The sequence below is a fragment of the Rhipicephalus microplus genome, chromosome X (genome assembly GCF_043290135.1).
Source record: "Rhipicephalus microplus isolate Deutch F79 chromosome X, USDA_Rmic, whole genome shotgun sequence".
In the NCBI taxonomy this organism is placed as follows: Eukaryota; Metazoa; Arthropoda; class Arachnida; order Ixodida; family Ixodidae; genus Rhipicephalus; species Rhipicephalus microplus.
The window spans coordinates 425,764,645-425,836,733 of record NC_134710.1 but is presented as its reverse complement, the minus strand read 5'-3'; the positions used below and the strand labels follow the sequence as shown (position 1 = coordinate 425,836,733).

General features: G+C 44.1%; 2 protein-coding genes across 2 annotated transcripts; both read right to left on the bottom strand.

The window, feature by feature from the left end:
- Nucleotides 1-24,239: 24,239 nt before the first annotated feature.
- Nucleotides 24,240-26,879, bottom strand: LOC119187530 (uncharacterized). The gene is made up of 2 exons (XM_037435668.2): nucleotides 26,661-26,879; nucleotides 24,240-24,529 (listed from the first exon to the last, which is right to left on the bottom strand). The coding sequence occupies exons 1-2, from the start codon at nucleotides 26,818-26,820 to the stop codon at nucleotides 24,240-24,242; spliced, it is 450 nt and encodes a 149-aa protein (XP_037291565.2). The 5' UTR covers nucleotides 26,821-26,879.
- A 21,344-nt stretch (nucleotides 26,880-48,223) lies between these two features.
- LOC119182269 (uncharacterized) lies at nucleotides 48,224-70,816 on the bottom strand. Its single transcript, XM_075876903.1, is given in 3 exon segments — nucleotides 48,224-48,402; nucleotides 48,405-48,962; nucleotides 70,657-70,816. Coding segments are annotated over 3 exon segments (897 nt in total).
- Nucleotides 70,817-72,089: the final 1,273 nt, after the last annotated feature.

Sequence of the window (72,089 nt, the reverse complement as noted above, 5' to 3'; positions counted from 1 at the left end):
TTCAGAAGTAATTGGCATGGCATCACTCATTGCAGAAAATATTTTAATTACTGTTGATTTGTTACTCCAAAGTCAAGCGTTGTTTTTTAAAGGAAAAGTATACGTGAAATTCTCAATGCATTGATGCCTATATGATGCTGTGTGCTGTACTGTGTCGAAAATTTTGTTGCGAAACATCTGTTCCAGAGTGAATTTTTTAAATCATTGTATGCTTCAACTTCTTTGTTCGGTAGCCAGCTATTGCAGCACGAGAAGTGTACAGTAAATGTCATTTGTATTCACTATGCAAGCATAATGCACACCAGCACATGATAATTTGCTATCGTGTTGTTTCTTTTCCCTATATATAAACATTTATAATTTTGTGTGAATTCGATAAGCACTTGCTAGGAAACTTTACACCAATTATATTATACCAATAAGCTCGGATTTTCAAGAGGCATCTTCAGCATTCCAAGGGCATTTTCAAAGTTGACAATGATCAGTCCCAAGGAGCGCACCCACGTTAGCGGGAGCAACTTCGTAAAGTATGCTTGTGCTTACTACAACCACATATGAGGTTGTGGTATATTTAAACACAAGTTTTATGTGTTTCAGTATTTGTGCTAGTATGTGTTAGAGGTGTCACCTACAAACCTTCGAGACATCTAAAATGTACTGTGTTACAGGTTTTCGTGCTAATACGGATACCATTTGATCTAACATTTTGTAGTATTTAAAACACCATCAGCAATTGGTCCCTATTTTTGTGTCAAGAAGATGAAGGAAGCTTGCAGAAAAAGCTGAGAAGGGGCTTTACGAGCTACTGCTCCGCCCAAAAGTACACTAGTATGAGTTTACAGCAACACTCATCAACAGCCATATGAACAGTGTGAATGAGTAGCAAGTGAGAAGAATTGAAAGGATGGAAAAACAGGAATGTCAGCAACAATCAACGCATTTTTACTTGAAATGAAATTAACAAGACAATGGACCGTTTCATAATGCTGAACTAAACGCCGAATTGTGTAGAATGGGAGATTCACAAGAAATAAGCTCCGGTAAGTGCAACGCCTCCTCCTAAGAAAGTATTATAATTATTATCTCGACAGGCGCTGTACGTCCACCCGGAACCACCCAAACTTGAAAAGAAAAAAAAAACTTCGAAAACACCGAGTCTTCAGTATATGGCACAGCACAATTCAATTTCATACCACGTATCGGCTATGAACTACCAGAACGATTAGGAATCTATATATTCGGGGTTTGACGTCCCAAAACCACCATAAGATTATGAGAGACTCCGTAGTGGAGGGATCCAGAAATTTAGACAACTTGGGGTTCTTTAACGTGACGATTAGATATCTTGATGATTGGGGTTTGCAGATTAACCAATGCACTGCATACAATCACCACTTTGTCAATGGTTGCGAAGCTCTTGACGTTCTTTTCACAAAATTCAGAGGCAGCATAGTTTAGCAAATCCTAAAAACTTTCAATCTTTGGATAGCTCTTTCGAAGTTTATGCGAACGCGTGAAAGTTTTGAGACGTCATCTCAGCGCCTGCTAGCTGGGCACGACTTTTGGTTATTGATGGCCTCATCAGTGTCGCCCCTCGTGTAGCAAACATTTCTTGGCAGCGGAATCCTGGGTCAACCAGGTAAACGTCCCCTTCCTTTAATTTTTTTAGAAGGCCGCTACGCAAAGTGATTTCATTGTCTGATACCCTTCGTCCCCAAGCTTTTGACATGGCTCCTGAAGGTGTTGTAACAGCAAGTAGCTTCACTGTATGGTGGGGCTTATAGTTCGAGTAGGTTCGTCTCCTCGAAGTCATACCATAGGCCTCTGTATAAATATTTCTGTGCTGTCTATCATTTCTGTCATACCATCAAAGAGAACGTCCCGAAATGCTGCTGACTGATTTGCTTGACGTATGAAAGATGTCACTGACAATGCTGTTTGAAATACTGAATCTGCATGCCAGGTCTTGCGTTAGGAGGCCTAAGCCTAACCTTATGATGACCAGGAATAATTGCGTTTATGGATTCAGGCATGTAGCACACGGTTGCCATGTGGACAGCACTAACATAGAAAATGCTGAGAACATGCCTGCCGACGCAAAGCCTGTATTAAACTTTACAGTTTTCGATGTCTGCATAACCATATCTTTTGTTATTACAGAAAAGTTTACCTGTTGGTTCTTAAGCTAAACATTTTTTTTTCTTTGCTGCAGTGAGATCCTGCTTTAGGCAAGTCAAGCGGTATCTCTGTGCCTCATTTTCTTTGATGAAGTGTGACACATCGTCCATTCCGAAATCAGTTTGTGTATCCATATTAAAATTCTCTACAATGCAGACATTTGAGTTTACAGGAGAGACAGGGTGGGGAGCATCCGGTGCTTTACCACTTGCATCTATCCTAGAAGTGTATGCCACTGGTCTATAATACATTTGCTTTGCCCAAGAGCATATGCAGCATGTGTGTATGCTGGCTTTAGTGCTTCTTTTCGTTCAGCACGTTTAAACTTGGCCATTTTCTCGGTAACATTTCCTGCAACACGATAAGGGAAGACAGATGGTATGAAGTATGGACGAGTCGGTTCACATGAGGTTCGACCTATAAAAAAAAGAGCACAGCGTCATTTCAACTGAAACCAGTATTTAAAGGTAAACGCATTTCATAGATACCTGTCTAGCTGCGAGAAATTCTACAATGACTCGCTATCCACATTTAGTTTAGTTTCTCGTCTAAAGTTCAAGACAACGGCAAAGAGAGAAATAATTTATTCTGTAGGGAAGACGTTGGCCTGCATTATTATGCTCTAGCCTGCTACTTTGCCCAGGGACGAAAGGGAGAAAAAACGTGATGAAGTACAATGATGGGGACAGTATTAAGGGATGTGTATAGCTAGTAGCCTTGCAAAACAATGGTTTTTTCAGTATAGTGTGCAGTGCAGTGGTCCTAATAAAGTGTATAACTGCTATTGTAACATATGTTGACATTGTCTCATTGCACATTGTGAACAAAATACAACTTTCACTTTGTGTTTTCATTTAGATTCCTGCTAGCAATGAAGCCAGTGTCTTCCATTGTAACACGTACGGTGGGCACTCACAAAACAGATGCTCTTATTTATTGCACACTTGGCAGTGTTCAACACTAAGGGTGCTTTGATAGAAGTAGGTTATCTTTTAAGGCATGTGTCGGCAATTAAGTAGGAAATTTTCCAGGCATTGGTCGCATTACACGTGAATGAGAAATTAATCTGGACAAGGCCGTTTCGTCTGTGGCATTTTTATTACGCTTTATTGTGAGTAGCAAACACAGCCTGGTAAGTTAAGCCATGCACTCAAGCCTAGGTTCAGTTCCTTTTTTTAACATTCTGAAGCAGGTCAATACTAATGAAGTAATAGCGATTTGCGTGACCGGTTGCCTGTCGTCGGTTGGCTGCTGTCGACCTTGAATTAGGACAGCACAAAGCGATAAGTAAACATCCAGCAAGGCACTGTTCCTGGTCAAGCGTTCCGTTCAATGCAATAAGTGTTTGCAGGGCTTAGCCTGAGCTACAAGTCGTGCCACATCGCCGGCTCACTTGAACCACCGTGGGTTGTAAACGTCCACCGGAATTAAATGACACTCTGACGGTATCCGATTCCGCGCCCCCTGAAAGGAGGTAGACGCGTATGGGATTGGCCACGTGATCCCAAAAGCACCATGGAACGCCTGAACTAGGGCCAGTTAGTCACACAAAAGTGAAATAATTACGAAAACGGCTTAACATTGGGGAACAAATTTTTAAGTCTCTATCGTGGCAAAGCTGGTCTCGAAAATGACGAGAAAGGACGCTTCTGCTTAGCACTAATTGAGCATAACAACAGGTGCCACTATACTACGCCACACAACTATAAAATAAAAGTGATTTTTTTTAAGCTCTGCTGCCGAGAGCGACAAAGAGCTGGGCAAATGTGGACGTTACGGTTACCGACAACGTTCAGGCGCGCCAACGGTAAAAAACTACAGCGATCATCATAAAAATGGTTCTCACCTTATACAAAGTGAGCAGAACAAACAAGCGAACTGTTCGTGCACTGCCGCTTGTCCCGACGCACAGCTGCGATCCATGCATTCCTTCGCTGCGTGTCCGTAGGGAACCTGAAAGTGCGCACTTCCGAAAGGAGGTTTGTTCCCGGCCGTAAACTGCAGCCTGGCACACAACAGCATGCACCACGTCGTGATGGTACAGTGTACTAGAAGGGGCAGTGAAGCGGGCGGCAGCTTCCGCGTGACTACGGCGGCGTCGCCAGCAGCGGCGGCGCTGCGATCGACCAATCTTGAAGAGGAGCACGCGAAACGTAGCATCCACTGCGACGCTCGCGTGTGCTTGACGCGCGCTGTAGCTGTGTTTCAGATGTTTGCGCGTAAGCACTTCGTCTATTAAGTCTGTATTATCTGATAAGGACCAGAAACTACAAGACAGATTGGTTTTCCCACAGATGCAAACACATTTTGGGAAAGTACTGGCGGCTTGAATAGAGTCACGCTCTCGAAAACACGGACACTTTCCATCGCAGTTGAGCCCAATTAGAACATTTTTGAACCGTTTTAACAATCAGGATCGAGTTTGTTTAGCCCACAGAATTTGAAAGCGCATACGAATCTCCGATAGAGAGCGAGTAGATTCGGATCTTGGGTAATCGTAATAGGGATGCCGTGTGAGAGGAGCATAAACGTAGCTAATCGCCACAACTATGAAACGCGCTCATTCTCTTGCAACCCCTGTCAGCAGCATAGTATGCAAGGCCTGAAATTTTTTTTTAAATGATCGCGAAAATGAACGTCACGCAGAATCAGCTGTACTCGTTGCTGAAACAGCAATAATAAAATATTCGTGCACGAATTTGAACAGCCATATACGCCCACAGCAACAATTTATTTTGAAAAGGACACTGAAGTTTACCGATAGAAATCGTGCACAAACGCAAGTCAAGCAAGCTAAGAAAGAAGACTAGCACACCACTGATGCAGAAAGCCAAGTGGGAACATCCTTAAACTGGCAGAGCAGCCGATTGTATTTATAGTGACCGTGCACGCTGTGGCGAGGAGTTAAACGAGCTACAGCATTTCACAAAATGGACACAAGGTCATGGTCTCTGTAATCTGTGATTTAATAGTGACAATACATCACAGAATTTGAGAACACACACATGAGGCAGTAGGGCGCTGGACATTGATATATGAAATTGTTTTTCACACTAATGCAATGAGAACATTACCCTGTAATGGGTAGAAAAACAACTGAACTACTATACTAAAGGGAAGCCGCTTGCTTTGATTCAGGAAATCCTCACAGCTGGCAAGGTAAATCTCAGAAAATAAATAACAGCTGGCGGGGCAGGCAAAAGCATAATGCATGTTAAGAGAGTTGCCATGCACCTAGTTTAGCCTGCTTAGTTTGAGGTGCTTGGCTGAATTACGTTTCCTCAGCAGATTTGACTTATTCTCGCCTTTCACAAAAAAGTGCAGTCGCATAGTAACGTAAAACCCAACAATGCGTGCTGTTAGGTTCTTGGCGTGAATTTCGCAGCCAACCTGCGATGGGGAAGCATGATGAATCATGTGCAAATCATCCATAACACTCTCGCTATGAAATTTGCGTCCACTGAAGCAGTTTGTAAACACATCTTCAAGACGTGAGATGAACTTCAGCAGTTCAAGTGAGGGGTAATGCAGGCCACGCAGGTCGATGTGCTTGATGAATTCTGCTGCAGGCATGCGACGCCCATCTTGTGCTGAAAGCAGAAGGCAGTCAGTACAATCAGGGCAACTGCTTGGTAAGACGCACCTCTTGGCAACGTAGCCGGCAATGTGACATATCAGCCTCGAGTCGCTTTTTCTGACATTGTATGGATATTCTGCAGAATTTCCTGACGTTGACTCGTTGGCAGGAGCTTGCTTGTTCAAGTACAAATTCACTGTGTCCATCAGTTCCTTCTTGCCTGTCAATTCATTGTCTTCAATGCTGAACAGGGAGCTGATTGTATCTGCAGTTGAATTTCCTCCTGTTACGCTACGGGCAAGGTTATAAAACGATTGGCAGTTCACTGTGAGGAGAAACTGCTGCGGGGTCGGGTGTGTATTGCAGCCTGAAGACATCCTTACAAATCCAAAAAGTTCTCAATTTTGTCTTGGCTGAGTCGAGATGTCATCAGGTACGTGTATCCCACTTTCTTGTGTAGGTAGTCGAGGAGCTCAAGAGTGCTGGTAAGGGTTACTCTTAGCCCTTCTGCTGTGGATTGGCTGAGGAACTGCTTTTTGTCTGTGTGGTCCTCCCACTTGTTTAGGAACTCAAGCATTTCCTTTATGACTCCTACACTAGCAGAGTTTGGCTGGACGGCTTCTGCAGTATATCTGCTAATAATAACAGCGATCAGAGCTTTCGTCCTTTTAAAAAAACTTTCCGTGGCATCGATGTTCCCAAAGCGTCTCTGCAGCTGTGTACGATAAATGAAAAAGGCCCGAAGTGGACCGTCTCCAAATATCTGAAAAGCATAACTTGCCCTCATTTTCTCGAAATCATTGCGCATTAAGTGAACAGCAGTAATACTTGGCATCGCTTTCAGGGAGACAGAATCACTGTCAAGTTTGGACGCTTCTTTACCAAACTGCTGTGAAACTTGTCCCTCAGGTGTGTTAAATGTGGTGTTCAAAAGTCGGTTGCGCACATTCCTTACAAGGTGCGGGAAATCAGAGAAAAAGTGAATAAAGCGGTTGCTGTCAACAGGATGCACAGCCTTGCAGACAACTTCCTTTGAAGAAGCATGTATATTGAATTTTCTCCACATCGCCCCGTTCCATGATGCCGCATCACAGGCCAGGAAGTCTACAAACAAACCTGCTTTCTCCGCCAGCACTGTCGCCTCGAGCACAATCTTAGCTAAAAGGTAGCCTTTGACATTTTCGTGACTTGCAAATGTTCCAAGCACCTGTGTCCAGCAACCCACAAGTGGCACGAACATTACGACAAGCCCGTGATTGCATAGGAGTGAGTGCTGTTTCTTAGGAGTGTACTGCGCCAAATACACAAAGCCTTCAACTTTGCCATCTGCACTTACTGACAGGTTTTCTGACAACTTCATCTCATCTACGACAATACCTCCATGTCGATGGAAGCTGTCAAATTCAGCCACTTTTTTTTTCAGCGCGCTCAGCATCTTTTCATTAAAACCATAGCCAGTTCTGTATTGAGCCGTGTATTTTCGGATGGTTGTCTCACTTGGCAGAGCAAGAATGTTTTGCTTTCTCATATATTGGTACAACTTCGGGCTTCTTATCTTGAGCAGAATACACTCCAGCATCCATTCTTTATCATACTGCGTCCCGCAAGGGCTCTTCCTTTTTGCTGATTCGAAGCACTGTCTGACGGCAAGTTGTTGTTTTCTTTGATGCTAATACTTCTTCTGCAGTCGCAGCAGATTCATCCTTCAACCTACGAACATCTTTTGCTAGGTTCCCCAGCCTCACCATGAGCCTCTTGTTCCTGCGGGCGCACACCTTCAGCTTTTTCACAGTACTACTGCAGGCCCCTGATGTCTTGTGTCGTTTTCTGATCCGCGACTGCCTTGTGATGAGTGCCTTTCTCAAGTACTTACAGCTGAAGCAGGGCGTTCCGTATTTCTTGGTGTTTCAAAGGCACTTGACACTAAAAACTGCTCCCGATTCAACTCAAGCTGGCGTGGCAAATTCACAGTAATCTTGGCTGTCAAAGAATCACCTTGTGTCCCCGCACCCTTGCACAAATGCAGTAGAGATGCTTGGTTCAATACCGCTTCTGCGTCCAGCATCGTAAAAACAGCAGCCTCTGCTACGGATTTCCCTTGAACAAAAGTTCTCGAGTGGATACCACCGTCGGCGTTCACAGTAAAATACACGGCCTTTTCTACTTTCACTTCACCCGTGGAAGCATTCAGTGAACAAGACGTAAAGCACGCACCGTCAACCTCCTAAAGTTCGTGAAATGTGCAGCACCTGTTAGGAAGTTTTACATCCCTCAAAGCTGCAATCGTTGCAAGGGCGTCGTCGTTCGCCGTGGGCTCGTTGAGGACATCAGATAGGTTTGAAGAAGATCTGTTCCGCACAGCTGGCTCGTCCGTAGTTGACAGCCGTCACCTTTTTCGTGGCACAGCATCCTCTTCGGATCTCTTCCTTACGTTTCTTTCTGGAGGCAAGCGCTTGCTCAAGTGCGGGGCCACGTTAGGCAGAATGGTGGGAACAGCGTCGGGTGTTAGCATTGGCGTCCCGCGAGGAATCCGTACCACCGTGCCGTTGATGATGTGCACATAGTTCCTAACGATGAAACGCTGCTCAAAATGTAGCTCACACACTGTAGAGTCCGGTGTTAGTCTCTTGTCGCCTCTGGGCAAATAACGTTCCCAAACGCTTCTTCGCTCTGGGTCTGCGGGCGCTTTAAACAACGAAAGCTTCGCCATTTGTTTCATTCGAGAGTACCCTGTGCTGCATCCAGGAGCGAAGCAATGGTTCAAGCGTTGTTTTTAGAAGCCATTCGAACGTTATAGCATGAGAGAAAAGCGGGAGAATCAATTCTAAACAAGCGCGTTCCAGCCAAGGAACCGGCAACGCCGGCAACACGAAGCAGCTGCCTTCAAGATTGGACGACTACAGCGCCGCCGCTTCGTTCGCCAGCGGCGGCGTCAACCGGTCCTATGGGTCGCTCTCTCCGCCCGCTTCACTGCCCTTTCTAGTACACTGTTGTGATGGTGTCACAGGCGATATTGTAGCCACCGAGAACGTGTTGCGATGACAAAAACAAAGACACCCGCACGACTAAAGCAACATGCGGGCGAGAATAATCATCTACGAGTGCACGCCGATGCTTGCCTATGTGGAGGCCGGAAGTTTCTTGGGAGCACATCCGGTTAAAGCGCGGTGGTTCACCCTGGCAACCACGGTAGTTACAAGCTAGCGAAAAGGTCTATAAACAGGAATTCCGTGTTCATTCTCATTGTACTCACATTAGTGCGTCTTTACAAGGTGATAAAAAGCATGCTGCTTAACTGACGCACGGTACATGCCCCCTTGGTTATATATACCTACTGTTACTGCGTTATTACTTCTATGCTCCATGCGTGGACACACCCAGGTGCCTTTGGATATTTGCAGTGCATTTATCATGCAAGAACAGTGAAGAAGCGGCGACCCGTGTTTCTCTTGCAACGAAGGCCCCAACGAGCAGTCGGCGACAGAAGGGCCGGTTCACGTGATGTGCACACTTCACCCGGAGTGCACCGCGCACCACTGGGGCGCTCTGGTATTCGTTGAAGAAGCTCAATTAGGTGCATTTAGGGGTTCGACTGTTCAATAAGAAAACATGAGATTGAATCTCAAACACTAAAACTGAAGAATGTGTGCGCATGTGTGAGGATGAAATGAAAGCTGTGCCAATAAAGACAGCTGTCAACCATATCATCCATCCTTTATCACCCATATCTTGCCTCGTTTTGATCTCAGGCGTGTTTCCTGATAAACTACGAATCGCTAAAGTAGCGGGTATACATAAAGGAGATGATAGGAATGATATCAACAACTACACAACAATGTCGGTATTACCACTGTTTTAAGAAGTTTTTGAAGAAATGTTTATTGTAAAAATTACGAAATTCTGCACTAAAAATGATATATTTTCAGATAACCAACACGGCTTTCAGAAAACAAAGTGTAATGAATAGGCGCTTACAACTATCAGACAAAAATCATTCAGAAGTTTGAAGACAAACAGCACATTCTAAGAATATTTCTTGACTTTAAAATGCATTTGACTCTGTTAAGCATGACATCTTATTAAAAAAAAGTTGAGCGAATATGGTATTAAGGGACTAGATATCGACCTGATACATAGTTATTTAACAAACCACTACCAGTAAAAGGACGCCCATAAATCGAAATGATTTATTGGGAGAATAATTATAGTGTTCCTCAGGGTTCCATTCCTGAACCAATTCTTTTGTTATCATAATAAATGATATAGAAATATTCTGTTGACGCCTGATATAGTTATTTATGCCAACGGCATGAATGTATCTTTTAGGGGGAAGTTAGATCTTAAGTCCTAGCCTAATAAATGGTTCAATAGTTGATTTGAATGGCTTATTTTGAATCAGCTGAAAATAAAGACAAAGAAAACCTAAATATATAATTTTTCGCTCACGAAATACACGTATCAGGAATAACGTATACGTGAAATTTCAAGGTGAACTTATTGAGCGTATCAAGAACAAATACATTTCTTGGTGTTGTTTTTGAAAAACATCTCACCTGGTCCCCCACGTTCATAATGTTACAAGACGCATCTCACATTCAATATGTATTAAAAGTAGAGCAAAACAACTTTTGCCGCGGTGGTTAAAAAACCAGCTATATTACGCACTAACTCAATCCCATTTACGATACAGCCTCCGTGTATGGGGAAGAACAACAAAGGCAAATATTAATAAGGTGCATATGCTACAATAGCGTATTTTGAGTTATTGAAAATGCAGTTTGTTACACTGCCTCTGCGCCACTTTTCAAATCAAAGAATATATTAAATTTACCATACAGTAAAAGAGAAGATATGCATCGCAATGTCTCAAAAATTAAAGGAATACCAGGATAACTTTCACCTACAATTTCTGTCGAAGCGACACAATTACGAAACTAGAACAACCATGCATGACTGTATGACAAAGTTGTACACGGACAAACTATGACATCAAAAACAATCTTACGTTATAGCACTCTTCTTAAGTCATCATCTTAGCGTTATAAATATAGTACGAGAAACGAGGCTTATGTAATGCTTCAAAAGAAAGTTACCTTCATACCTTTTTTTTATACAAAAATATTTACTTGTTTTTTTGTTGTTTTTGTTTTATTGTGATGGCAATTTATGGACACTCTCAGCTGGATTTTGATGTCGTGCGCCGTACATGTATACGTATCTCTAGATATGAAAACGCAAGCAAGAAAAAAAATTCCGGAAAAAGACTTCGGCGCGCTGCATCGAATGTGGGACTTACGCGTCGTGAATGCGAGGCGTTAAACACCGAGTCACTGAGAGCACACATCCTTCAACGCTGAAACGGCAAGCTATTCATTCCTACCACTTACCGCTGTTGGCGGGCCTCTCGGTAGGGGGGGGGAGGGGGCTATTGTGCTTTCAGCATTATCTGCAAGATGGCGCAGTGAGCGTGCGGCGGCTCTCATCTCTCACGCGTACTTTGACCGGCGTAGAAAATAAGGGGGTGTACGATCGATCGCGCAACACTTCTTGAGTTGGAGAAAATCGTACGTCTTGGCTAACATTTGAGTTTCGTTAGAACGATTCTGTTGTAGTTACCGGGTACACAAAGGTCCCCGCAATCGTTGCACAGCCTCTGTTTGCTAAAAGGGCGTGCTTTTCAGAAATAGCGAAGTAACAACTGAGACGCTTATTCGCGTTTATTTTGTACCTGTGAGTGCGTTTCGTGCGTCATTTGTGCGTGAGAAACACGGGGCACGTTTTGATCTGCTTGCCATTCTGCGCGTGGGCTTCCAATTTGTTGCTATCGCGTTCATTGCTTCGCCTATGCGATCTCTGACTATTTTTGTTGCAATCTGTATTTACACTTCTCTTGTGCTGTGATAGGACTCTGCTGAGCTTGTATAATTGTGTAATTGTATTCATCTTGTATATGTACTGACAAATATGAAGCGCATATGTAAACTTGCGTATGTATTAACCTATGCTCGTGTAACGACCCCTCTTTTCTGAGTTATGTGTCTAAATAGGGCTGTGACACTCAGCCAAGTATTCGTGCCTTTTTCTCACCTTCCTAGACAAGACAAATGTACATTTGTTGTTGTTCGTTGTCTGAACTAAACATGTGCTTATCTTATCCTGTGATTGTCCCGAAATATGTGTGCTGTAATGAAAGAGAAGGCGCCACACAAATAGCAAGCATGCATGACCACAGCGTTGTTGCGAAGTTGCCACTCCTCAATTGTAAGAATTCCGGATTCATTCTTCATTTTCGCAACCCTGGAATGGAATGGGGACAATGCTTGGAGAAGTGGAATGGGAATGGATTAAGGCATTTTTTGTGTGAAATTAAATGGGAATTGAATTATGTATTTTAACGAAAATAGTGCCCGTTTTCGTCCACGTGCTCTTTTTTCAAACTTAAGACATTAGTAAATCATATACTCGAACTTAAGAAAAAACCGGCATTTCTAAAACGACTCGGCTGATTACAAACACACTTCATCTATAAGCAACGTGCCTACTACAGCTCACGGTCCTTATATCGACTGGGTTCCTCAGAAGCTTTTCTCTATGGCATAACAGTGGTCGATCGGAACTACGGCTGCAGCATCCCCGTCCACCCTCCTTACGCATTGTGATTTTCTTTCCCTCGGCAGCCACCCCAGCCACCTGCTGTCTCGCCACTTTTCACTTTGCGCTTAGTCGCCGTCGGTGACTTGGACGCATATTCTAAACGACGTTTCTCCAATTGGTGCTGGGTATTAACGCAGGCACGATGTTTTCATTTATTGCAAGCTTTCGTATAACCTCTTGCGCGGCCTCTAACCTCATACTCATTTCGTCCCCCTTTGCAATACGGTCGCCCCTGTCTAGACAGATGAGCGCGTTCGCCCGAAACTCTGTCGCCGAAGATCTGTGGGTCAGCGCAATATACACAGTTGTAGACGATGAATTAGATGCGCTCCTCCTCTGTACAGACAGAGAAAGAGAATAAACTTTTGAAAGCATTGTTTCGGAAACCGCTCGAAGCAGGCAAGCCCACGCAACTACGTCCATCGAGGCATGGACCATGGCCACGGCGGTGCGTGCCCGAGTCCCAAAACGATAATTCGCGCTGAAGAAAACCAATGGTTGCTCTGTTCTAAGATGGAGAAAGGCCCGGGTAGAAATACGCCACCACCGCGCCTGTTGGCGGCTGCAGAAGCACTACCGTATTGCACAATCATAATGCTCGACCACACAGGCTCTTTCTTCTAGTGATCCACGATTGGGCAGCTCATGTTTGTAAAGCGCAACACAGAGATAGGTGGCTAAGGTATTATTTCAATTCTTTATAACCAATTGTTCAAAACGCCGTCATTCACAATTATGGTTTTAAAAACTAATTTGCAAAGCGCCCATTTAGCTAATAACAGTTTGTGGTAAAATTTTGAATGAAAAAAAAAAACGAAATAACGCCTCTTTTTGCACCTTGTCTGGCTTGCGACATTTATTGCAACGAGTGCTTTTTGTTTTTTTTCTGTACCCCATCCCTCATTGAACACACCCTTGTGCATGCCTCTAAATACGTAAACAAAAAAAAGAAAACGTAACTAACTCCGTGACGCCAATATGTCACATGCAATGAAAGTAAAAACATAAGTGTATTTCGTGAAAGTTGCCCTGAATCTTGTCGTCAATTAGCAAGAAGGATCAGTTTATAGCACATATTTTTTACTCTTAGCTTGCATAAGTTAACCAAGCATAGGCCTTTTCATAAGAACTCACTTGTTTATTATTACATTATTTGTGCAATAGTTTTAAAAACACAAGGTCAGACAGCCCAAAAACTCTGCTTAGATAGGATTAAACTAACAAAGCAAATTACAAAAAAGTGCGTTTTACAATTCAGCACATGCCAGAGAGAAATTGCAGTGAGTGCCAATACTTTGGCTAAAAGTGGTAACTCGGCTAAATTATAATGGTTAATATGAATAAAATGTATTTTCTGAGAAGTTTTGGAAGAATCCATTTTCTGGCTCAAGTTGAATCGAATGCCTACATACTCTGTGTGTACAAATATTGCAATAATAAACAATTAGATGCTTATGAACAGGCTCATGCTTTGTTTACTGATGTAAACTAAAATTAAAAAAGATGTGCTATAAATTGATCCTTCTTGCTTACGGACGGCAAGATTAAGAGGTATTTTTTACTAAATACACTTTTGTTTTTACTCCGATTTTATTTAAACAATTGGAATGACTTGTAGCAAGGTACGTTTTCTTTTTTTTGTTTACGTATTTAGAGGCATTTTCAAGGGTGTGTTCAATCAGGGATGGGATACAGCCGAGAAAAAAGCACTCGTGATGTTTAGAGGTGCACAATTACATTCACACACGAAAAAAGGATTGTTCTTGTGTGGCGACATTACTAGGGACGTGCAAATATTTGAATAACGAATAAAGTAGCATTTGCTAATCGAATGGAACAGTACATATACGAAATACCGAATATTTGAAAAATGATCAGCCCCTAAGGGACAAACCGGAAGCAGCAAAACATGGGTTCATCTGAAGGTTTATTTTATTCTTGTAATCCTTGAATTACCACAATAAATGCAGCCGAAATATTGGCAGCGCTTTTATTGCAATAACCACGGCCGCTGGATGAAAGGGCGCACGGTATGGCCTGCCGCGTGGAGCGACTTCTACGGAAGAGCTCGTGTCAGCCGTAGTTGCAGTAGCGGCCGCTGAAGCGCGACGGGGCGGGGACGGGAGGGACGGGGAAACGAGTGGCGGCGGCTTCTTCGGGGCCGTAGCCGCAGCAACTTAGCTGGTGTTTGTCGCAGCAGTGACCCACTCAGTAGTTCTAATCAGTGTTTTTTGAATCTCAATTACCACAGCGATGACATATCGCATATTTGGTAGACTACGAGGCCCTATTTAGTTAAAAAACCAATAGACTTTCCCTATGCGTGCAGAGCACCTGATGTTTTTTTTTTCAGAACCAGCTTCTTGCTGTGAGGCTGACAGAAAAATCCAAAATTCATGTAGCTGAATGATATGGCACTGAAAGTGTGAAAAAGTCATTGTTCTATTTAGGAAGATGTGTTAAACTAACATATTTTGATTATTATGACGTTTATTCAGCCCTTTCGCGTTTTCTCAGCCGGAACACTTGACAATTAATTTCTGGACACTTTACAATAGACGTTCATAGTTTTTGTATGCTGAAAGCTTATCATAGAAACATAATTTTAATACTTTTTATGTTATAAGGTACACGGTAGTGTGCCGAAAAGTAATTAGTCTTCGAACGCTGGATAAAAGTGGTTTCTACAAACATGGTGAGGCGCTCCTCGTAACTTGTTATTGGAGAGGCTGTGAAAGTATACGTCATTAGACATGGCATTCGAATTTTTTTATGTTTCTTACTAGGTATATATATATATATATATATATATATATATATATATATATATATATATATATATATATATATATATATATATATATATATATATATATATATATATTTATATATATATATATGGCACAACGGGAGCGTTGTCAACAAGGATAAATATATTTATTTCCCAACAGTTTCGGGAGGGGACCTCCCTTCATCAGGGGATGAGTTATACTGGCATGGGCTTCCAAACTTCCTTGCTGCCGCGTCCCTCTCGCCTTAAAAGACGTTTGCGAGAGTGAGAGGGAACTGGAAAAAAAAAGAAAAGAAAGAAAGTAAAAAAGATAAAGAACCACTGTCAACACTGAGAACGAAGCCAACTGTCCGTCTACATCCACCTATGGTTCATATCACGTGCTGTTCAGTTCTTGGCGTGTGTGGGGCCACCCAAGATTGTCGCCGCGGTGCTGGGAGGGTCCGGGACGGCGTGCCTAAAGAAAGGGGTTTCCCCGTAATTGGTCGTTCGGCGGGCGGCGGGCGGTGTGTGTAACGGAAAGGTTTCTCGTTAATGGGTCGGTCGGCTATTTACCTTTAATCTTCGTCCGTTTCCCTTCAACGGTCATGAAGTGGTAGGCGAACGTAAACACTTTGTATGTGAATGTGAAAAAAAAAAGAAAGGACAGTGTACACGTACGAGTCAGTCAGAAAAAAGCATGGTCTCCAGCTATCAATCTTTGTCACCAATTTTCTCCTGGCTTACTTCTTTCTTTTTTACTTTCTTTCTTTTCTTTTTTTTTCCAGTTCCCTCTCACTCTCGCAAACGTCTTTTAAGGCGAGAGGGACGCGGCAGCAAGGAAGTTTGGAAGCCCATGTCAGTATAACTCATCCCCTGATGAAGGGAGGTCCCCTCCCGAAACTGTTGGGAAATAAATATATTTATCCTTGTTGACAACGCTCCCGTTGTGCCATATCCCATACCTTCACGAAGACTAACTGGCCCATTGAATTATTACTCCCACTATATATATATATATATCATTTCGCAGTGTGGTGCTACAATCGGTGATGTGCGTGGTGACTTACTCGGTCTAGTGCCCCGCTCAGCATCCTGTCTTATTCTTCATGTTGGGACGGTCGATGTGGCTTCGTGTTCGGGACACGAGGCGTTTGCAAAGTACCGCGATCTACTTGAAAGCATTGCAAAATACCGCCCAGAAATTCGGCGAATTTACGCCACGCTGATACTGCCTAGAAGTGGAAACCGTCGACAAAGGAACTCTAACCTGACATTCGTCCGACGCTGCAACAGAGAAGCATCAGTGTTCAACAACATGCTTCGGAATTTTTGCCGCTATTCCCGGCTAGTTTGCTACCTCGATCATGAAATCGAATGGTTACCACCCACACGCGTCCTCGCAGCAGACGGCCTTCATATGAGCTTCGAGGGTGTGTCGTTGCTTGCAAGCCACATCCGCCGCCTGTGCTTCAGGAGACCGGTGGATGCGACATCAGCTGCCTGGTGCGATTCATCAACGAATGACGACTCTCCGCATCGAATGGATCGAGCTGGGCGACCTTCAGCACCCAGTCATCCTACAGCACAGCCGAACTCAAGAAACAACACCACGCCGACAGCAACCCTCACCATGACGAGCAAGCCTTCCGTAGCAGAGAACGTCACCTCGAAAGCATCGCGCGCCCACATGAACAAGTCTCAATCTACACAGCCTACGTCTTGCCTACCGCCACCTGCCGTCGTTGCATCACTTTCGCCGTCTCAACCACGCTATGGACTCCAGAACAGGGGCACAACCACGAGAGGAACCAACTGACTAACACAACGCCAGCTAAGTGAGAGTACTTTATCTGTTGGCTCAATGAATTTTTTAAGGACCAGGAAGGTTATAGAAAAACGGACTCGTTGTGAATCGCACATTTCTATGCTTAGAATGTATGTCGCGGCAACAAGTGCTCCTAAAGGTTTACAACTAAAACTGCAGCCGGCCACATCAGAGATGTCAAAGAAAAACCTGTCAAGGTGGCACAACACCTTAAATCGGGCGTCTGTTGAACTAACCAGCATACTTATTAGCCATTATGAATCATCAGAAAAAAGTCTGCGGAATCAGGAAAAACAGCTTGTGCAATCCTCTCAGTTTACGACTGAAGAATTAAAAACTCTCGAATTATATCGGTCACAGAAGTTAGCCGAGCTGGATGCTAAAAATTCAAAGAAGGTCGCGCGTGACAACTTAGAAAAAAAGGAATGCTCCCGACGAGGAAACATTCTAACCACAGCTGAAATGCGCGAGCCCGAGCTGGAAGGTAAATCTTCTGGACAGGATAACATTATAAATTTGTCATGTTACGATCTATCAATTGAGGAACGTAGTGTGTTATCTCGAGGACTTAATTTTTGCCCTGCTACAGGAGGCATTAGTGAATTTCAGTTGGTGAAGGATCTTCACAATTTCGAACGTAACATGCGCCTCCGTGAGTACTTTTATGATCGGTCCTCGGCTCACAATACCGATAGCTCATCATTGCCATCTTACAAGCATTGGACACCCCCCTCCCAAAGAGACAAATGTCTGGACCTTTATATCAGAGCTGTGCAACGCGATGTCATGCAGGCATATAAAGAACGTACACCATTGCACCGCAACCTTACTGACAGAGAGCAACAAGCAATTGAATTCCTCGCTGGTCGTAATGACATAATTATAAAACCTGCAGATAAAGGAGGCGCCATTGTTGTAATGGACAGAAGCAAATATATCAGCGAAGGTCATAGGCAGCTCAGTGATGCATCATATTACAAGCGGAAAGATCATGACCCAACAAACGAGTTCAAAGATATTGTTCGTGATACCTTGACTGCGCTCTTTAATGATAAAGAAATAAGCTATGGCACTCTGAAATCCCTCATACCGTTGAGCCAAGTAACTGGCAGGTTTTACCTTCTTCCCAAAATTCATAAGAGAGATAATCCCGGTAGACCGATGATTTCTGGAATTGGAACAGTGACTGAGAACCTTTCCCGTTATGTAGATGGCCTCATCAACACCATTCCGTCCAGCTTTTCTTCTTACATTAAAGATACCAATCACTTTCTATCAGATATTGTTGACCTACAGGTTCCTCAAAATTCGTTTCTCGTTACGTTAGATGTCACGTCACTGTATACTAATATCCCTCACTCAGATGGCATCGAGGCAGTTATCTGCGCGTACAACGATTGCCACGCCAACAAACCAGTTTCCGCATCTACGTTAGCTACGTTGCTTAAGCTCATTCTTGAACTTAACAATTTCGAATTTGATAGGACACATTATGTTCAAGTTAGCGGTACATCTATGGGCACAAGAATCGGACCAAACTACGCAAACATATTTATGGGGCTCCTTGAAAACAAATTTCTTGCAAGTTGTGAATATAAGCCATTTTACTATAAGCGGTTTATCGACGACATTTTCCTAATCTGGCACCATAGTGAATCGCAACTTCTTTCTTTCATAGCAGATCTTAAGAACGCTCATCCGGCGATTTCTTTTTCGCACTCATATTCACCTGTGAACACAAGCTTCCTTGATGTCATGGTCACTCTACGTAACGGGAAGCTGATAACTAATCTTTATAGGAAACCCACGGATAGGCAGCAATATCTTCACTTTAGTAGTAGTCACGTGAAACACAACAAAACTGGTATTCCCTACAGCCAAGCAGTCCGTTTTAAAAGAATATGCTCTGATAGCAGCGAATTTTCCCGCCACTGCGAACAACTTCGGAGCGCGCTCGAAAAACAGAGCTATCCGGCCAGCATAATCACAGACGCCATCAAACGTGCAGAAGAGCTTGACCGTTCAGACCTGCTGAGTACTAACAACAGACCCAAAGATTGTTCGCGGACTAATCTAATTTTGACACATGCGGCCTCAGCTCCAAATGTGAACCATATCTTAAAGAAACATTTTAACATTTTAATACAGAGCGAGCGGCTCAAAGGAATCTTTGCAGAACAACCACGCGTGGTCTACCGACGATCGCGGAACCTTCGTGATTTACTAACCTCATCTAAAACCACGTGTTCACATCATGAAGGCTGTCATCCCTGCAACAAACCACGTTGCAAAGTGTGCGCGCACATGACGACATCTAAAACAGTTTCAAGTACATCGTCCAGTTTTTCTTTAAAGATAAATGGGAACTACACGTGTGATAGTATCAACGTCATCTATCTTCTCGAGTGTTCAACTTGCGGTGCTCAGTACATAGGTCAAACAGAGACAAGTTTCAGAATTCGTTTTAATAATCACCGTGCACATGCCGTAAGCCTCCCTAATCTACCGCTGTCGAAGCACGTCAGTATGCCTGGCCATGGTTTCGACAAAATTAGGGCCACGATTATTCAGTCCGATTTTAAGACAAATCACGATAGGGAAGTGAGGGAATCCTTCTTGATCCACAAATTTAACACCATTCGTTCAGGTATCAATGAAAACGTAGAAAAGCTCACCTGCCTCGCACTATAACAACACGACTTCTTAGATTACTAAAATATTTTAGTGTATATTAAATTGTATATTAGTCAACCGTGGTTTCTTTACTTCTGAGCTCTTTACATGTCCTGCCAACCATACTGTGCCCCACGTGTCGATGCGCAAGGAAATTTGAAACTTTTATATCCGTGCACCCGTCACATGTCAGTCATGTCAACACAAGGTTCTGACAGATTACCATTTTTTACTTTGATTGTCCTAGCTGCTATACCGAGAGTTCATCACGTGAGCCTATAAAAGCGGCTGCATTGTATCATACCTACTTACTCTGACGAAGGCCGTGCCACGGCCGAAACGTTAGTAAATACGATCCTTTTCTTATGTGCTATCTTCAAGTTAATTCAATATATATATATATATATATATATATATATATATATATATATATATATATATATATATATATATATATATATATATATATATATATATATATATATATATATATATATATATATATATATATATATATATATATATATATATATATATATATATATATATATATATATATATATATATATATATATATATATATATATATATATATATATATATATATATATATATGTGTGTGTGTGTGTGTGTGTGTGCACAGGTGCCAATTTGTCGACGATGCAAAGTGGAACAAATAAACAGTACATAATGACAGAAACACATGACGGAGACTGCTAGAAGACAAATGCGTTGGAGTGCTACCGGGATTCGCCAGTGCCCGTGGAGAGGCGAACATGAAAAGACCGAACGGATGGTTTCATTCTCGATAGACACAGAAGCCAAAACTTAGGCGCACAAGCTGGAGCAATCGTCAAGTTGTTTTATTATGCAGAGGTGTAAAGAAGTAAACAAAACACAAAAATGCCAGGATCAGCCCTAAATTGAGAATCAATAAAATATTTTCATGCTTCTTGTTCCGGTTATGTGTTGAATGTATTAATAATTGCATTATCGTAAGAACGTCGGGAGCGAAATTGACAAAAACATTCAAAAGTGCAGGAACGCAAGCAGTTGTCTTCGCGTTTTCTAGCATTTCGTCACTCTTTTCGTGTAACAGTTTTCATATTATTCACTTCATAACTGCTCACTCAATTGCCAACATCGAAGTTACAGTCACTAAAATTTCAAAGAACCTCGAGTCCACTGTTATGAAATTGCACACATGCTAAGTATATTTCGTGGCTGTTGCGTCTGATACTGTGTTGTATCAATACTATAGACGTGTTTGGAGGAAGTAAAAAGTCTATCCTATTTTGTGTTTAAGGAACAGTGGCCACAGAAATTGCTGAGGTTACTGATTCTAAATGAAATGATTAAATAAGGAAGGTTTTATGACGCCACATACTTACAGTTACTATAATAAATTTAAATGCATCGGAAATGTGTAGCTCTTCCGGATCTGTTAGTTGTGATCTTATAGGATCCGAGTAAAATGTGCTCACAATTCTTACTTCCGCGAAAACTGATCGGTGTGCAAGGTTCCATCTCGAGTAAGGAGATACCGAAAATTTGCAAGGGCTGCGGGTATCTAAAAGCAAGGTCGGTAATTACCTGGCGGGAACACGCCAGACGGATATTAGAAAAAGATTTCGCGGGTGACACAAAGATGCGCGCGCTCAATCGTAACTACCGCAAGCGCGCCAGGCATGCGATTCTAAGGGCGCTCACGAAAACTGCCCCCCCCCCCCTTCCCTGGTGGCGCCGCAGCGGCGGCTCGGGAACTAGGCCTGTCACGCCGGTTTTGATGCACGCGGTGGGCCGTACCCGTGCTCAGTTTCATCGAGCGGCCGTGCTATAATCATTACCATACAAAGAAGTTTTGCTGCAAACTGCACTTTCACTCTATTTTACTATGGTGGAGCTGCGTCGCATTAATAATTTCCTGTCTTCATACTTGAAGTTAGAGAATATGGCTGTATTCGGCTTCACGAATTAAAACACATGCAAGTCTTTTGTTCACCTAAATTGTTCTCACAGGTGCAGCTTCAACATTTGATTTTTACATGCTCTCTGTGCCAGCGTAAGGGTTCTGACAATTTTGCCTGTTCCAAGAAATTATTAGCTGAATGCATGGTGTTCAGTTCAAAATTTATTATGTCTTATGCCGCAATGTTACCTAAAAATTGGCAACAGAGTTTCAACTTCAATAATGTTGTTGCTGCAGCATTTGGACATACAGTTGAAAAGTATTTCGAAGGCTCTAGTAGCTGCTGTATACAAGCTTAGCAAAGTTTTCATAAATTCAGTATTATTTGATGACAGTTTGTGAATACCTATTTCAAATAAACTGTTGTGAAATCCTAGGATTAATTAAAAAAACGTTTCTTTATTATTTGAAATCTGTCAAAAGAGTATTAGGTTCGTTTTAGCCTTCTATTTGGTTATACCACAATTGGATTCGTTTTGAATTCGCTTCTGAAACTCACTAGTCGCAAATCTTTGCTTGTGCGGATCTTGTAGTATGACATTGCTTGTGCTGTCAACGCCTTACTTTCTCTACAAGCATGCATCGAAGTGAGCAAAAAAAAAAAAAAAAAGGCGGGTTTTCAAAGCGTGTTTGGCCCAGAGGGAGTACGCTGTCACCCGCGTCCTTTTCTTCTAATAATAGAGTGGTGGCCTCTCGCTCCTTATGTAAACGAAATCGCTTCGCATGTTTATAGAGTGACAGTACCAAAATATTAGTTTCAGGTCTTTCGAGTAGTTGCTACAGATATTCTTGCTTCCCCTTTCCCATCGCTATCATAATCAGTAGTGGTGGCGTTCACTACGAGTAGCCAGAATGAGCGCAAGCTGAGCCTATATCTGTGGCCGATCGAGTGACGTGCGCGACGTAGGCATACAAGTGCTCCGACACCGGCTCTTTGAGCTGCAGCAAAGGCTTGGCGAGTTACGATTATTATTATTTAGTCCGCACACGAACACTTTACACCGTCATCTTCCATTCTTCACTGCATATCTGCACCAACTTCGATGCTTTCGGCGATCGTTGCAAACGGAGCGACGAGTCTTTCGGCAGCGTCGATAACAGGCGTGCGCACAGCGTTTCTGTAGCACCTTGGTAGCACCAACTACTTGATAGCGCTGTCTTCCCATTCATTGTAGGCGGTTTGCCAGTACGCGTGCGAGCGCCAACTTTGTTCTCGCCTTCGCCACAGCGTCCGCATCAGCTGTGCTCGCGCCCGACACACAACACACTGCAGCATCGTTGTGGGCGCGGCCACGTGTGGTGACGAAATTACACACGAACCAATGAGCGCGCTGCTTTCGAGTGCCTGGATTGATTGATATGTGGGGTTCAACGTCCCAAAACCACCATATGAATAGGAGAGACGCCGTAGTAAAGGACTCCAGAAATTTTGACCACCTGGGGTTTTTTAACGTGCACACAAATCTGAGCACACGGGCCTACATGTCCCCCTCCATCAGAAACTTCCGAGAGCCTCGTGAGGCTGCATGGCGCAGTGCATTATGGGGGAGTCTATCCGCTCAACTTTGTAAGCTCGCCGCCGGGGGCTCCCGGACGCTTTCGGCGGGAGTTTGGAGTCGGCTGCGTCGCCTGTCCCCACCTGTTGTTCTAAAACAGCCACTGTGATTAACGTTAGTGAAACGCATAGTAACCGCTCTTTACACTTCTCAATGACCGTGAGCATGCGAGGCACAACGTCCAGCATTTGAAATAAACACTGTGGTAAACCCAAGCCAGACGTGTGTCTAACCGCATTATCGTGGGTCTAACCACTCGTAATAAAATTACGTGGTACGTGGCGCCAACACTGGCAAAAAAGGAAGTATTGAACACTAGCCGCAATGGTGGCGCTGACTGAACACTCACAGTTAAATGAACGAAAATGCAGAGGATGGAGGGATGACTGCCACTGTGTAGCTCAGTCGGACGCAGAGCATCGGATGCATTATTCTTTATTTCTTCACTTTTACATTAGAGGTACTACTAATATCATGCCATATACTTTCATTGACCTTATTTCCTGTCAGTTACCATTTATTTTGTGTTTACGAAAGGAAAACGAGCCCTTAACTTTACACTGCTTTCCTTCATTAGGTTATGCGTACTTTCGAGGTCAGACCAGTCAAGAAGCGGCGACCTGTGTTTCTCGTGCTCCGATGGCCCACACGAGTGGTCCTGACCAAACAACCTGCTCGCACGATGCACAAACTTCGCCAACAGTTTTCAGAGCACCTGTGGGTCGTTTAGCGATTTGTTGAAAAGTTAATCAATGTTCGTCTGTGCGTAATTGTCTCTGAAGATTAGTGCACGAATAAAATAGAAAAGACGCCACGCAACTATCGACAGCGCAAGAATACAGACACTCTCATGAGGTGCAGGTGTCCTTTCATTCGGCCGTTAATTTCTGCCCCTTAAAACGAATTGGCAAGTACACGAGAGCCCATACTAGAGTCGCGTATAAGCAGCCCCGAAGAAAGCTTGGCATGATGCGTAGCACGGTTCGTCGTATGAGTTATTGTTTATTGAGGCTGAAGCGAGACTTCAGGGGCTTTCATGCTTGGTGAACTCTCGACATGTGCAAGGCGAGTGCCCGTAGCACCATGTACCAGTGGTCACACTGAGTGCACTTGAGCGGTTTCCCGCGCTCGTGCATGAGGACGTGTCGACGCAGCCACTCCATGGAGGAGTAGCGGCGGCTGCAGACAGGGCACACACGAAACTTTTTCGGGCCCATCCAGCCGTAATCTTCTTGCTCGGCCTGGACAACTCCGGTGGAATCGGCGACAGGAGCAGCTTCCAGTGGCGCCAGGGCAGCCCGTGGCACCACACGGTTCCGCAAGACTGCGATGGAGTACGCCCACATGCACAATTTATTATTATCAATAATAATAATAATAATAATAATAATAATAATAATAATAATAATAATATTGATTATAGGCAATGAGAAAACAAAGAATAAGAAAATACAAGCTACAGTGAGCTCTTGCATGGCTTTTCCTTTGGTGAATCTATAGCGTTCTCGGCCTTCTTTCTCTATTCTTTCCTACTATTCTTGCACTTGAGGCGACGATAAGACGAACGTCGATGAAGATGCAGTCGCCGATCATTAAAAATAAAGAAGCGTTGATAATTATAACTGCTCGACCGCTGGCCTTGATGTCATGAAATATTTATCTTGAAGAATAATTTCGTTGTATACGGAAATTGCTTTCATGCGAAGCATTCGGTGAGTAATAGCACGCTGCTTACTTTGGCTTTCACCTAAGCGTTACAAAGTGGGTCGATGTGTCTTTGTAAGGATAGCAGTTTTGCAGACATCATGGGCTTACAAGAAAAGTCGACTACAGTGCTAATTGAAAGTGCTTCTTTATATCTTGAATATTCTGTTCTGAATATATCTTGCTGATTCTGTCTTGAATATAACCTCCTAAATCTTAAGAATGCAAGTGCAGTGCTTATTGAAGTGCAATGAATGCGGAGCCGACCCCGGAAACACAAGTCACGTTGCACCGACATTACGTCCGCTAAGGGTGTTTCAACAAAGCAGTTTCGAGCCCTGGTGTGGTTCTGTGGTAGAATATCAGACTGCTGCGTAGAACGCTTGTCTTCAAATCCAGCTGGGATGCTCATTTTTTATTCTACGACTTCATCGGGTCAATGCTGCGACGCCATTTTTAACCCTCTTACATTCAACATAGCAATGTCAGTTCTCGCCATTCCTGGGTAGATATAAAATGTCAATCACCTGTGGCGCACTCCCGCACGTCGCGGCCAGTGCTAAACGGTTATGTGAAACAAGTGTAAGGAGAAAAGCCCTTGACGACGAGACCGCACTTCATCGTGTTTCAAGCCATTCTTCAAACCCTGCTACACTAATTTCGGGTTAGCCCTCAGTTCTCAGGCGGCGTAGTGAACTCATGATGAAGTCGGTCTATCGATGAGACAACAAAGTCTACTGAGCATAAACACGCTAACACAAGCTTTGCACCCTAAAAAGACTTGCTTTCCTTTTCTGGAGAATATGTAAGCGCAGATTGCTTGAAAATACGTTTTAGGAGGTCACTTTTTCACATACATACCTCACTGATCGGGCCTGTTCGGCCAGCGAAACTTTCAGAATGAGCACAACTTGTCTGAACTGTGAACAGTAGCGTTCTTACGCATATCTTGTATTGATTGATTGATTTGTGGGGTTTAACATCCCAAAACTACCATACGTTATGAGAGACGCCGTAGTGGAGGGCTCCGGAAATTTCGATCACCTGGGGTTCTGTAACGTGCACTCAAATCCGAGCACACGGGCCCACAAGATTTCCGCCACCATCGGAAATGTAGCCGCTATCACCGGGATTTGACCCCACGACCTGCGGGTCAGCAGCCGAGTACCTTACCCCCTAGACCACCGTGGCGGGGCTACGCAGATTTTGTAACTTACTAAGAGACTGTTGCCATATATACTAGCGGGTATATTTTCTTGGGAGGGAAAAAAATTTCAAGAACGCAGTTCTGCACATATGTACACTTCTGCGCTGTACGTGAAGCAATCTGATTTGGCACATGCTTCGTGCCACTGGGGAAGTAGTGGCTACGCGCAATCAGCGTTTTATTTCTACGCATACGACGCTTAGCATTTTAGGTACAAGTAAAAGAAGCGACTTTCTCACGCACGCAAGAACGCTGTCGTCGCAATGTATAAAGTAAAACAAATGCGAGTATCTCACTGGTGTGCGCTGCGTCCTGTCTGAAATAGCCAGAGGTAGGTATCACTCTTCACTAAGCTTATGCATTTTGTATGTCTCTCACATAAAATACTGGAAATACGGATACAACTGTGGGAATACAGTTATTAGCACCAGGATAGTAGTGATTCAGCTCTGTATATAGCATTCGCTTCCTCGTGTATATAAGAGATGAACTGTATAGAGCATGTTGGTTGAGAATTAAATTTGATGAAAGCTCTTTGTCCTACCCATCGCTGCATTGGTCGGCATGGCCTGTGCCTCTTTCGCCTTGACACCAAGATGTTTCAGACTGCGCGTCTTCTCCGATGGTGCAGACTCTGGCTTAGGGCAAGCGTCGGGCCTATACTCCGGTGGCGGAGTCGATCTCGCTGCAGAAGTCGTCGCCATTCGGGCTCTGGTGCCGTCTCTATTCAGTGTTGTTGATCGGCGACGGGACAGTACGACAATGAGTGGCTGCGTGCGAGAGTACACGTAAGAACAAAGGCTTTGGCCAGTGCATACAACACCGGAAGCAACGCGGGCTCCGTTGCTAGGATCAGGTGCGCACCGCCGGATGCCCACGCCACGTGATGCTGCGCAGACGCTAGCCCGTATCATGCATGGTACACCATTAGAAAGCTGCCGCTCAGACACAGGAAGCGAATCTGGGGGTGTCATTTTTACCCATCTTGAAAGAGACTGTGGCCCCTCCGACAAGCTGCGACAGAGCCTACTTACGGACTACTGGCAAGTAGATATTCTTAGTGAATATACCGCTTTCTCCTTTCTTTTTAGCGGGAATTCTATTAAGCCAGCTCACATCACGTGCACGTGCACCGAAAGGCAACAGAACACGTGAGCGCTGGTGACATGCCTTATAGCGGCGTCACCAGACAAGTGGCGTGCGCAGAAACAAAGGACCCCTTTCTATATGATTTTATGCTATGATTGATTGACTGCTCACGCTAAAAAAAAGTTAACCGTCTCCCGCGAAAGGAAACGATGTAGAGACCGTTTTCCGCAGCTACTTTAGTAAGCAAAACTAGATGGCGCCACCGAACTGAAGAACATGGCCTGCTCCTCTGCGGCGCGGCCGCAATGTGGCGTGTGGTGGACGTTGCCCTGCAGCCTACTGCGGGAAACGGGCGGCGTAGATTACGCGGGCGCGGGTGGGCGGAGGAAGAATATACATCTCGTTATACCATATGTCTTTTATTAGAGGAAGAAGAAAAGAGGAAAGAGAAGACGCTTCTTTCCGTCTCCCCCCGCCCCGCCGCGGTGGTCTAGTGGCTAAGGTACTCGGCTGCTGACCCGCAGGTCGCGGGTTCAAATCCCGGCTGCAGCGGCTGCATTTCCGATGGAGGCGGAAATGTTGTAGGCCCGTGTACTCAGATTTGGGTGCACGTTAAAGAACCACAGGTGGTCAAAATTTCCGGAGCCCTCCACTACGGCGTCTCTCATAATCATATGGTGGTTTTGGGACGTTAAACCCCACAAATCCAATCCATCCGTCTCCCGTATCGGGTGCACGACTAAGCGCCTACCCGTCAGCTGCTTGCCGAGCCCGGTGCGCTGCCGGGCGACGATGTGAGAGGGTGTGAAAACCGGCGCCTATAGCACTGTCTGTCATTTCACCACCTATGCCTAATACTGCTGCGCCCTCGTTGCTGGCCATCAACCCGGGAGGCGTGTTTCCGTATCATATCCCAAGAGATGTGTGGGGAAATAGTGGCAACGCTATTGGCTTTAGGTGGTCACGTGTTATAAACAAGCTTTTTGTTTTTTGTTTAGTTTTGTTTCTTTTCAAGCAAGATGACAGTGCTCGCTGAGTGGTTATGGTGGCTTAGAGTGATTTTGCGAAGCTGGTTGAAGCCGTACGCCGTAGAAATTTGGGTTTTTCGCTGACATGTGATACGCGCGATTGTGTAGATCGTTTTCTGATGGACGCAGTGATGTTAAACATAGATCCGGGAGTGTGTATGCATGCCCTTTTAGCGTGTGATTATGTGTTTGAAGCCTGGAGTGTACGAAGCACCACTCCGTACAGATTGAGTCGTCCATGTGCCGCAGACATAACGTACGCCGGAATGTTCGGGCTTTTCGCTGCCAAATGTTTTCGCGACTGCTGGCAATGTATACGCGGATCGTTTTACGATGAACGCCGTGGTGTATGCGCGGATTGTGTTGCGATGGACGAAGTGGTGCACAGCGTAAATTCGGGAAGCGTATGATGGGGGGCTAGTTGCTAAGACATTTGGGAAAATTAAACTGCGCTAAAGACGAGACAACAGAAAGAAGTGACTCTGCGATCGTCCTGTCCACTTCGTTATCGTGTCTCATTTTTAGCGAAGTTTAATTTTCATGAATGTAAATCCGGGAGCGTGTGCATGCTCTTTTGGTGTGATATCTATCCTGAGATCGTGCGTTTGCCATGACACAAGAAACCCTAAGACTCAATTTTGCTCGCGTATGAGTGCAATCTTATTCAAATACGACGAAAAAAAAAGAAGGGAGACGATTAGTGGAATATCTTTTTCATTCATCACAACTCGGCTCGATGTCATTGCAATTAAACTTGATGTTCTAGAAATTGTAAAAAATATGTTTTGGGAATAGCGTCATTACAAACTTCTAAGCTGCTTGTGGTAAGTACACCTCATTTTGCAAAAGGCAGGAAGCACTCATTTTCCAGCTTTTCAGATGACATATTTTAATGTTAATCGGTGCTATGACTTGAACATGTTATAGAACACCTTACATGTCTGCGTGCAATGCATCCCTCACATTGAATGAGGCATCCATAACCAAGTAGTAACATCAATAGATCGACCATCAGGACTGTAGTGTCGCATCGAAAAAAAAGGATAGAAGTACATCATGCCAAACAAAAGACGCACATTTGAGAGCTCGTTTTTTTTGTTAGACACAATGAGATCTAATAAACAATCATGCCAAGTGGCATGATAGTCTGTTAGATCTCGTTAATATTGTGTCTAACGAAGAAAACAAGCACTTAAATGTACTTATTTCCTGCATTCATAGAGAGGGTCTCGTACAGACAGGTAGTATACAGAAATTATTGGTCAGCTGCCAACTCATAATAAACTCACCGACTACGCGACGCCAAACAGACAAAAAAAAAGTGTTCCACACTGACCGTCCTTGCTACTGGCAATGCTCCAACATTGATTTTACATGTACCCCATTAAGTAAACGGGGAGATGGCGGCCGTGGTAGCTCAGTTGGTAGAGTATAGGACGTGCTATTCGAAGGTTGCAAATTTGGTCCCTGCCCACTGCAAGTTGTCGCTCAGTGCAATTTTGTTTCTTCACATTTACCTTACGAAATCAAAACAGGGCATACTGTGAAACGAAGGACATTTACCAAGCTTAGCAACGCGGGCAGAAGAAGAAAGAAAAAAACCCCGAGTGCCTGGGGAACAATTGGCAGACGGCGATTGATGAAATGATGTGCCTAGAGAATGTACCCACATTTTTTAATGTCCTGCAATGTCCAATCTGATACACGATGGTGGGAACATGTTTGCTGTAAGAAATATCTAAATATGCACCTCTCCACAACTGCCTCTAAACGTCGAGAAATTACACAGATGACGGATGCACATACCACGTGAACTCACATAGCCGAAAGAATCACATAAGTCATGGTTTTTCAGCATATACTCTTCTTAATGAATTGTGCAATGTTCACTATTGGCAATATAACAATGCACAATCCCATGCGCCCCCCCCCCCAAAAAAAGCGTTTGTTTTTCATTTACACTCATATAACAGAAAAGTACATGGTTTATTCAGATGCAATTATTACTTGCCCAACAGGACATATTTCTTAACTAGAAACCAATCACAGCACACATTTTTCTTAACTCGGAACCAACACCACCTGCATGGAGTCTTTTTCAGATGTAAACTTTCTGGTATTTGCCTCCATATTAGATTTCCTATTCAACTGCATACTATTTCTAGTTTTTCATCAGGCTAGCTTATTACACTAAGTATATTGCTAATACAATATTGTTAATAAAGGCTCAATCCTTCATTAATGATGTGCTGTTTGACGTATAACAGCTCCGTGATGCAGGCCAAAAGATCATTGAAGTTGCTTCAGTAAGCTATTACCATATGTTATTACAAAACAACCATTTGTTTTCAAAGTAGGTAATCAGTTATATGATTGGAAAAGTAATTTTTCACAAATATGTTGACTAATTTTGAACTAAATGAACCAGGATAATTGACAGGTCAGGTGAGCTCGCCATTGAATCACTTATGATACACTTGGCAATACTTGGCACCAACTAGTGTACTATCGCGCTCTGTATGAGCTACACTACGCGAGTGTGTGGGTGAGCGTGCTGCAAGGATGTAGAGTAGCACCGATTGTGACATATTTGATAGTTATTGGGAGAGTGTTTGACAGATCCTGCAAATGTACATCACCTCCACATTCTTGCCTTCACCCTCGACCTTCTTTGTTTGAAGAACCTTTCGCGCTTCGTTTTGCTTGCTCATTCTGTCTTTATTGAAAACAATTTTGAGCACAATGCAGTGACTCCGTAGCCCACCAGACGTGTCGTGCGAATCTTATCAAAGATTGAGTGCTAAATTCATGCAAGAATGAATAAGAAAGTGCTATTTTACTTGAATGGAGTGTTTTCAGATTGCGTCATGCTTCTCAAGAAAATAGAGAGCCGGCGACGACTCGAGCTGTTCAGTATTTTGAGTATTTATTTTTAGCAGAGCTGTGCTGCCACTGCCTTTGGCTTTCCATAATTATTGTGTGGTCAAGAGAGAGCAAAACACTGCCAGAATAAAAAAAAAGGTAACTGATATTTAAGTGAGAACAATTAAAAGATGTGCTGCTTTTACTTTTTTATTCTTGTCTAATATCCATTAGGTGTTGCTTGAAATGGCGAAGGAAAGTCAATTTCTGGCCGTCAAGGAAATTAGAAACAGAATAATACCACAAGTACTGTAAAAAAGCAGAATTGTGCACAAAAAAAACCAAAATGAAGTTACACTAAGATGTTTAACATAAGAGGCAAGTACGTGGGAATTGCTATTCCAGCCAGTAACTTCGTCGATGATGCTTGGCTGAGGACCCAGTGCTGAACGGCTGCTGATGAATCAATGACGCGTCGGCGCTGGTAGTATTACGATGCAAGAACGCTACTGAAGGGAAAGGAAAGCAGATGAAGCGGTCGCAATGCCTTAGTAGCGGGTCATGCACTGCAGTCACATCCTCCAATCTGGATGGTAGTGACACGTACAGATTGTCAATGAAAGTGCGTTCATTTTGGAGGCGTATCCATTCTTCTTCGACAGTGCTGCATAGCTCATCGGCGGATGAACTGTGCAACCCTCTTTTACAAAGCCTGACCTTCATTCTGCCCCGTATGGCCTCAATGATGTTGAACTCTGCCCCCTTTGCGGACCACTTCAGGCCCCACACCCCTCACATGTTCAGGAGCTCTTCAATAACCTTTGCAGTGGGGACAGGTGACAAGTCTTGCTGAAACAGGAAGTTCTCGTCAGGAAAAGGCCCGTCCAATGCGTAAAGTACCATGACATAAGGAAGCTTTAGAATGGTGCACCGCAAGTCCTTGCGGTGCGGTCGCTGCCACTGCGCATGTTTCGTAAACGTGAGCAGCCGTCCGCGTTCGCAGCCCACCTGCAGAAAATCCGAAATAGCGGGTGGCGTGTGCGGCCCGCAAATGCCGGTATCGAGATTATCTGTAGTTCCCGTCCATTTGAGTTTGCGGGGCAGCTGAAGTCCCCAGATTGTTTCCTAGGAGGGGCAAACGTTATTTCAAAACACATATATGGTGCCCGATATGCATGCAACGCCCACAGTGCCTGCAAACGTTATTCTAAAACTCCCTATAATCGAGGATGTCGGCGTACTTTACCGATGTTAGGTGTCCCTCAATGTGGTGCAAAACACCAAGCCCATCACGGGACAGAGCGCCCAAAACATACACAGCTGTGCGTACGCTCGATGCTACTTCTTGCACGTAGAGGGGGTCCTAGCGAGCACTGACAGGATGCCACACACGTTGCTTTTGGTACCAGCGTGTGGTGAACGTAAACTCGTCAGAAAAAAGTACTGTTTTCAAGTCGTCCGTGCTCCAGGAGCCGTGTTCTTTTGCGAAGACCTGTTAGGCAAGAACAGGCGCGGCATCTGGGCCGCAGCGTGGCTCTTCAGTTTACCTTCTCCTCGCCGTCGTTTTTTTTTTCAGCGGCCGCCCCGATCTCTCTGGCAGTACTGAAGGGGCTTGCCTTCGCGGCGACGCGGATGTCGGCGTCCTCAGCAGCAGTCGTTGCACGAGGGTGCCGTTTATGGGGAGCATCGCTGATGCGGCCTTCTTTATTATAAGCTGGGATTGAGCGATTTACGCTCTTATTAGACCTCCCCATCATCTTTGCTATAATTGTACTGATTCTGGGACAATTAAATTATCCGCAGGCGCTCACTGTTAGGCACTTGGGACATTTTCCAATGTGATGAAGCTTTCCGGTGTTTCACAGTGTGCGCTAGACACAGCCACTTCCAGTAATACGGTAATCGGCGCTTTAGTCTGGAGTTCCCAATTGAATAAAACGAAGCAAACAGAAAGAACAAGGCTAGATATCACGTGTTTTGTGAAGTTCAGCTTGTCGAGCAAAAAATTTGGTCTTCAGGACGGCAGTTATCATTTTTGAACCTGATATCACTGCAGAGCCAAACGAGGACGAGCGTGAAAGTAAATAAATGCGATGTGCATTCGCACCAAAAGCCAAACCCTCTCCCGATAACTCGAAAATATGCCATGATCGGCGCTACAGTACAGCATTGCAGCGCGCACAGCCAAGCGCACGCGGGATGTAGCTCGGACTGAGCGCAATGGTACTTAAGACACATAATTATATGAAGAGGGGGAGTGGAAATATGCATTACTCTTATCATGCTTTTTAAATGGCATTTTATCTTACACCGATAGAAGGTGCTATATATTTAACATGGCATAATGAACAGTCAGTACGCATTAAGAATGCTTCCAGATGTTACGTATTTGTTATAGCTGTATTGAATTGAACAATATCATTTTAGGAGAGAAAATTTGGCATTAGCACTACAATAACAGAGCTGAGCTAGTTTGTATTCTTGTTAAGATAGAGGGCATGAAAAGATGCACAGCAGCAGAAAAGAAAGCAGACATGTGAACTTGCCGGCACATATCTCATGTGTCCATGTGGCATATTTTGAGTTTGAACTTGTGATAACTATAAACCAATGCCAAAGATTGTAACCTACACATTTTCAGCTCAGTTTATGCACTTAGTCATATCTACGTTGCTTCAGTGCTGAAATGCTGCTCAAGTCTTTTTTCATAAGAACTATGAGATATGAAAGAATTTCTTATGAACATTTGTAGATAAACTGCAAGTAATCTATGACTTCCTTCCTTTCTTGAAAGCCCTTACCAAGTAAAATGATAAGCATTAAGCTAAGTACATTTTATTAAATAAAAAAACTTTCATATGTCTCATTTATACTGCTAGATTCACATACACCGATAAATTTACTGAAGAAATTGTGCATATAAGTTATCTCATGTTTCAATAGATGTTTTCAATAGTTGTCCTACGTTTCAAAAGACAAACCTTACTTTTCAGCGACTCTAAGGTCCGCTAACGTATCTTCACATGCTTAGTCGTGTACTTTGTCTTTCTTTAAAGCCCAAGCTCTAATTACTGTTGTGAATGCTAAATAACTGAGACATTTTTATGGGCCCCGCCGCAGTGGTCTAGTGGCTAAGGTACTCGGCTGCTGACCCGCAGGTCCCGGGATTGAATTCCGGCTGCGGCGGCTGCATTTCCGATGGAGGCGGAAATGTTGTAGGCCCGTGTGCTCAGATTTGGGTGCACGTTAAAGAACAGGCTACTCAACAATCGACCACATGCATAATATCAATCAGGTAATTGAGAAATGCTCAGAATATAGCTAACCACTATACATAGCCTTCATAGATTATGAGAATGCGTTTTATTCAGTAGAAATATATGCAGTCATGCAGACACTGCAGAATCAGGGCGTCGATGAAGCATATATAAACATCCTGGAAGAAATATACAAGGGATCTACTGCTACATAGTGCTTCATAAAGAAAGCAACAGAATACTAATCAAGAAGGTGTAAAGCCGGGGGCTAAAATCTTCTTAATGCTATTTACTGCGTGCTTACAGGAGCTTTTCAGAGGCCTAGATTGGGAACGGTTAGGCATAGGAGTTAATGGAGAGTACCTTAGTAACCTGAGCTTCGCTGATGACATTGCATTGCTGAGTAACTCAGGGGACGAACCGCAACTCGTGATTACAGAGTTAGACAAGGAGAGCAGAAAAGTAGGTTTTACAATTAAGGTGCAGAAAACGAAAGTAATGCACGACAACCTCGCAAGAAAACAGCGCTTCGAGATAGGTAATAGTGCACTTGAAGTTGTAGAAAACTATGTCTACTAAGGACAGGTAATAACCATGGAGCCGAACCACGAGACTGAAGTAACTAGAAGAATAAGAATGGGGTTGAGCATATTTGGCAAGCACTACAAATTATGACAGGTAGATTGCCACTATCCCTCAAGAGGAAGGTATATAACAGCTGTATATTGCCGGTACTTAGCAATGGTGGAGAAACCTGGAGACTTACAAAGAGGGTTCAGCTTAAGTAGAGGACGACGCAGTGAGCAATGGAAAGGAAAATGGCAGGTGTAACCTTAAGACAAAATAAGAGAGCAGAAGGGGTTAGGCAACAAACCGGGGTTAAATATCATAGGTGAAATCAAGAAGAGGAAATGAACATGGGCTGGGCATGGAGCACGTAGACAGGATAACAGCTGGCAATTAAGCGTAACTAACTGGATTCCTAGAGAAGGCAAGCAAGTTAAGGGGAGACAGAAGGTTAGGTGGGCAGATGAGATTAAAAAGTTTGGGGTTATAAATTGGCAGCAGCAAGCACAAGACCGGGTTGAATGGTGGAACCTGGGAGAGGCCTTTCTCCTGCAGTGGACGTAGTCAGGCTGATGATGATGAAGATGATGAAAGAACCCCAGGTGGTCGAAATGTCTGGAGCCCTTCACTACGGCATCTCTTATAATCAAATGGTGGATTTGGGACCTTAAACCCCACATATCAATCAATCAGACATTTTTATAGGTGGGACCAATTCATCTGGTAGTATCCTTGCTGTGAGTATTGGTGGGTGTTAGGCAAAGCAATATAAATGAGTCTCGAAACAAACTAGATTTTGAACAAGTTTATTTGCTATAAGTAGATGAAAAATACAATTTATCAATTAGAATAAAAACTGTTAAGTGTGACTTAGACACTTGGGGGGAAGGGAAGGGTGGGGGGGCTTGGTGTTACATAATGGAATGTTCTGCAATCTAATGTCTAAGGGAATCGCCAGTGCAGTCTCCTCGCTCTCTTCAGAAAAAGAAAATAGGAGCAAGACAAAGGCAATTAAAAAAATAGAAGACTGCAGGGTCTTTTTAGGCTTTCACAGCCTCAAAAACTTTGTAAGATATTCCTCTTGGATCATCTTTACAATACAGCAAAATTTTGTTACATGTCATTGCTGGCAGTAACTTTTACACCTACCAATCTGAACAAAACATGTTTCCTTCTGAACTATTTTTATTAACAAGCAAACCCCTCCACGCAAAATGGCACACATAATAACTTGTAGTTTCAAAAAAATCGTGAGGCAAGGCCTACAGCAGGTGTTATGCTAGTGGTAATGATCAATAACAGAATATTCATCACTTTATAAAAGTGTAAAGGCAGGCTGTAAAATTCTGTCTTACTTTTAGAATTATGTGTTCACTTTGACTTAGTAATATTTTCGTAGTTAACCAGTACTCTACAGTCACACACAGCATAGAACCGTTCAGGTGGGTTCAACAGAAAGCAGCAGGTTCGAACCAACTGTGTAACAGCAGCCAGTGAGCTACGGTGACATCAAGAACATATAAGCCCTTAAGAGGTCTCTTTGTATCGTACATTTTGTTGAAGTGACAAAATGTCAAACTGTGGTTCAAAAAATTATCATAAATAGACGGCCTTCGTGACTCCTGATGGTCTTTATCAGTTCAAGATGATGCCTTTTGGATTATGCAATGCCCCCGCGACATTTGAGCGAATGATGGACTCTCTCCTTCGAGGCATGAAGTGGACCATCTGCCTCTGCTATCTTGACGACGTTATTGTTTTTTCGACTACTTTCGACGACCATCTTACCCGTCTGTCCGCAGTGCTTGATGTTTTTCGACGTGCCAACTTGCAACTTAACTCGTCCAAATGCCGCTTTGGGCAACGCCAAATTTGCGTACTCGGCCATCTTGTTAACGCTGCGGGCGTTCAACCAGACCCTGCGAAAGTCCGAGCAGTTCGCGACTTCCCCACACCCCGCTCAGTCAAGGACGTCCGAAGTTTTCTGGGACTGTGCTCCTATTTCCGTCGTTTTGTCGAGAAGTTCGCTGAAGTAGCCCGTCCTCTAACCTGCCTCCTCAAAACGGATGTCGCATTCACCTGGGGCCAACAGCAAGCAAACGCCTTCTCGTCGCTCGTCGACATTCTCACCAATCCACCAGTCCTAGCACACTTCGACCCATCTGCTGCTACGGAGCTTCGTACTGACGCCAGTGGCCACGGCATAGGCGCAGTGCTCGCGCAGCGGCAACAAGGAATGCACCGCGTCGTCGCGTATGCAAGCCGTCTGTTGTCGCGCTCGGAACAAAATTATTCCATCACAGAACGCGAGTGCTTAGCTCTCGTCTGGGCCATTGCGAAATTCCGACCGTACCTGTATGGCCGACCATTCTCAGTTATTACGGACCACCATGCGCTTTGCTGGCTCTCCTCACTCAAGGACCCTACGGGACGCCTTGGTCGCTGGGCGCTGCGCTTACAAGAGTACACTTTTTCCGTATCCTATAAATCCGGACAACTTCACAAGGATGCCGACTGCTTGTCCCGTTACCCAGTCGATCCCCCTGACACGAGGGAAGATGAGCAAGAGGCCCTCGTTCTTTCAATTACGGACTTCACCGACATAGCTGCTGAACAACGCCGCGACCCCTCTTTGCGTGCTATTATCAATGGTCTGCACTCTCCCCACCCTGACCACTCCTTACAACTGTTCGTTCTTCACAACGACATCTTGCACCGCTACAACACCCGCCCTGATGGTGCTGAGCTTTTACTCGTTGTTCCTGTGCATCTTCGCTCAGAAGTTTTGGCCCAGCTGCATGATGCCCCCTCCGCTGGACACCTAGGGGTGTCACGCACGTATGACCGCATTCGCCGCCGATTCTTTTGGCCTGGCCTCTACCAATCTGTGCGACAGTACGTTGCGGCATGCGACCTCTGCCAGCGCCGCAAGACACCTGCTCTGAGACCTGCTGGTACCCTCCAGCCCAATGAAGTACCAGATGAGCCATTTTTCCGAGTCGGCCTCGATCTTCTAGGACCCTTTCCCGTGTCGGCCACCGGTAATAAGTGGATTGCTATTGCTACCGACTACGCAACGCGGTATGCCGTTACACGCGCCCTCCCCACCAGCTGCGCTACTGATGTAGCCGATTTCCTTCTTCATGACATCATTCTGCGTCATGGTGCTCCTCGTCAGTTGATCACCGACCGCGGCAGCTGTTTTCTATCTAAAGTAGTCGACGAGCTCCTGCGATCCTGCTCTACCCACCACAAGTTCATTACAGCGTACCATCCGCAAACCAACGGCCTCACGGAACGCCTCAACCGTACCTTGACGAATATGTTAGCGATGTACGTTTCCAAGGATCACAAAGATTGGGACATCCACTTACCTTTCGTTACCTTCGCATACAACAGTTCACGTCATGATACAGCTGGATTTTCCCCTTTTTACCTACTGTTCGGTTATGACCCGCCTTTGCCCATGGACACCATGCTCCAATCTGACGCCGCCTCATCGACTGCTTATGCTCGTGATGCCCTGGCCCGAGCTGACATCGCCCGCCAAGTCGCCCGGGATCGTTTATGTGCCTCGCAGCTTAACCAAAAGAGTGCTTACGATCGCCGGCACCGCGACGTACAGTACTCTCCGGGGTCACTCGTCTTGCTGTGGTTACCATCACGTCGTGTTGGTCTCAGCGAAAAACTGATGTCCCGTTACGTTGGCCCCTACCGCGTCATACGCAAGGTCACCAGCGTGACCTATGAGATAGCTCCACTCCATACCACGTCAGTACCAGCTTCAGTCCCGACCGATATAGTGCACGTCTCACGACTCAAGCCATACTTCTCACGCCCCGAGAATTGATCGCACCGGGACGGTGCTTCTGCCGCCGGCGGGTAATGTCACGGGCTAAGTAGATGCCTGAGGATGACGACGACGAAGTGCTGAACGGGAACGTGCTCGGACTGCAGCAGCGTCGTACGCATTAGCTCGCCAGTATATTCGCCAGTACACATTTGTTCATCAGTGTATACTTTATTCCCCGTAACATCATCACTCGCAGAAGAACAAGCGGGCTAAATATGTCCGGTCTATGTGGACGATGTAGCACCATCGCAGCATAATTAGGCTGGAGGAGTGGCCTTCCATAGAGCGTTCAGTAAACTTTCATGGGGTGCCTACTCTAGGTACACTAGCTAGGTACCCACTACAACAATCGCCATCATTTTGCATATTAACACAGTACCCAGTGTGCCTCTGTAAGGTGTTTACGTAGCTTGCACACTTTGTTGATGATGCGCCCGGTAATGATGAGGATGGCGAATCGTGGTTCGGGCCTTCGTAACTAGTGGGAAGCTTTTGACCATCCACTCATTAAGCAGTTCACATGAAGTGGCTTCTTGTACAAATCTACTCTTCTTCCAAGCAATAAATGTGATTCGTAACCTAACATGATGCCTGCAAAGGGTGTTTTTACGAAGAATATTCAAGCACTTTCATGACTTCATGGCAGGATGAATGATCACCATCTTGATTCCGGCTTGTATTTCTCAAAGGATGACAGCTGCAGACAATATTGCCACTAAAGCTGGCTATTGTGAGCTGATAGCCTACACTGCAAAAAATATGAAATCATTTAGAACCCTAATGAAGAACATCTGTATGATACAATTGTACGCTGATCATAAAGGAAATCGCATACTTGGACAGTGATTACTGCACAGTTTTTAGCAAAAAGCACATAATCTTAGGTCTAATGAGTCATTTGCTGAAACCAAGTTAGGCCTTGCGGCCATTCTTAAATTGAGTACTTTTGAGCAACATTGAGCCTCACATTGTACGCTGTGACCTTCATTCACGAGTTTAAATTGACAACTTCCTGAAAACCTAGACGGAACAGTAGGTTTTAAGAGCCTGCTGGATGACGAGGAGAATCGGATAAGACTTCACAGAATTAGAGCTGGCTGCTGTCTCTGCGAACATGCACAATACATGAATTCAACACTTTTTCCATGGCCCACGAAGGGCATAGGTCAATCTCCGTTCACCTCAGCTTGATACCCTCTTCAATTGGGGTGCACTCTTTGATAAAGTCTACATTATAAATTGAAATATAAATTATAAAGTCATCAGTCCTATTTTTTTTAAATATTGGGAGTGGAGATTCACTTGGATATTCCTTTGAGTCTCCCACCATCTTACTGATTAATTTTGCAACTCGCTCTTGAACCGCATTCAGTACTGTGGCACACTTTTCACCCTTTTTTTACAGTCTCTAAGTCACTCAAGTGTATTCTGGATGAGAGACAGCTATGTTTGGACACTCTGCATTCCAAATTGAAATTCAGATTTTATGTAAAGCCTTAAGTTCTGGAGAAGTGTTTAAGATATTTCGCGAAAAATCGCTATTAGGTCCTAGGTTTTATTCATCACTCTTCATAATTAACAATTCGAGATTTATGAAATACACCAGACAAGCTTGGCGAAACCCCAAGGCATGCATAGCTCGTCTTAAAACAATTTTCATAACGATATTTTGCGCCAACCTGTGCACAGAAGAGCACGGAATTTAGTATAGTGTGCCTGGCAGTGCCACTAAAGGTGCTGGAGCAGTGCAGGAATTTGGGCTAGTTGGTGTGGGTGTATGCGTTTCACGGGGCGTTAATCCCGGCAATTGTTCTCTCACCACAAGCGGTGACAGACTAAGCAGCCCTAGCCGAACTCCCACCGAGAGCTGCTGTTCGCCCCGCCCAAGGCGCTCCAAGAATCACCACATGACACCGCAACGTTGCTGCACGCGTTTGACTTCGGGAGCTAACTTCCCAGCGTGGTTTGCAGTATCCGCCCACCAGTAGCGCTTGCATTCCGTTTCGTCATTTAGCATGGCTTGGAAGGCTAGCTGCCGGATCATTGGTACGCTGTTTCTGCCGGTACTCAGCCTCCCCGGCCTCCATTTGCAACCGGAGTGGACCATCGACCCTGCGAATGCGAGCTCTCTGAGTTGTACGTTGCATAAACATGGGGAAGGTTTCAGGAAAAAGTGATGCGCACGTGATCGGCTGCGACAAGATGGACAGCGTTGGGACGACACTGAGAATGACGTCACTGTTTAATATGTATTGATGGGCAAGTTGGTGAGCCATAATCTTTTGAACAAGCAGCGCACAAAAGGATACAAAGACACGCACACATGAAGGACGCGAACGCAGCTACTGTGTTAACATGTTTCATGTGTGCGTGTTTTTGCATCCTTCTGTGCGCTGCCTCTTGAAAAGACGTGATTGTACCCCAGCCATTGGAGGCCGCTCGTGACACCGATGCCGAACGTTTTATTTTCTTTCTCCCAGCGATATACAGCTTTTCCTGTAAAAAGGCGCAGCTTGAACTGACTTCGATATGTGTCGTTTAAAGTCCGAAATCCACCATATATGTTTATGACAGAGACCGCAGTAAAGCCTTCGGAACTTTCCACAACCTGGGATTCTCTAACGTGCACCCAAATCTGAGCACACGGGTCTACAGGATCTTCGCCTCCATCTAAAATGCAGCCGCCCCAGCCGGGATTAGATCCTGCGACCTGCGGGTCAGAAGCCGAGTAGCTTTCAATAGACCACCGCGGCGGGGCGCTTGAACTGACTTGACGTCGCGAAGACAGCGGAGCTCTTGGCAGCATCCCTGTTTAGCTTGGTCAATTAAAACATTCCACAACGAACGTATTATGTGTGGGGACCATTCCTTAATGCTAGAGCCTCAGCTTATTTAAAATGTTATCAGCCGGTTCTTTCCTCCACACCAACTGCTTTGCCCTCTTCCTCTTTACCCTGCTTCAGCCTCTACACGTATACCCTCTTTCTGCCTGGCTAAACTCACTTCTCTAGGCTTCCCTCTCAACCACAAAGCTTTACCTCACCCTTCATCCAGCCTCGCTATCGCAGCTGGGCTACTAAGTGTGGATGACGGATCCCGATGGATTTACCTCGGCTTGATTTAGAAGTATGATGGGAATTCCACCGAGAGCGTCGGGCAGCGAGCGTGCCTTCCGAGAAGCTTGGCAACACTGTTGTGAGCTGCATGGTACCGAGCGAACAATCGTAACGAAGAAAGCCACCCCCACACCCCCCCCCCCCAAAAAAAAAATAAAATAAAGCAGCGCGACTTCCGTTAAGGAGCCCAAAATAAGCTAATATTGAATGTATTTCATTCTTAAAAGTATAGATAATTGTAACACGAAATGTTTCTGAAATGCGAAAGGGAGTTAAAAAAATCACTTTATTTATTTTGTACAGTGAGGTATATGCGCAACTTCAAATGACAGCTCGTATTTACTTTTTATCATTGTCTGCAAGGTAGTACCAAATGCACGGTTGCCAGGTCATGATGAATGCTACTTTTGGATGTCCCCATTTTACGTTTAAATATCACACTTAACTATTCGGTCTCCGAGCCATCGACAAAAACACTATTTTTGAACGTGACGATTCCGAAAGTAACTATATATGCTGGAAAGATGCAAATAAGAAAAAGCGTGACGAGACACTGCGAAAGTCTACAAGCGACGCGGCGAAACAAGATGCCCCCATCCGCCTATCTGGAAATGACAAACTGGCGCATGCTGGCACGTCCCGCCCCCCCTGATCCCAGAAAAAAAAAGAACGACGAAGTAACCGGATCACGACTGAAATTCGGCAATGATCCGGACCGAGGAAGTAGCACCATTTCTGGCTATGTTCCTATTTTCAACGCTTATTTCGCTTGCTTAGGCATCCCAGCCAGCACGTGCCCGAAAATATGCGGCGATGCCTAAACACGCTTGTAATTTGGCAACTCTCTGATAATAATGTAGGTTACATCATTTCCATCGATGGGACCACCGTTAAAATCTTGTGGTTGTCGCCTTAGTGGAATTACGTAAAGCACCTAGCACTGGTATTGAAAAACAAAGCGATATAAGTCGAGGTCACTACCAACAATACCGGTTTTTACGATATCACGTTTATAACAATAAGAAGCCGCCGTACTGCCAGCGTTTGTATGTTTTCTATGCTGAAATTACCCGCTTCCAGCAGTGGCCGCATGTTACATTGTTATCTATAAAAATGAAGTATGGCTGTTGGGTGTTCGTGCCGAAAGGTAGTAGAATGCGCAATTTTTTTAAACAATAAAAAGACGAAATTGAAGCTGCTGAACCGCGCCCAGAACCCCAACGTTTGCCAGCACAACTGCAGATTTTTGGTATGCTTCACCGCACAGCGATCCATGATTGCACCAAAGCTACCTTTTCAAATCCGCGTCGCCGTGGAAGCAAGCGTCGGTGGCCTGTGGAAACATGCACATCGATTATTAAGTTGCAACTTCGAAGAGTTTAAGCGTCTGAAACTTTAGGCTTTGACTTGCAATGGCTCTATGGGGCTCGTGATGCTTCTATGAAAGCACCTGAGTTTTCAAACATGGCAGCTTTGTCGTTCATGTCACTGCAGGTCTGTTGGCATATCCCATCCGTTACTATAATTTTATCTCCTCAGTCTGCTATATTTCTATACAATTCGTGTATAGGTGCCACCACCGCTGGAACCCATACACCTACACTGGTTGGCACGTGTGTTGGCCCCCGCAGCTTCCGGTGGGGGACTTTCTGTCATGTTTTACGCTGTGCGATCCGGCGGCACGGAGATTTTTCGCGGCTTGTGGGCTTGTATCCGTGTTTGTCTTCGTTGGATCCCATGATGGCACGCTTGTAGTGCTAAACAAGGTCGAGTAGCTGCTTCGGGAAGCTTGAGGCCGAGGCGCAAGGCCGATACCAGACGAAGCTTTCGTTTAGAGGCGACGAACAGCCGGATCCGTTTGACGACGACGTTGCGTGGTTTGCCTTCACGTCAGGCCTAGAGAATCTGTCCCGCCGTGACAGCTGCAGATAGTTATGTGTACCTCATTGAAGGAGTCTGCTTTTACACGAGGGAACAGTTTAAGTATCGGAAGATGGGAGAGGCTTACAACATGTTCATAAGTGGCAAAGTTAAACCACAAGTTTTTCAAAGCAGCAAAGCGGCGATGATGGTGACGGCGTTGTTTTCGTCACGGCGACGGTCGAGGCCAGCCAAACGCTCTTTAGGAAGTACCAAGCAAGGTGCGTCATAAAGGAGAGTGGAACTTTTGAAAGTGCTCATTGCGCTTGTATGGCCGGGTAAGTAGACAATTCAAAAGACGAAGTGCAGTGCCACGATGCCCTTAATGCTGTTTTCTTGTATCTACGTGAGTAATCCAACTACAAAGGACTGATGCGGAATTTAACATTTCGTAAATTTTGTAAAAGTCACGATAGCACACAAATAATTGCCACGCGTGTGTAAAAATGTTGCTCAAGCAGTACGATAAATGCGGACCTTTAACGTCCCGAAGCGACTCGTGTTTTGAGGGACGCCACAGTGGAGAATTGCGGATCAATCATCAGCTGCTGTTTTTGAACGAGTTGCACCGCACAGCACAGAGAAGGTTCTTTATTTAGCCATTATAAACAGGTGACCACCCTTACCAGGATTGAACCCGCAAACTGATGATCAGCAACCGAACAGCTACGCAATTAAGTGAGCGCGACGAGTGGAAGCAGTTTCGGGAAACCATGCCACAATGGCTCGGATGGTTTCCATAATTTGAATTCGGGAAAGCAACAGCCTCATGCTAAATTAATCGCTTTTTTGGTGAGAACAATCGTGTGGTCTTATTCAGTAGTATTCTATCATGCAGAATCATTCCCATTTTGTTATCGCAACGTTGCTTACCGTTGACCATACTTAATTATGCTTAAAGCTCCTTTGAACGAAAATTTCAACCTTGGGGAATGCTGCACACACGTTGCTGCACTGTTATTCAATGTTGAGGGAAGTGTGCAGTATGGCCTGACCGACACCTCTCCTGCCGACGTGTCCTGTAAATGGATTGAGTCATCAAAGGAAGGCAAAGTAAGCTTTCGTTTTTTTTTTTCGTCACACACAAGGCATTCAGACTGGAAACTAAGCACTCAACGTTTTGTATACAAGAACACCAGTCTCCGATATACAATTTTACAAGCTTAAAATAGGCACCACCTCAATTTGCTGAAAATGAAATGCCTCACCAGACAATACCCAATTTCACAGATGAGTAAGTGTCCAGCATTTTCCATCAAAAGAAGGTAAGGACTTTGAACTGATTGCTTTTGGTGCACAAGTGACAAAACTAAATTGTGATCTAACAGCTGAAAATCCTACCAGTGTTTCCCTGCTGCAAAGAATCGTACTGAATGGCGTCACAACTAGGGGCACTGATTCAAATGTAATCGTACTGAATGGCGTCACAACTAGGGGCACTGATTCAAATGTAATCGTACTGAATGGCGTCACAACTAGGGGCACTGATTCAAATGCTGTTTTGCAGGTGACTGCACCAAAAACGTTGCTCCTGTCATCCATGTCAGACCGAATCTGCCCCCGAGACGACTGCTCTGGACCTTGCACGTTCAGCCAGGCACCAGCAGCTCTCTGCGGAATTGCCTCTTCGCGACCTTTACAAGAACAGGGGCATGGAGACGGCTAGAAAAGTGCAGCTGAACGCTGATCGCTGTTGTGAAATTGAGGTGGCGACTCGTGATCAGGCAAAATCTCCGAGACGGCTTAAGGAACGTCAAGGCAGGATTCCTACCTCTTTATTGCATCGGTTGGCAGTATGCAGCATTGGAGCTACCAGCCTTGTCGCTGAAACAATGGGCTATATTAAAACACATCTAGTTGCCAACTTGAGATGGAGCTCCGAAATGGAGAAAAAAGCAAAGCAGCCGTTCAGAGACCAGGAGTCACCAAAACACATGGGCTCAATGTTGAAGAATGTGCCCTCCTTGTGGCAGCTAACATGCTATTGATTGGGGCATCTCCAGATTGTATTGTGTCGTGTGCATGCTGTGGGTAATCGTGCTCGAGATCAAATGTCCAGCTTCAATGAAAAGTGCTTCGCTGACGAAGGGTATTACCACACTGGTGTACATAAATGAAAATCTACAACTCAAGCATAATCATGCATACTATATGCAAGTGCAGACCCAAATGGCGCTGACAGGGCTGCGTCAAGCGTATTTTTTAGTTTTCACGGAATCCTCGCTGACGACCTGCCAAAAATCTCTGGTCAAAAGCTATCGCTGACGACGATAGCTTTTGACGAGAGCTTTTTGGCATTTACTAAAGTAAAAGCGGAATTTTTCTTTCAGGAGTACATTGCCAGAGCTGCAGTCAATGCGTATCTTCAAACAGATTAAACGTACAAAGGAAACGTGTCACTGCAATGACACCAAATCACGAAAAATTGTCGAATGCACAGTCTGCCAGGCAACATTTGACCTGAAGTGTTCAATACTTAAACGTACACCTCGGCACTGGGAATGCACTTATTGTTGTAAGTAATGGTTGCACTCATGATGAGTAAACACAATGTTTTTTGTCACTGTTCCTCTCAAGTGCTGGAAAAAGTGTTAGGATTTCCACATGGCAATGAACCACTGTACAAAAACATATTCCGTTAAAAAATCTCCTTTTTTGCAACATCTAGCTCTGATCTGAATGACTAAGTGTGCAGTGAAAATAAAGATTAACCCTAAAGACTAAGTAGACATTACTAATTTTTTCAGCAGGCTTTAAAGTGCATTCAATTGCAACTTACTGTTTGGTACCACCATTCGTGTTTTTGCTCGGGCGAGGTGGTTCACTGGTGCTTGAATATAATCATTTATTTTCTATTCATTTTGCACTCTAATGACATTACTTGAACAAATGTTTATCATGCATGCAATAACTGATGGTTTTGAGATTGGATGCTTTGTAGAGTTTCTTTGAGACTGCCTCCTTTTTGTGCTTGAGCTTTGGCGTACATATTTTTCTTTTATTTTCTTTTCATGTTCTGGTGAATTTTTTATGCCTGAAAAAAAGTGTATATGTTATATTTTGTTCAGAAGTAATTGTCATGACATTACTCATTGCAGAAATCATTTCAATTATTATTGTTTTGTTACTCCAAAGTCCAGCGCTGTTTTTTAAAGCAAAAGTATGCGTGAAATTCTCAATGCATTGATGCCTATATGATGCTGTGTGCTGCACTGTGTCTAAAATTTTGTTGAGAAACATCTGTTCCAAAGTGAAAATTTTTAGATCATTGTATGCTTCAACTTCTTTGTTTCGCAGCCAGCTATTGCAGCACGAGAAGTGTACAGCAAATGTCATTTGTAATCACTATGCAAGCATAATGCACACCAGCCCATAATAATTTCCTATCGTGTTGTTTCTTTTCTCTATATTTAAGGATTCATGATTTTGGTAAATTCGATTAGCACTTGCTGGGAAACATTATAACATTTATATTATACCAATAAGCTCAGATTTTCAAGAGGCATCTTCAGCATTCCAAGGGCATTTTCAAAGCTGACAATGATCAGTCCCAAGGAGTGCACCTCCGTTAGCGGGAGCAACTCGTTAAAGTATGCTTGTGTTTACTACAACCGGATATGAGGTTGTGGTATATTTAAACACAAGTCTTATGTGTTTCAGTATTTGTGCTAGTATGTATATGAGGTTGCACCTACAAACCTTCGAGACATATGAAATGAATTGTGTTACATGTTTTCGGGCTAATACAGATACCATTTCATCTAACATTTTGTACTATTGAAAATAACATCAGTAATAGGTCCCTATTTTTTCTATCAAGAAGAGGAAGGAAGCTTGCAGAAAAAGCTTAGAAGGGGCTTTACTAGCTACTGCTCCGCCCAAAAGTACACTAGTATGGGTTTACAGCAGCACTCATCAACAGCCATATGAACAGGGTGAATGAGCAGCAAGTTAGAAGAATAAAGGACGGAAAAACAGGAATGTCAGCAACAATCAAGGCATTTTTACTTGAAATGAAATTAACAAGACATTGGACCGTTTCATAATGCAGAACTAAACGTCGAATGGTGTAGAATGGGAGATTCACAAGAAATAAGCTCCGGTAAGTGCAACGCTTCCTGCTAAAAAAGTATTAAATTAATTAACTCCAACAGGCACTGTATGTCCTCCCTGAACCACCCAAAGTTGAAAAAGACAAAAAAAAAATCTCTAAAACACCGAGTCATCAGTATATTTCACAGCACAATTCAATTTCATACTACGTAGCAGCTATGAACTACCAGCACAATTACGAATCTATAAATGCGGGGTTTGACGTCCCAAAACCACCATAAGATTATGAGAGACGCCGTAGTGGAGGACTCCGGAAATTTAGACCACTTGAGGTTCTCTAGCGTGACGATTACGAATCTTTATTATTGGGGTTTGAGATTAACTATAGCACTGCATACGATCACCATTTTGTCAATGGTTGCGAAGCTCTTGACACCAGTTCGTTTCCCAAAATTCAGAGGCAGCACCGTTTAGAAAATACTAAAAACTTTCAATATTTGGATAGCTCTTTCGACGCTTATAACGCGTGAAAGTTTTGAGACGTCATCTCAGCGCCTGCGTGCTGAGCACGACTTTTGGTCATTGATGGCCTCATCAGTGTGGCCCCTCGTGTAGCAAACATTTCTTGGCAGCGGAATCCTCGGTCAACCAGAGAAACGTCCCCTTCCTTGAATTTTTTTAGAAGGCTGCTACGCAAAGTGATTTCGTTGTCGGATGCCCTTCGTCCCCAAGCTTTTGACATGGCTCCTGAAGGTGTTATAAGAGCAAGTAGCTTCATTGTATTAAGGTGCTTATAGTTCGAGTAGGTTTGGCTCCTCGCAGTCATGACCATAGGCTTCTGTATAAATATTTTTGTGCAGTCCATGATTCCTGTCACACCATCAAACAGAGCGTCCTAAAATGCTGCTGGCCTATTTGTTTGCAGAAATTGTCGAGATGGCCAGAAAATGAAGCAGTTCATGTATGTTGCCAGGAAATCTAGCCATGTATGAAAGATTTCACTGACAGAGCTGTTCGAAATACTAAATCTGCATGCAAGGTCTTGCGTTAGGAGGCCTAAGCGTAACCATATGACGACCAGGATTAATTGCGTTTCTGGATCTAGGCATGCAGCACACGGTTGCCATGTTGACAGCACTAACCACGAAAATGCTGAGAACATGCCTGCCGACACAGCCTGTATTAAATTTTACAGTTTTCGATGTCCGCATAAACATATCTTTTCTTAATACAGAAACATTTACCTACTGGTTCTTAAGCTCAACATTTTTTGTCTTTGCTGGAGTCAGATCCTGCTCTAGGCGAGTCAAGCGGTATCGCAGTGCCTCGTTTTCTTTGATGAAGTGTGACACATCTTCCATTCCGAGGTCAGTTAGTGTATTCATACTAAAATGCTCTACAATGCAGACACTTCAGTTTACAGGAGAGACAGGGTGGCAAGCATCTGGTGCTATATCACTTGCATCTGTCCTAGAAGTGTATGCCACTGGTCTATAATACATTTGCTTTGCCCAAGAGCATAAACAGGTTGTGTGCATGCTTGCTTTAGTGTTTCTTTTCGTACAGCACGTTTAAGCTTGACCATTTTCTGGGTAACATTTTCTGCAGCACGATAAGGGAAGACAGATGGTATGAAGTATGGATGAGTCAGTTCACAAGAAGGTCGATCTATAAAAAAGAGAGCACACCGTCATTTCAAATGAAACCAGTATTTAAAGGTATTTAAACGCATTTCTTATATACGTGTCTAGCTGCAAGAAATTCTACAAATGAACTGACTCGCTATCTGCATTTAGTTTAGTTTCTCGTCTAAAGTTCAAGACAATGGCAGAGAGAGAAAAACTTTATTCTGAAGTGAAGACGTTGGCCTGCATTATTATGCTCTAGTCTGCCCAGGGAGGAAAGGGAGAAAAAAACGTGATGAAGTACAATGATGGGGACAGTATTAAGGGATGTGTATAGCTAGTAACCTTGCAAAATAATGTTTTTTTCAGTATAGTGTGCAGTGCAGTGCTCTTAATAAAGTGTATAACTGCTTTTGTAACATATGTTGACATTGTCTCAATGCACACTGTGAACAAAATACAACTTTCACTTTGTGTTTTCATTTAGATTCCTGCTAGCAATGAAGCCAGTGTCTTCCATTGTAACAAGTACGGTGGGCACTCACAAAACAGATGTTGTTATTTATCGCACACTTGGCAGTGTTCACCACTAAGGGTGCTTTGATAGAAGTAGGTTATCTTTTAAGGCATGTGTCAGCAATTCAGTAGGAAATTTTCCAGGCATTGGACGCATTACACGTGAATAAGAAATTAATCTGCACAAGGCCGTTTCGTCTGTGCATTTTTACTACATTTTATTGTGAGTAGCAAACACAGCCTGGAAAGTTAAGCCCTGCACTCAAGCCTACGTTCAGTTCCTTTTTTTACATTCTGAAGCAGGTCAATACTAATGAAGTTATAGCGATTTTCGTGACCAGTTGCCTGTCGTCAATTGTGCGGTCCTCGAATTGGGAGAGCAGAAAGGGTTAGTAAACATGCAGCAAGGCACTGTGCCTGGTCAAGCGTTCCGTTCAATGCAATTAGTGTTTGCAGGCCTTAGCCTGTGTTACAAGTCGTGCCATATCGCAGGCTCACTTGGACCACCGTGGGTTTAAACGTCCGCTAGAATTAAATGACACTCTGGCGCTATTCGATTCCCCGCCCTCTGAAAGGAGGTAGACGCGTATGAGACTGGCCACATGATCCCAAAAGCACCATGAAACGCCTGAACGAAGGCCAGTTAGTCGCGCAAAGCTGAAATATATACGAAAACGGCTTAACTTTGGAGAACAAACTTTGAACTGTCTATTGCGGGAAAGCTGGTCTCGAAAACGACGAGAAAGGACGCTTCTGCTTAGCACTAAGTGAGCATAACAACAGTCGCCACTGTACGAGGCCACACAACTGTAAAATAAAGGTGATATTTCGAGGCTCTGCTGCCAAGAGCGACAAAGAACTGGGCAAATGCGGACGTTACGGTTACCGACAACGTTCAGGCGCGCCAACGGTAACAAACTACAGAGATCTTCATAAAAATGGTTCTCACCTTATACAAAGTGAGCAGAACAAACAAGCGAACTGTTCGTGCACTGCCACTTGTCCCGACGCACAGCTGCGATCCATGCATTTCTTCGCTGCGTGTCCGTAGGGAACCTGCAAGTGCGCACTTCCGAAAGGAGGTTTGTTCCCGGCCGTAAGCTGCAGCCTGGCACACAACAGCATGGACCACGTCGTGATGGTGTCACAGGCGATATTTTAGCCGCCAAGAACGTGTTGCGACGACAAAAACAAAGACAGCCGCACGACTAAAGCAACATGCGGGTGAGAATAATCATCTACGAGTGCACGCCGATGCTTGCCTATGGGGATGCCGGAAGTTTCTTGGGAGCACATCCGCTTTGAGGCGCGGCGGTGCGCCCTGGCAACCACGGTAGTTACGAGCCAGCGAAAAGGTCTATAAACAGGAATTCCGTGTTCATTCTCATTGTGCTCACATTAGTTCGTCTTTACAAGGTGATAAAAAGCATGCTGCTTAACTGACGCACGGTACATGCCCCCTTGGGTATATATATCTACTCTTACTGCGTTATTGCTTCTATGCTCCATGCGTGGACACACCCAGATGCCTTTGGATATTTGCAGTGCATTTATCATACAAGAACAGTGAAGAAGCGGCGACCTGTGTTTCTCTTGCAACGAAGGCCCCAACGAGCAGTCAGCGACAGAAGAGCCGGTTCGCGCGATGTGCACACTTCACCCGGAGTGCACCACGCACCATCGGGGCGCTCTGGTATTCGTTGAAGAAGCTCAATTGAGTGCATTTAGGGGTTCGACTGTTCAATCAGAGAACATGAGATTGATTCTCAAACACTAAAACTAAAGACTGTGTGCGTATGTGTGAGGACGAAATGAAAGCCGTGCCGATAAAAGCAGCTGTCAGCCATATCAGCAATCCTTTATCACACATATCTTGCCTCATTTTGATCTCAGGCGTGTTTCCTGATAAACCACGAATCACTAAAGTAGCAGTTATACATAAAGGAGGTGATAGGAATTGATTGATTGATATGTGGCGTTTAACGTCCGAAAACCACCATTACATTATGAGAGGCGCCGTAGTGTAGGGCTCCGGAAATTTCCACCACCTGGGGTTCTTTAACGTGCGCCAAAATCTGAGTACACGGGCCTACAACATCTCCGCCTTCATCGGAAATGCAGCCGCCTCAGCCGGATCGAACCCACGACCTGCGGTTCAGCAGCCGAGTACCTTAGCCACTAGACCACCGCGGCGGGGCGATGTGATAGGAATGATATCAACAACTATACACATCAATGTCGGTATTACCATTGTTTTGGGAAGTTTTTAAGGAAATGTTTATTGTAAAAGTTACGAAGTGCTGCACTAAAAATGATATAATTTCAGATAACCAATACGGCTTTCAGAAAATAAAGAGTAATGAAATGGCTCTTTCAACTATCAGAAAAAATCCTTCAGAAGTTTGAAGACAAAAAGCAGATTCTAAGAATATTTCTTGAGTTTAAAAGGCATTTGACTCTGTTAAGCATGACATGTTAATAAAAAAAGTTGAGCGATTATGGTATTAAAGGACTAGATCTCGACCTGATACATAGTTATTTAACAAACTACTACCAGTACAAGGACGCCCATAAATCGAAAATGAGTTTTCGGGAAAAATATTATAGTGTTCCTAAGAGTTTCATTTTTGAACCAATTCTTTCATTATTATAATTAATGATATTGAAATGTTTTGTTGACGCCTGATATAGTTATTTATGCCAATGGCACGAATGCATTTTTTAGTGGGAAATTAGATCTTAAGTCCCAGCCTAATAAATAGTTCAATAATTTATTTGAATGGCTTATTTTGAATCACCTGAAAAAAAATACAAAAAACTAAATATATTCTTTTTCGCTCACGATATACACGTATCAGGAATAACGTACACGTGAAATTACGAGGTGAAATTATCGAGCATATCAAGAACAAATAAATTTCTCGGTGTTGTTTTTGAAAGACATCTCACCTGGTCCCCCACGTTGATAATGTTACAAGACGCATCTCACATTTAATATGTATTAAAAGTAGAGCAAAACAACGTTTGCCGTAATGGTTAAAAAACCAGCTAAATTACGCCCTAATTCAATCCCATTTACGATACAGCCTCCGTGTATGGAGAACAAAAACAAAGGCAAATATTAATAAGGTGCATATCCTACAAAAGCGTATTCTGCGAGTTATTGAAAATGCACTTTGTTAAACTTCCACTGCGCCACTTTTCAAAGCAAATAATGTATTAACAATGCAGATACAGTAAAAGAGAAGATATGCATCGCAATATTTCAAAAAATAAAGGAATGCCAGGATAACTTACATCGACAATTTCTGTCGAAGTGACACAATTACGAAACTAGAACAACCATGTATGACTGTATGGCAAAGTTGTACACGGACTAACTATGACATAGAAAAGCAATCTTACGTAATAGGACCCTTCTTAAGTCATCATCTTAGCGTTATAAACATAGTACGAGAAACGATGCTTATGTAATGCTTCAAAAGAGAGTTAGCTTCATAGCTTTTTTATACAGAAATTTTTACTTGTTTTATTGGTGTTTTTGTTTTATTGTGATGGCAATTTATGGACACTCTCAGCTGGATTTTGATGTCGTGCGCTGTACATGTATAGATATCTCTATATATGAAAACGCAAGCAAGAAAAAAAAATTCCAGAAAAAGACTCCCGCGCGCAGAATCGAATGTGGGTCTTCCGCGTCGTGAATGCGGAAGTTAACCACCGAGTCACTGAGAGTACCTCCTTCAACGCTGAAACGGCAAGCTGTTCATTTCTACCACTTACCGCTGTTGGCGGGTTTCTCGGCATAGGGGGGGGGGGGGGGGCTATTGTGCTTTCAGCATTATCGGCAAGATGGCGCAGTGAGCGTGCGGCGGCTCTCAATTCTCACGCGTACTTTGACCGGCGTAGAAAATAAGGGGGTGTACGCTCGATCGCGCACCCTTATCTTGAGTTGGAGAGAATCGTATGTCTTGGCTAACATTTGAGTTTCGTCAGAACGATTCTGTTGTAGTTACCGGGTACACAAAGGTCACTGCAATCGTTGCACAGCCCCTGTTTGCTAAAAGGGCGTGCTTTTCAGACACAACGAAGTAACAACTGAGACGCTTATTCGCGTTTATTTGTACCTGTGAGTGCGTTTCGTGCGTTGTTTGTTCGTGAGAAACACGGGGCACGTTTTGATCTGCTTGCCATTCTGCGCATGAGCTTCCAATTTCATTGCTTCGGCTTTGCGAGCTCTGAATATTTTTGTTGCAATCTGTATTTACATTTCTCTTGTGCTTTGATAGGACTCTACTGAGCTTGTATAATTGTATAATTGTATTCATCTTGTATATGTATTGACAAATATGTATCGTATATGTAAACTTGCGTATGTATTAACATCGTGTAACGAACCTTCTTGTCTGATTTATGTGTCTAGATAGGGCTGTGACACTCAGCCAAGTATTCGTGCCTTTTTCTCACCTTCCTAGTCAATACAAATGTACATTTGTTGTTGTTCGTTCTCTGAACTAAACATGTTGCCTTATCTTATCCTATGATTGTCCTGAAATGTGTGTGCTGTATTAAAAGAGGAGGCGCCACGCAAATAGCAACCGCGCATGACCACAGCGGTGTTGCGAAGTTGCCACTGCAGAATTGTAAGAATTCCGGAATCATTCTACATTTTCGCAAGCCTGAAATGGAATGGGGACGATGCTTGGAGGAGTGGAATGGGAATGGATTAAGGCACTTTTTGTGTGGAACGAAATGGGAATGGAATTATGTCTTTTAACGAAAATAGTGCCCGTTTTCGTCCACGTGCTCTTTTTTCAAACTTAACACATTAGTAATTCAGAGACTGGAACTTAAGAAAAAACCGGCATTTCTAAAATGACTCCGCTGATTAAAAACACAGTTCATCTATAAGCAACACGCCTACTACAGCTCACGGTCCTTATATCGACTGGGTTCCTCAGAAGCTTTTCTCTATGGCGTAGCAGTGTTCGATCGGAACTACGGCTGCAGCATCCCCGTCCACCCTCCTTACGTATTGTGATTTTCTTTTCCTCGGCGCCCACCCCAGCCACCTGCTGTCTCGCCACCCTTCACTTTGCGGTTAGTCGCCGTCGGTGACTTGGACGCATATTCTAAACGACGTTTCTCCAATTGGTGCTGGGTATTAACGCAGGCGCGATGTTTTCATTTATTGCAAGCTTTCGTATAACCTCTTGCGCGGCCTCTAACCTCATACTTATTTCGTCCCCCTTTGCAATACGGTCCCCCCATGTCTGGACACATGAGCGCGTCCGGCCGAAACTCTGTCGCCGAAGATCTGTGGGTCAGCGCAATATACACAGTTGTAGACGATGAATTGGATGCGCTCCTCCTCTGTACGGACAGAGAAAGAGAATAAACTTTTGAAATCATTGGTTCGGAAACCGCTCGAAACAGGCAAGCCCACGTAACTACGTCCATCAAGGCATGGACCATGGCCACGGCGGCGCGTCCCCGATTCCCAAAACGATAATTCGCGCCGAAGAAGACCCATGATTGCTCAGTTCTAGTGTGGAGGAAGGCCTGTGTACAAATACGCCACCACCGCGCCTGTTGGCGGCTGGAGAAGCACTACCGTATTGCACAATCATAATGCTCGACCACGCAGGCTCTTTCTTCTAGTGGTCCACGCTCGAGCAGCTCACGTTTGTAAAGCGCAACACAGAAATAGGTGGCAAAGGTATTATTTCAATTCTTTATAAATAAAAGTTCAAGAAGCCGTCATTCACAATTATGGTTTTAAAAACTAATTGGCAAAGCGCCTTTTTAGCTCATAACAGTGTGTGGCAAAATTTTGTATGAAAAAAAAACCGAAATAATGCCTCTTTTTGCACCTTGTCCGGCTTGCGACATTTATTGCAGTGTTTAAAAATCAGGAGAACGTTTGATCACTTTTGTGACGTAAACCTAGTGACCAAAGAACTAGTGACCGATTGCCGAAAGCGTCCGGAAAACGAGACGCACGGCAGATCAGGCCCAGGAGATCAGGCGTTTGAGAATATCGAGCTGAGAGCTGGCCATCCCGCACTCCCACTGCTCTAGGGTGGAATCATTTCGATATAATTGTAATTTTTTAGCTTTCTTCGCAAAGTCGCTCTGTGTCTACGACTCGGCATATGTACGAGTTTGCCTCGCTAAACAAAAAAAGACATTTCGGAGGAACGTATTTTGTTACACGCTTAATATTGTAGTATCGCACTTAACTTAGCCGTATAGGCCTGACTACATGTTCTATCGAAGTAGAAAGCCAGAACGCATTTTCTAGGTCCACCTCTAGTTAGTCAAAGTTTAGGGTTGGCGTGGTTTAAGAGTAGAAACAATCAGCCATTTTGTGAAAGAAAAACCAAGGCATGAGTTAGGGCACAAATGCATTATACCAACAGATACCGAAGGGAGAAGTGAATTATCCCTGCAAGTTCGTTCACATTGATACCCCACACAAACGTGGGAAATGCTCTATGCATTGCCTGATCTTTATCTCATGAGCAGAATAGTACCTGACGCGCGCAAATATTATTTGCGATAAGGAAGACAATGCATTGCTGTGTGCAGGCGAACACTGAAAGATCTTCTCCACTCATGCTGGCAAGGTGCTCTTGACAAGCGTGAGTGCTGACTAGCACTGCAGCTCACTGTTCCGTACTGAATGCCACAAATTGCCCGAGCGGTCGTGCACTGTTCCTGCTCATGCTAGCAGATCTAGGGGGTTTCGTACCCTAACAACAAAATTTAATTAAATCTTAGTTTTTTTTTCATTCTCACGACCACTGCACTCTGTGAACAAAAATATACCCAGCTGGGAGGAATTCGGAACGGGTGTTTCGTTTCTAATCCGGTGACCTCACTCAAACCGGAATGCACCGTAGCATCTCACATGCGTTTTCCACCGTTTTCTTTCGGTGGTTGATGGACGATGGAAAAGCGGAGAAAAACGGGGCCAATTCCCTGATTATGTTCCGGTGGTTGCTCCACAACTGCTGCAGTGGATGCTCCGTAATTTCTCCGGCGCATCGCTTAGTGGCTTTCATTGGCTGTTGGAGGAGTTACGTAGACAGCTTCGCCCCCGAGCGGCTGTCGTTCGCCACAAACCAAAATGGCGTCGACCAAGCCTGTGCAGGGAGGATCAACGTTTCAAGACTAGGTAAGTTGCAAAACTCCCCTCGTCAGACTACTCCTCACACGGCGCCGGGACAGCTTCCGGTTTGGTGGCGCTGGCGGCGCAACAACCTTCCGCTAGCAGACGAAAACGCGTAGTCGCCGTAGCAAGACGCCGTTGCGGCCGTTCTGAACTTTGCCAACAGTACATTATCAAGTTTTGTTGTACTGCCGCAGAAATTTAGTACTGCGTAATATTTAGCGGCGTAAGGCAAATACAGTATAATTATGGTTGTCTGAACTGCCCACAATAAACAATGCTCTATATACATAGCCTAACATGCGAGTCTGTCGGTTAGTTGCTAGTTGGTGTACGTTCGCAATAAATTTTTAGACCCGAAAAACCCAATTACAATGTCTTGCATCGTCCCTTGTGGCTGCGTTTTTCGTGCTTGAAAAAAAATGACAACTATGTGGCACAATCTCGTGGCTTTTGTCTGGTTATGTAAACAGCTTTTTTTTCAGGTCAGTCACATTCTTTAGCAACATAAACAGTCGAAAATCTACGCGTGTGGCCATTATCTTGAGCATGTCTTCCCTCTGCTTCTTCTTGAGTTTCTCTAATGAAACTGGTTAACACAGCTGCAGCCAAAGCTTCGAGAAGAGATCGCGCTTTGGGGTATCGGTGAGCACTTCATAGTCATTACTCACGAGTCTGCCAGCTGACGCACTGGGACAACATGAACACACTTTCAGCTTGTATGTCCCCCAGAAGTTCGGCCGATTGGGTGATGGTATCTGCATTGCCGGGCGACTTGGCCAAGCGATGGTGACGGATGCTAATGGTGACTTATGTCTTCTGCGACGACAATACATTTCCACACAAATGGCGCTTTTTTTAGCAATAGAAACACCACAAGACGGCTTGTCTCGTCATTCTCAACAACGATCCACCAGCATGCAGCAGGCAAACAAATGTTTTCTATGTCTTGAAGGGATATGACGCCACTAGTTGACGGCATGTCGGGACTTGTTTCACTGTCTTCGAACTCAGTGCTCGGAGATAGTCTATTCTTTTTCGCCGATGATATTCTGAAAAATACCCCCCTCCTATCGGGCAGCTTTCGCTTCTTTGTCGTGGGCCCCGCGACAAAAGTAAGCGGGCTAATTCGGGAATATTCGTGGAACGCATCCTTCGACGAGGTCCCACTTTCTTCTGGCGATTTGAACCATATGACGTGAGTGAAAGTCTTCAGGATGTCCTTCTCATGAAAAAGCATATCACACACACGTGAGGTGCTGGGCAGTTTCTTATCCGCGCGAGGAATAGCGTGGTCCCATACCTCTCGCTGCTCAGGTACACGTGGGCACAAAAGAAATGTTGTGGTGTCTCTCATTTCCTGTAGCTACTCTACAGCCGGGAGCGCAACATCTGGGCATGATGAAAACACGCAACACATACAAAGCAGAACAGGGCATGCTGAAGCACAAAACTGTTCCCGCAGAAAGAAGCCTCCACAGATATCGACGCACTGCAACATGCACAGGCGATGAAGGTTACGGGAATGACACGAGCGAGCATGCAGTGAGTGAATTCGGATGCGACAGCAGTGCCACATTTGTCGCTGGCAGCGGTGGCGCCGCGCAACACCACTCAGTTTTGCAACTTACCTAGTTCTAGAAACGTTGGGGAGGATTGTGTGAAGCCGTCGGCTGTCTTCGGGAAAAGTAAATCGTTCTGCCGCTTTCTAAGTATCACAGGCGACTACAAGCGGCCACTAAGGTTGTCATCAATGGAAGGGTGTTGTGGGAACCTTGATAGTGTGGTGGTTCCAGCCAGCAAATGACGCTTTGCAATATCGCCAGTGTTGAGCAACCTTTCGGTTGCTGATGTGGCTCAAAACTGGTTAGGGAGCTCTTTTTTGAATTAGGGGTGTTTTCCTTGTCAGCTAGGTATTGCTAAGATTGGATAATGTTGGGTTGAAAAACCAAGCTTGTGATCAATGTTAGGCTGATTTTTCAAGACGTCTGTAAAAAGTCAGTGGAATTTCGATAATGCCTTGTTTGAACTTTGTGTTTCATTTTTGTAAACATAACTTGGGTAAACAAAACGGAAATATGAACGAGACGGTACTGTTTATTATGTCGTAAATGTAGCGCAAAAAAACGAGATCAAGAGGGTAAAAGGTTTCACTTTTTTGTCATCGTCTTTTTTTGCGCTACATTGCCGCCATGATAACTTCGGTAAATTGAATCAAGTCACTGTAATATTTAGAGTCACTTTTATATTAGACATGTAACATTAGAAAATTGTGTAGTTTTGGATCGATTCAATAAAAGGTTGATAATTGCTGTTGGTAAACCTAACCAGCGAAAAATATTTTTGTTCTTGTCCGTAGACATAAACAGTAATATCTGTTCACTTTGCATATAAATAAACACCATGCCAAGGTCTACGACTATGTAAAAATTATTTTGATATATCACGTAAGCTTAACTAATAAACATTTTTACCTGAAATCAGTGTTATTTTAATAAATGCGATAAATTGAGGTAGGTCATTGTGTTTGGTACAGACTTTTAGAACGCATACACACACTCCTACTGGTTAAAAAGTTATTTCGATTCGATAAGTGGTGTCTGAGATCTTAATCTACAAGCATACTGGACTCTTCGGGGACTTGGCACTTTCAAGACAAGAAAGAGAGGGGTGAAAGAAACTGTCGAGACTACAGAAGAGGAATGCAAACAGAAAAAAATTCGCCCGAATCTGCATGTTACACTTCAAATGTCGTTGCAAGACGATAGTCTTGCGTCTAGAGAGAGTGAACAAAACATTTATTTGATGTCTTGCGCAAGCAAATCGGTGAATGTTATTCTGGAGGAGCTGCGTTCGAGTGCCTAGAGCGTTTAGTGGAGGCGAACGAGCACATCAAGGAACGTTAGACACGAGTGCCATCTGGCAGTTATCTTCGACAACGAAGGCATGCGCGCCCGCGGAGAAAAATGCGCGTCCGTCTCGGAGGTGATAAGATGTGGAACGCAAAGCGATGGGCAGGTGCCACCACCGTGTCGTCGTAGCAAAACGTTGGAAACACTTACCTTTTTGAGCATCGCGTTGCACTGTCAGCGCAGCGCGATAAACGCTACAGTCCTTATAGTTACTTGTGTGTTTCTCTTCTAGTATGAAGGCAGACACACAAAACATCGACGTGTTGTATTGGCGCCTCATATATTCGCAATGATTGCTTTTTAATTGACAATCGCACAACTTGAGCAATATTGGTGGGCGCTGCGAATGGGGTTGGCCGTTTCATTCCGTTTGAGGTATCGTTAAGGGTGGACAAACCGACAAATGCGCAAACAGACAGACAGACAGACAGACAGACAGACAGACAGACAGACAGACAGACAGACAGACAGACAGACAGACAGACAGACAGACAGACAGACAGACAGACAGACAGACAGACAGAGCAAAATTTTTCCATCCAAGGTTACCTAAGAAAGCATATCGCCTTTATTAAGAGTTGCTTAGCAGGACGAGTCGTGAAACACTCGACGTTCCTGTGGAAGGGAGGGGGGTTGTGAAGTCAACCCATAAGGCAGCCCGGCTCAACAGTCTAAGAAGGAGGGGACGTGGTACTGAAAGAAAGAGAGAAAGAGAAGGCACCCTTTCGAAAAACTAGCCATGTTTTCTGTATTGATAATCAAAGACAGTGTTATCCTGCTGCTGCATTTTTTTTTTCAGTCCTGCTGCCACGACTGTGACTGCAGTTTTTTTTTTGTGTGTGTGTCTGGAAGGCGGGAATACGAACAGTGCTGCGACGTAGTTTTCACCTGGACAGTGCAACAACGCCGCCCTGTGAACAGAAATTGGGAAAAGAATATTTCTGAAAGTCTTGTACGCACGCCGTGACAGCCCGCGCGCATTACCTTCCGTGGCCTCCGGACGTTTGCATGGACCTGTACGTTAAGAAATCTGGTCGGTCATCCCCGATTTCTGTTAGTATATGTGAAAATGCCGTTGGCTTAGGTAGCGTAATGTTTGTACCTTTTATTTTGTTACATTGTGGGAACTTTTCTTGATTTTTTGCTTGAGGTTGTTCAAAGAACTACTTTGAAATATATTCACTACGACAAGTATCCAAATAAACCGGGCATTGCATATTCGAAAAAAAAGCAACGCCAACCTATCTCAAAAACTATGTTGCAAGGGACATGAAGCTACGTTTTGCTTAATTATAGGTAGAAACCATGCAAACTGTGAGGACCTACTTTGCTAGATGTATGCCAATGAGCACATAAAAAAATGCGACTGTAATTATCAGTGTTATATTTGATAAAATTAGGTGATCATCAGAAGAGGATCTCCTGATACCGTTTACGAGAGTACCTAAATACGATTACTTAGGTCAAAAAATTGCTTTTGAATTTTTCGGCAAAGGTAGAGCTATCGATTTACAATTATATAGAAAACATTCGTTAGTTTTAACATTATTCGTGTCCATGAGGTGTGTTTTTATCAGGTAAAGGCTTTCTGACACCAAAGTACAAGGGATGAGCTTCTTGATATTGAATGCTCATCCTTTACTTATTTCGTGAGTTTGTGTGTGTGGTCAGTTTTAGAAGTTGGTTCTTCTCATGGACTCACAGACTGTATAGGCTTTATTGAGTGTAAGTGGCTTCAGTGTTTAAAGTTATCGTGCCTCTGGCATGTTTTGCAATTCTTATCTAGAATTATTTTTTGCTGAAATATGCAGGAAGCGATCAGCTGTACCATTGCGTCATCAATGAATCTGATTAATGGTCCTTCGGGGAAGGTGAATAGTTGTTCCCGGTGGCCGCGTTTTCATTGACGTGCGTAGTTTTGCAGCATTCTGGTCTGCATTTCAAAACAACCCACTCTAAACTTGTGCGCTGTTGATTTCAAGAGATCTCTCTCCTTGTGTTTTGTTTTTGTGATTTTTGGTGTGTTTGTGGTCTCTTTTTCTGAAAGGCTGGGTCATAAACCAGGAGCTGCACCTTATTTTGAATGATTCAAACCATACAAGTCAAGTGTTTTCATGAATTTTATCTGCTAGAGCTTAATTGGAAAAAAATACACAGTAACTATGAACTGCTTGCATAAAAATCGAGGCTTTCTTTATATAACCAGTGCGTGAAACGATCAGCATACAATAAAAAACAGCGGAGCAGACAATTTAAAAAATACTGATCCACCTCACTGAACTTATGCCTGGACAAAGTAAGCATATATTCGTAAAATACTCGTGAAGTGCCAAACAAAAGCTCTGGATAGCCGGACTGAAAAACCCGTGGAAGATGGTCAGAAGATGTCACACAATAGCTCCGAATATTCGGAGTGAAAACCCGCAAAAAATGCTTCGGAGCTGCCACACTATGACTCCGGCCAGCCGGAGGGAAATGCCAGTAAAAAGCACTCCGGCGGCGCCACACAATTTCTCCGGTCGGTTTGAGTGAAATATTTAGTAAAAGTACTCCGGGTGCACCACGCAATTCCTCCGGTCTGCCGGAGCAAGAACTTGTTTGTGAGGTCCCGAGTAAAACTTGTCCCGAATAGGGGGGATGCTAGAGGACAAGCGTTTTACTCCGACCTCGGAGTAATTTTTTTACAGTGCACACGCGTGACAAAACAGCTTAGTCTTCATGAACGGTGTACTTTTTTTTTTCATTTCAAGGAATTAAAAGGGATGGCATCGTTGCAAGTCCGAATTCTCCAAAATGGAATTGGAATGATATGGAGCTCCCCTCGGTTACACTGGACCGCAGATAGTCTATACTCGTCTTTTGACAGTATAGAGTATCTTTTGAGAATATATAGTATACTCTACACTAGCCTTTTCATTCGGGAGGTTGTTTCGGCGTAAAACTGAATGCAGGCGAAAGACACGGTGTGTTAAGGCCTGACCACAAGTACGCGTTGCGACGAGTCAGCGGGTGCCTTTTTTTACGCGGCGCTGCACCATCTTCCTGTGAAGCGGGACGGCATGCCGCTTCAGCTCAACGTGCGCCCTGTTTAAATGTAGAGAAGGCGCGTCAAAAGGCTACGTGCTGATGCACTGCAACGCATTCGTGTGTTCAGAAGGGCCCGCTCGAAGCCACCTCGAAGAAAGTGTTAGGATGATGCGTAGCAAGGTTCATTGTACGGATGATTGTTTATTGGGGCCCAAAGGTGATTCCGGAGCTTTGCAATCCGTGTACATGTGCCCTGTGTCTGGCTCACGCTGATCGCGCCTTGTACGAGCGGCCACACTGATCGCATTTAAGCGTCTTCTCGCGCTCGTGGCAGACGATGTGGCGACGCAGCCACGCCAAGGAGTAGTAGCGCTCGTGGCAAACGGGACAAGCGTAAGGCCTGTCCGTACCGCTGCAGTCGCCATCTTGCTTCACCTGGGCATCTCTGGTGGAATGGGCATCGACAGAAGTGTCTTCCACTTGCGTCAGAGCAGCTGGTGGTGCCTTCCTGATGCGCATGACTGCAATGGTAAACACCAACTTGTACTGTTTCTTTTTATTATCATTTGAACACACAACTTGGGTGCGGTCTTCAGCGCGTTCTGTTACAGAACTGATCACAACTTTACACGAGAACAAGATGAAGCAAACAGCCAATGCGTGAGCTGAGAGAATTCAGAATGATGTTCAACGCATGAAGAAATAGAGTATTATAATTGAATTTGACACTGGGAGGAATAATTTCGAAAAGCTTGATATTGAAAAGTGTGATTACATTATAAGTTTAATTGCCCTAGTGTGTTGATACCACGCTAGGTGTGGTACGTCACAATTTCACTACACTTTCGGCATGATCGGGTGGGGTAAATGTTTTTTTTTTTTGCCATCTATCGGCTCGGAATGGGCCCAAAAATACAGGCTAGTTTGACTCTGCAGCCGGAGCGCTTACGTTTAATGCTAATAGAAGTCATCTGGATGCCTATATTTAGTCGATTTCTCTGACGAAACAGCATTTTCATCCTTTCTTTGTCCGTTGCTTGCCTAGCCGACTGCAAAATTATTGACAGTACTGCAATTTCCTGTAGTCGCTCTCACGTCTGGCCGTTTTATGAGCCTCGAACAATTCCATGCGGCTCGATAGAAGGTTCTATCAGAAAGTGTGTTCAAGATTGCACTTCTTTGGAGACACTCAATTGCAAATTGTGTGACATGGTTGACGGTTGATCGGTTTTGAAGTAAGACAAAATAAAGCGGATTGTAGCTAATTATAACCATGTAATGTATTCTAAGTGTCAGCGTGGTAGCCAGTTAGAACAGAAGCAGTATTGTAAACACATTTTGTTTTTATCGAACAATAAATAGTAAAATCCTGATTCGTGACTAAGTATATACATTGCATTAGGAAGAAATTTTTCCTTCGCTCGAACCTACCTTACCGTAAGATGTTAATAAATAAGTAAATAAATAAATAAATAAATAAATAAATAATACTATTTATTTGCGCTTCCATATAGTTATGAGTCTTAACCAGGATAACTTTGGCCCATTTAAGTAAGAAAAAAAACTTCCAGAATGCTTCAGCCTGGCCTTCAAAGATCTTCAAAAGTGTTCAACTGGGCAAGGCTGAAAATTTGCGTTAGTATCGATATGCGACTACGTCGGAATTCTTCTTTTTGAGAATTGGCGAAGCACCCAATATGTGTACGTATAGCAGCACATGCACCTGTATACAGCTGCTCGTTTTACTGGTGCTGTATCTGAAAATGATGACTAATTATGCTTGGGTGTTTTGCAATGGGCGTACCTTTAAACCCAGCAGTCGATGCGCAGTTCACATGTTTTGACCTCCTGGTCTTTCTGTAAATAAACATTTATCTCTCTTCTTCTTGTTGTATGCAATTATACCCTTCTTCTATATAATACTACATGTGGGAAAGAGACTCCTCGTGCTACAAGAAATTCGCATAGGGCCTCTTTCCGAAGCATTTCAAGCACTACCGTACAGCTCTATCGTATACCTTGTGCTTGTCGCGCAGAACTCCTGAGTTCGATTCCCTTTCTGACTACAGATCTTTTGATCATTTACTCCAATGCATCTATCTCAAATTTTCGATCACGATCAGTGATCCGAGAACCAAAACTAGAATTTCTGCGAAACGTGCTCTTCAGCGATATCACTTTAGAACTCCACAGAAACAATAAGCATTGAGCCATTTCATATAGAACAGGTGTTGAAAGCGCAGTGGCGCACCCCGCCGCGGTGGCCTAGTGGCTAAGGTACTCGGCTGCTGACCCACAGGTCACGGGATTGAATTCCGGCTGCGACGGCTGCATTTGAGATGGAGGCAGAAATGTTGTAGGCCAGTGTGCTCAGATTTCGGTGCACGTCAAAAAGCTCCAGGTGGTCGAAATTTTTGCAGCCCTTCACTACGGCGTCTCTGATAATCATATGGTTGTTTTGGGATGTTAAAACCCCACATATTAAAGGGCAGTGGCGCAGCCAGAAGGTAGAACACCAGGTCCCTCTCCCCCCCCCCCCCCTCACACACACACGTTTTTTCCGTCATAGGATATAGTGCCAAAAACGCCAGGCCTGTCTTTAACGCGCAGCAGAGTCAAAGCGAATGCTAGAAGAGTGGCCTTTCAGAGCCTTTTCTGAACACTCTTTGTGTAACTGCTACAAGCACGCTTGCTGGGTACCAACTACGTCATAAACAATCATATTTTTATATAGTAAGCCAGCATTCACTATGCTGTCCTTCGTAAGTGTTCTGAAAAAGGCGATATCCGCTACACACTTGGTAGAAAATTCGTGCAGTGGCTGAAGAGGATGAATATTTATGTCGGAGGGGGTATGCGCTGCAGTTATTGGTGATCTAGAACAAGTTTTCTAATGTGTTGGAGCATTGGAGCGCCTAGCCGTTAAGCAATTCACATAATGTGACGCCTGCGTGTTCTTTTGATGTTCTAAAACACTTTATTACTCAAATTAACGTGATTTTTTCCCAAAATAGAGCCGACCTAAGGCCATTTTAGAAATTATTTCTAAGCACGGGAGTGGCTCTCTGGTTGGCGCATTGGATTACCTACTCGTTACGAAATTCGCATTGTGTGACGCCTGCTTGTTCCTTTGATATTCTAAAAGGCTTTATTGCTCATATTAACGTAATTACTTTCCCGACATCAAGCCTGCCTAAGGCCAGTCTAGGAACTATTTCCAAAGCAACTTTACATTTTTTGTGAAGTTGCTGGCGCCAACATAAGTTTAATGAATGTAGAGGCTTCTGGTTAGGAATACGGGCCCAAACTTTTTCGGTCCTTATCCATTGGAATGCGACTCCTGTGTGGTACCTCGGTGTACCTCTCAATAACTATCGTAACAGCGCCCACGATTGACCGCTCCGGAAACTACGATACGCCAAAAGTGGCAACATAGCACGGGCGAGAGCTTCCTATTCTTGCGAGAGCGCAGGCGTGCAATGTATACCTTGCGTCTAAGTTCATTTGTGTTCTGCAGGTGTTGCACTACTCTCGTGTCCACGTTAAAGCCCTTCATAAGATATATGCCTGCTTTATTTCGAGCTCTTTCTGGAAACTCATGAGAAAAGACAATCCTTTTCTTCCACTTGAAAAAGGTGGCCTCCACCTGATGCATTTGTTTTTGTGGCATTTGCTTCTGAGATTTGTTTTTTTTACCTTGAGGATGTGTGCGATTCCTTTATTTTAGCGGTCCTTCGAAACCGTCTATATAACTACCTTCCTTTTATTCATGTCACAACAGGCGTTACTAAGGAGTGACCGTTGCGGAGATCCCTAAAAAATTGTTGACACTGGCAATTTTTTGAAAGGCACATTTAGTTTAGACTATTTGTATAATATTGGCAGAACAAAGTTAACTGCTTCACTTGTGAATAATCTTTCCCCTAAACTCGTTTATTGAATGTCATACTCGCTTTAGTCTGATCACGATGTATAATTTGTGTATGTAGAATGTGAATATCTCCTTCAGCGAAAACTTTTTTTTTTCAAATGCACCCTTCAACTCTGTCAGTGAAAACTTGGCCGAATGAAAAAGTAATATATACACCGTGGGCAGTAAATTGTAGGCTCTGCAGACAACCCGAGACGATAGACCATTGTTTCATTCACCATCGTAATGTATTTTATTTTTCGGAGATTTTAAAAAGAACAATCTGAAAATAACTTCCAATTACAGATCATGGTACTGCGTTCCTCCCTTTCAAAAAGAGCCTGACCGATAATGTTCTATATGGCCTGTTCATGTTACTGGGACAGTATTCACTATGGAAAGGGCGCAAGATTGAAAGACACGCAGAGCCACCACGGTCGACAAGATTCGTCTTCCGAGAAGCAGCTTCTCAAGTGCGCAGTGTTGTTGAGACTTTTGACCCCGTTCCGAAGTGGCTTCCCCTTCTGGACGCTTGTATGTGTTTGCCTGACTTCTGATGAAATGTGTTGGGCGTAGTTCACAATTACTGATGATGATTTTATGCATTCAGCAAGAAAAGTGCTGACATAGCTCAGCTGTAGAATACTCGGCTATCACGCAGTGGACCCCGTTTCGAATCCCTATGTGTCCTTGTTGTTCTTTCCTAAAAGTTTTTACATATTTTTGCGATACTGGTTACGGACACCGACGGCAGTGGCATGAACCGTTTTCTGATCTTGTAACAGCTTTCGCTGCAAAAATGACTTTCAAAACCACATCTTTACCTAGAGATCTGCATGCTTATTAAGATAGTTGTTGATCTTCAGTGTATCAGAATTCGACCCTGTAGCTTTTCCAACTTTCTTCTAGTGGAGCACCCAATGCCTGAAGAGAGCATAAAATTTAATCTACCTTTCATCAAAAACCGCTTAGTGTATCACTGTGATATGTTCACACACATTCAACGTAATAGTGGCACTAATCTGATACTATAAAAACTAGCTCTGATCTTTGTCTCCCAAGGAAAGAAATATTGTTCTCATTTCTCAAGTGTTATCAGAGATACTTTCTAAACAATCTTTTTTTAATTGTAGCAAACATGTTTACCAACCATTAAGGTGAAGGTTTTTAAATGAATCAAGGTATAATCAGAAAAAAAAAACAACCTATGTGTGAATGGTCGGATAGCCTTCAAAGAAAGATGCATATACTCTGGGAAAGGTTCTGAAAACTGAATGGCAAAAAAACGTGCCTTTACGTAAGAAAACACACTTAACGTGCTCACAATATACAGGCATAATTCAACTAAAAATGTGCAAGGGGGGGGGGGATCGCGATAAAAACTGCGATGAATTTAGGCAGTGCATATATTGAACCCATCAGTCCATAATTATTGTTAAAATGCGTATACACGAATAAGCGATAGTGGAAAAGAGCCCGCATACCCCTTGGAGAACCGCTCTTTTGTGCCTTTTTTAAAGAGACTGAAAGTGCGGGGAGCACCCCCTTAAAATGGTCCTTTTCCTCTTTGTATGCTATGACGTAAAAATTCTGGTGAGGGGATGGAGGGCAGTTGGCTACCTCCTAACTACGTCACTGCCTCGCAATGCGTATGATGTTTCTGTAATGAAATCAAGAAATCGATTTTTCGGGATACCTGCCCTAATATATCCCCTTACGGGGGTACTGACACCCATGAGCGAGGGATGGTTTACTCTGCCGAGCAAACTTCTTGTGCACCGAAGACGATTCCTAACAAGTCTGAAGCTCAGCAAATACCGATGGTGCATAGTTTTATATGTTAGGTCAATAGTACCGTGGCGCACTTCGACACTAACTGATCGACAGGCTGCAGTACTAATTCCAGCCACTTCAAGCAGCATGCAGTCTGACCATTTTGCATGACAACAGGCACACAAAGTTCCTAAATGGTCCTTCGCGCTTCACCAACAGAGCCACGGTGCGTAGAGACCGTGGAGACATCACGATACCTTGCGCAAGCACCAGACGAGAAGCTTATAGCGTGTTGAGACGTCATGGTGCAGTAAGATCCAAAACTAGCTCTTCAAAAGCAACTTTTATTCTCTTGAAGGCGCGGCCTTTCATTTGAAGCAAAGAAACGACAACCGAAAATTTTCGTGTCAGTGCCCCTTTACGGTTGGAGTATGCCCACGTAGCGCCTAAGAAATCTGGATGATATGCGACACGGGCATAGGCAAGCCCCACTACCAAGCGCAGCAGCTGTGAGGGAAAGTGAAGGCATTAGGGGGAGAAAGGAGAGCGAAGGAATGATAGATACTTGTGGAGAAAGCAGTTCTGGCCTAGAGTGGGGGGAATAAAGCTTAGTAAGACGAGGAGTCATGTGGCAAGGAGCGTGGAACGAGGAAGGGGGTGAGATCTGAGCAAAAGCTATTCTCGGCGAAGTGAAAAGAGAGAAGGCAAAGCAGCAGTGGGAGAATGAATGAGCGGAAGCAAGATTTCACGCGGAGGTGGAATTCGAACCCGACCAGACACGTTAGGTCATCTCCGAGATGCCCGCCATCAGCAGTTAAGCGGTAGGTGTGAATAGCTTGTCGTTTGAATGTTGAATGAAGGGCCTCTCGGTGGGTCAGTGGTTAACGCCTCACACTCATGACGCAGTGGTCTCACGTTCGATTCCGTGGGACGGAGTCTTTTTTTTTATGGGATTTCTTTCTTTCTTGCGTTTTCATATATATAGATACGTATACATATACGGTGCATGACATCGACGCCGATGCAAGCGGCAAAATCCAGCCGAGAGTGTCCATGTAATTGCTATCACAATAAAAAACGCGAGAGTGAGAAAGAGATAAAAACAAAATATCTAGAGAGAAAGCATAGTGTGGAGACACATGGAGTGGGAAAAGGAAGTGATGTTGTGGAGCATGGATGTGAACAGGAGAAGGATGGAGAAGGCTACCAAGTCCGTTGATTCGTACCGATTCGCAGCGCTAGTGCGCAACGGCCCCTATTTTGTTTTCCTTGAAGCACTGCACTAAACATGATTGCTAGTATAACTGCGGGAGCATGCGAGCTTCAAGTAGTGAAATCTAGTTGAAGCTGAACCGGCGAGCTTCGTTGTATTGCTTCTGTCCGATTGATCTTGCAGTTCCCACACAGGCTTTCATTATAAGCACTGGGATCTGGCGCGCCGAACTTCTTTCTCTTTGCCTTCACCGTCACCAGCCTGCAGTCTCCAAGCAAACACCGTAAACAGTATATATATATATATATATATATATATATTTATATATATATATATATATATATATATATATATATATATATATATATATATATATATATATATATATATATATATATATATATATATATATATATATATATATGTATAAAGAGAGAGAGAGAGAGAGAGAGAGAGCTCTATTACCTGTTTCTCGCGCAGAAACTACGGACACAACGTAGGGACTACATTCATTACTGGCCGAATGCTCTCGACTTGGCTCGGTAGCCTTTTCTGGATTACCAAATAGCGTGGTGTGCGGTAATAAGAGCAGGAAGTTAGAGCAAGTTCGTTTAGGGTAAGGTTTAAAAAAGCGCTTTGTCATACTTCTCGCAGCATTTGCCGTCATGGCCGGTGGCTCTTTAGTCTCGACCAGAGCATGACCCTGGCTGCACGTGTCCTCCGACGACGCAGACTCGGACTTTGGACCCACGATGGAGCTGTACTCAGGTGGCGGTATCAACTTCACTTCCGAGGCGTTCGCCATTCGGGCGCCGTCTCGACTGATCAGTACGGGTGCTTGTTTGTCGACGACGCGACACGTACTACGTAACGAGTCACAGCACGCGGCTTCCACGTGGGAACAAGAGGTCTAGGCAATGCGGACTACGCCAGAAGCATTGCGGGTTCATCTGATGGGATCACGTGGAATCCGCCAGATGCCCATGTCACCCGATGCGTCCTAGACGCAAGCCAGCATTGTGCACGTATGCTGTTAGAACGGTGCCGCTCAGACGGAGATTCGTGGGTGTCGTTTCTGTCTGCGTCACGAAGGATAAGGAACGTTCCCACAGACTGTGAGAGAGCTTACACAGGTACTACTGGCGGGTATATGTACTTCTTTAATACGTCGCTTTTATTTTGCGAGGGGTGTCGGGACCTGGTAACACGAGCAGGCACCCAGGAAGTGAATGCGCGAACGTTGGGTGATCTGTGTCTTCCGACGCCAAGAGCCACGTGTCGAGCTAAGTAGCATTCGCAATAAATAGAAAAGGAGAGATAGGCGGTGCAGTTCAATACGATTTCGATTGGGCGCATTTTGAAAAAGCGCAGCCGTTGAGGCTAAAACCTTTATGCACTTTCAGCAACCACTTATTATCGTATTGTTTAAGTCGTACTGTAGTTGGCTGTGTCAAGACGTGATGATTGTCGTTTAAGGTCCGCACAGTAATAATGTCTAACGTTTTACGTTTGAATATCACTATATGATTACTATATGATTATAAAGGACGCCGTAGTGCAGGGCTCCGGAAATTTCGCCCATTGGGTGTGTTTTGTTTTGCGAAGACGTTGCACATTACAAGGGTCTCTACACAACCAGACGAGACGCTATATCAAGCAAGCGACTCTTTATGGGAGGCTTTCGCGCGGCACGCGCGCCCTCTCTCAAGGTGGCCAGGTGATGGGAGATCACCCCCCTTCTTTAAGTGGTAACCGTCCTGGTACAGTAGCATTAAAATTTCGAATTTAAATTCATTAGATCTACAAAACACTATGTGATACCTTCCATGTAATTATTCGTAGCTTGGCCATCCGCTAAAGTGAATGTGAGCCTTACATAGAGGCCATCATCATCGTCGTTGCGTCGTCGTCGTCGCAAGTACGCGCAACACTCAAGCGTTTTACCATGATGGCAAAAGGGCCATTTGTGTCTGCATTTACAGGTTTTAAAGCAGCTCTTCAAAGTATGTGGAAGAGGGATAAGAGTTGGAATCAACAACATGTAACATCTGATATCGCTTATCTCCTTCACAAGGTTT

Coding starts and splice junctions, on each gene's coding strand:
- LOC119187530 (XM_037435668.2), bottom strand. CDS start 26,820: ATGGCGACGACTTCTGCAGCGAGATCGACTCCGCCACCGGAGTATAGG. Junction 24,530..26,660: donor GCCGACCAATGCAGCGATGG/GTAGGACAAAGA, acceptor ACTCCATCGCAG/TCTTGCGGAACCGTGTGGTG.